The following is a 64389-nucleotide window of genomic DNA, read 5'->3' as shown; positions in this document are numbered from 1 at the left end:
TAGAAGTAGAAATATTTCGTTAGACATCATAGAAGAAAAAATGTTTGAATTAATGATTCAAATCGATTCCACTTATCAAAACACGAATTTCTGTCCCCATTAAGGATCTAGAGGGCTGGCCCCTAAAATATTCAAACATTTGTATCTCAAAAATGATCAACAATTTTAAATAGGTGTAAGAACAAAAATTGTCAGTATTCTTAAGACCTTTTCAAAGAAATCAAGAAAAAGGGGCTGGCCCCTTAAATTAGGGGCCAAAGCACTCTTAAACTCTATTACAAATACCTTAAAAAACGATAAAGATTTTGTAATGCATTATAGAAGCAAAGTTGTTGATCGTACCAATATCTATTAGAAAAAAATATTGCCACACCCATTTATTACGTAATTAGGGATTTTTAAGGGCTAAAGAACTTAAACTTTGACGCAATATAACTAGAGAAGTAGACATATTTTGTTAGACATCATAGAAGAGAAAATGTTTGAATTAATTATTTAAATCGATTCCACATATCAAAACACGAATTTCTGTTCCCATTAAGGATCTATAGGGCTGGCCCCTAAAATATTCAATCATTTGTGTCTCAAAATGATCAACAATTTTAGATGGGTGTAAGAGCAATAAATGTTAGTATTCTTAAGACCTTTTCAAAGAAATCAAGAAAAAGGGGCTGATCCCTAAATAAGGGGCCAAGACACTCGTAAACTCTATTACAAATAACTTTAAAACAATAAAGGTTTTGTAATGCATTAAAGAAGCAAAGTTGTTGATCGTAACAATATCAGTTTGTAAAACTCATAGCCACACCCATAGATGAGTAATTAGGAATTTTTAGGGGATTAAAACATTAAATCTTTAATGTGCTGTATGTGAAATGTCAGTGGAAATTCTGAAATTTCATTGATATTTTAATGGTATCGTTTGAAAAATTGAACGGAAGACCTCCTCGTTACTCGTAACGAGATCGTATCTAGTTATTATTATTTTTTTTTTCTTACCGATTTTGTGCACGCGATTTCTCGGAAACGGCTCAACCGATTTACGTCAAATTTTCAGTTCTGATAGGTATTGATCTGAACCTTGTTGGAAATTTTTTTTGTTGATGACGTCACTTCCTGTCTCGAGATATCGTGGATTTATCAGTTTTTATAGGGGTATTTTGTACCGAGAACTCCTCTTTTACCATTGAAGATATGATGTTGAACTTTTCAGGGCTGATAGACGAAAGACTGAAATAGTGTCTAATGGTCATTAATCATCTTTATCTCAAAGAGCGCCGAAGCTCGCCCGAGCTTGAAAATTAAGATAAAAAAGGCGTCATGATTTTTCTTGGTTTTCTTTGAATATCTCTTTTCTTGAAAGCATTTTGTTAAAACATGTAGAACAAAAAAACTTAATTAAATCAAGAGCTTTCATTTGAGATCATGAAAAAGGGGCTGGCCCTTCAAATTAGGGGCTGAGGGGGCTCTAAAGTCTTTTAATGATAACTTTTTACCGTGAAATATTTTGTGATGCGTTATAGAAGCAATTATGTTTATTCTTAGGTTATTAACCTAATCATGGCAATCATTTACTCCTATGTTACGTAATTAGGGATTTTAAGGGGCCAGAAGTCCAAAACTTTGATGTTCTATATCTCAAAATTAAGAAACATTTGGATAAGCAATATTTAACAAAAGATGCTCAAAATATTGAGCTTAACAATCTGAAACCATAATTTCCTTGTTATGCGGTCCCTAAAAGGAGTTACGGGGTCGGCCCCTAAAACGACCCTCTCCCGATATCTCGAGAACGGTACAAAATTTGTTAACACCTTTTGAACAAAATGTGTTAGAATTGACAAGAGCTTTCATTTGAAATCATGAAAAAGGGGCTGGCCCTTCAAATAAGGGGCTGAAGGGGCTCTAAAGTCTTTTAATGATAACCTTTTACCGTGAAATATTTTGTGATGCGTTATATAAGCAATTATGTTCATTCTTAGGTTTTTTACCTATACATGGCAATCATTTACACCTATGTTACGTAATTAGGGATTTTAAGGGGCCAAAAGTCCAAAACTTTGATGCTTAATATCTCAAAATGAAGAAACATTTGGATAAGCAATATTGAACAAAAGATGCTCAAATTATTGAGCTTAACAATAATCAACCATAATTTATTTGTTATGCAGTCCTTAAAGGGAGTTACAGGGTCGGCCCCTAAAACGACCCTCTCAAGTAATCTCGAGAACGGTACAAAATTTGTAATTACTTTTTGAACAAAAAGTGTTTGAATTGACAAGAGCTTTCATTTGAAATCATGAAAAAGGGGCTGGTCCTTCAAATAAGGGGCTGAGGGGGCTCTAAAGTCTTTTGATGATATCTTTTTACTGTGAAAGATTTTGTGATACGTTATAGAAGCAATTATGTTCATTCTAATGTTATTTACCTATACATGCCAATCATTTACTCTTATGTTACATAATTAGGGATTTTAAGGGGCCAGAAGTCTACAACTTTGATGCTCAATAGCTCAAAATGGAGGAAAACTTTGGAAAGCAATATTGAACAAAAGATGCTCAAAATATTGAGCTTAACAATGTACAACCATATATTGTTTGTTATCTGGACCCTAAAAGGAGTTTTAGGACCGGATATCAAAACGATTTTTCCCAGATATCTCAAAAACGGTAACCAAATTTCTAAACACTTATTAGTGGTACACAAAAATACCTTTTGACTAGACTGAATGAAAAGGAGCTGATCCCTCAAATAAGGGACACCAAAGGGATAGATAGTCTTTCACCCATTACTCATAGATCCCGCCTCATTTTCCGGATCATTCCGTTGGCGGAGATCAAGCGTAAGGTCATTCCATATTCTAAAAATCGGACGGAAGACCTCCTCGTTGCTCGCAACGAGATCGTGTCTAGTTATTATTATTTTCTTGTTTTCATCAATTTTTGTAGCTATTTTTTTCAGCTGAAATTAGAATTATTTTTGTGATGTTTAAAACGGCGACCTTTATCGAGTTCAACACAAAATTCTGTATTACTTATAGAGTGAAAGGGGTTTTCCTATGTCATTCTCCTGTCATGATGTTTTGATAAATCGCTACTAATTTTAACTTTTTTTAGTTTTATAACTTTTGGGTTGAATCGAGCTCAATCAAGAATTAAATAGATGTAATACAATCTCTTAACGCAATTATATGATGTCGTTTATAATAACTATCTTCGAATGAAATCAGAGACATGCAAAACATACGAAAACTCTCAACCAACAGCAAATTGCATTCGACCAGAAAGAGCTGAGCACACAGAGACCACGCTCAGCATGTACCTGTGTAGTTTATCATTTGCACATTCATTTTACATAGTATTCATATTCTCTTTGAACGCATTTATAGAATAAACCAAGGATTATCTGCGAAAGTCCATGTAAGATCTTTATTATTTGAAAAATGAGATGATTTTCTTTTAATGTTTATCCTTTTTCAGAAACATAAATTATATATGAAAGTTGATTCATTATATATTTATGATCGATGTAAGCAGTATAGTTTTTATCAATTTTGCCTTGAAATAAAGTGCCCAAAATTTTCATGTATTCAAATGTATGCACAAGGGTAAATGTATATCTGATGGTATTGGTTTTCTTTTTTTCTGTTTTATCTTTGAAAGATCTCGAGCTATATTTTAATGCATCTGAACTGCATTCATCTTATAATATGTTATTCAGGTAGATTTAAGGTTTCAGGTTTCTCTACATTATGCTTTTTTATCCTATTTCAGTATCAAAGTTTGGGATTGTTTAGCCTGTTATCGAAATGAGCCTGGTTTCATTTTTTTATTACGTTTCACACCTGTATACTTATCTAGTAAGTTGCATTTTTTATAGTTCATATGAGTTTAACTGCAGTCAAGAGAAATTTAAAGGGCTCAAAGGCCCAAATATAACAAACTCAGGCACATATTGTCAATTAGAATTACCCCAACACTTTCTGAGTACAGAAAACAAAACAGAACAAATTACAATCTTACTTCTTTCAATCATTTATGACAATTATAGTAAATATATTAAATCACATCAACACTACTTCGATGTAACCCGTCGAAAACGTCACATTTTGTTTAATATTGACTTTCCAATATCTCCTTTACTTTTCTTCCGATTGTTTTAAATAAATAAAAAAAAAATAAGTAACACAGTCAGGAAACTTGTTATAGATCCGATGTCTATATTTAAAAAAATTAACTGTATTAATTTTTATTCCAAATTATTAATCTTTGATGAAGTTTTCTAGACAATGTTTCCTTTTATACGTCAATCAAAAGAAAAAAAATTATACCTTTAAAAAATCCATTTAATATACAACACAACAAATTAAACGCCAACGGTGGCTGCCCATTTGCGAAATGAACGTGTTTTGTATCCCTTGCTCTATTGTTGACTAATTCTGTGATAGGCATAAAGAAAATTGACATAACCTGATATCGTATGACTGGCTTGCCCCTAGAATGACAAAAAAGGTACGGAGACAATGCATGAGGTCTGGCTGACAAAAATGACTTGAGTTACGACATCGGACAAATGATGCTGTCACTTGTGGGTAGCTAGTTTATGATTTATCCTTCCCTTCCTGGTCGATTATTGAATGAAATTCGAAATGTGATAAATGCATTATACCTAACATCACTTGTCTGAATAGCACGACCCACTTCCCTGCAATGAAGTCAAATTGAACCCTCATAATGTGATGTACAAACAGATGGTTGTGCGAGTATGATTTTTCAGCGATATGTTTAAAATCATGAGTTAAAGATTATTTATCTGTACTTTGAAGCGCGATAACCCAACAATGTTTATTCTTCACTATGGAGGATTAAGTTGTATCTGGGACATTTGAGATTTTACACTAAAATGAGATATCCGCTAGGTATGACTCGACTGTGCGAGAGCTATATTGCTGAATCGTGAAGTAGGCGATGAATTGTGCGAGTTCTAAAAGAATTTCTGGAAGGGCTATATAGTCTGATGGTTGTACAAAGTTCTGAATGCATAGAACATGAAAATACTTGTGTACAATTTCTCAGTATTGTCGGCTAGAGTTAAGTTGAGCAGTGCTTGGAGATCATTTTGTAAAATCAAATGGGCACCCCTGTTTGCTGCTCATTGGCCCATCGATTCTTTGAACCTTGGTTATTGGTACCAGGAAAGAGAGTCTGCTTTAACATTTTTAATACCCTCTGTGTGCTTCCTCTAAACAATTCGTTACTGTGGAAACATTAGAATTCGTGGTGGCTTTATTTCGTAATATTCGTGCGTAGCCCACCTCCACGAATTTACTTCCTCGACGAAAAAGAAAATATAAAACATTTAGATTCCTACTGAAACTGTAAACCCACGCATCCATGAAATTCAGTATCAAGAATAAACAAAGAAAACATTTAGGTACTTACCTGTTTGGATATATTAGAATGTCTCTATTCATATGGCTATAAAATGTAAGCTCAACGGTGAAATACTGCACAAAATCCAATGTCTGAACTAGCTTCACTGCCGATAAATGACAGAAATAAATCTGTCCATGTTTGGTTATCGTTTACTTAACAACTTTGGCCTTTGGTTTACGTTTACCGGCCATTGCGAGGTTGCCATACTTTTGAGACAGAATTCGGGATTCATAGTCGGGATCTGAAACATTTAACCCTAACATAGTTAATTTGACATGTGGCCCATTTGATATTCGAATCTTAATTTTTGGGTATATTATAGCATAACTCACATCTGTAGCTGAGCACTTGGCCTGCGTTATAATTTAAAATTTGAAAAAGAATGAATCTGATAAAGGGGAATTCCAAATTTTCTTTCTTATGTTTTCGTTGAAAGTAACTAATGGTCAAGCTCCGTGGATCTCGATGCGATGGCGATATTTTGTGGACCTCTATCTAATTTCCATTGTATGCCTCGGCTAACTGTCTCAGTTGGGGGTCGCTTATGTCAACCGGGATTTTGCCGCCATCGCTAGATTGTGTCACTGCAGTCTCGCCGCTGTGTGCACCCCTTGTAGACTTAATCTTGGCGCGGGGGTTTGTCTCTTCTCGTCTGGGGTTTGTCTCTTCGACGAACGCATTGCCAAGGGATGATGATTTATTCTTTTTTTACGTTTTATTTCTTTTAAAAGGTATTGATGAGTTTTTTCAGGTGGGGTTGCGAAAGATAAGAAACATACATACATACATGTTCATGTAGAACTATACATGCGCATACTTTTGTTGAAATAGTGATTTTATTATGTCTATCTTGATACTATCTGCAAAAACTTTATATTGTAAACTCTTTGAGCTTATCTCTTACATATTAAAGCAAATTAGTTCCCATAAAAATATGATGGATAAAACAACTTTCCTCTGGAAAATGTACATGTTTCTGCATGAACGGCATAGTGAATATTGTTAAAATTGTGATGACAGATGTATACAGAATCAAATATGTATTAAAAAAAATTCTAAATTTTGAAATACACGAATTCAGTTTTTATAAAACATAAACTTTGAGCCAAATATTTTAAGTTTTCCTCAACAGTTTGAGCCCCTACCCAAATAAATTAAAAACATCGCATGTCTATTTTGTGTCACTTGTAAGCGTAAAGAATGTTACCTGGTATGCAAATGCTAAAAGTGTTATACCAACAGCCAATAGAATACAAGTACGAACTTTTAAAATGACTTCCTTGTCAAATTATTACTATGTTATTTTTCACTATTAGTATTACTAGCCGAACACAATTCCAGACAAAGGTAAGGACGAATTAATCATTTATGAAAGTAAATATGATAAATCAGTGAATATTTTTTATTGTTACATATACAAAAATATCGTTAAGTTTTAAAGTAATTTTTTTTAAACTTCATCCAAAAAAAATCTGTTCATTCTTTGTAGTGCCAGTTAATGGGTCAACAATAATTTTTCTAATTGAACAATTGTTCATGCAAATTATCAAAAAAATCATCAAAGATAAAATATGCATGGTTGTCTTCAAAACGTACAAGTATTAGACATAAGACGGGTCATTGACTTCATTTTAGAATTAATTAATTAAAAGTACTATAATTTTGATTTCCGTTATATCAACATTAAACCCATATATGAATCTGGTTAATAAATATTTTCGTAACTACATTATAAGAGATGGGAACTTATGATGATTCCACCTTAAACTCTAGAGGTACAATATATATAATTCCACTTATATGAGATATTAAAATGTTTCATCTCAGCATGATATTATGTTTCAATCAGAATTTTTATTCCTTAAAAAGCAGAAGATAAAACTTTAAATATCAAAGATAACTATAAAATTATTTGAACCAAAGTTTAAAAAATAAGAAGAACAAACCAGGGGAAAACAAATGAAGGCAAATACAAATGCAAGGCTTACATTTTGTTATGTCTGGGTCATAAATGTATATCCCTCATTACCACAGATTTTAGATTATCATTGTTAACCGATAGGATATTTACAAACATGCGTGATGTAATATGATAACAAAATATCTAAAAGGGAATGAGATATGTCATTAAAAAACAGAAAGGGTTATATATCTTTTTTTAATGCTGCCTTTTTTTTGAAGCAAAGTTACAAAAACTTATGTTAAGCTATCCCAACAGGCAAAGGGTTTGCACGGATCATGTTTAAATAAAAAAAAGAACAAAAAAAGTAAAATAGTATCAAATTAATGTCACAGGTTCCGCGTTTATGAGTACGCGGTATGCACTTGTAGTATATTTGACACGCAAGTGTTGCATGGAGGTAATGATATGTGCTAAAGGTTTGTTGGTAAGATAATCTCAAAAGAATGTTACGAGACCATATTTGCAAGCCAGACAACACCTAGAACCAATGAAAATAGACATGTTTTTTTTTTAAGTCTTAGGTTCAAAATACTGTAACTGGGACTCCAAATTCTGCGATTAATATGGGCACTGGGCAGGTTTATTTAGAATAAAATTATCTGCTGGGCAATTTCATCTCTATTTTAGATTAAATCAATGTTGCCTAAATTTTAAGAAACTACTTGTAGAAGTTACAATTTTTCTCCGCCCATAAAAAATCGCGTTCCTCGATCAACGTTGTGTTATATTATAAACATATTAAGCATATGGAACCATTACCTTTCCCTTTTTACTTCTTAGAAAGGAAATGTTTATCCAAAGATATCGCCACAGAACAAAACTGTGCTATTCAAACAACTGAAATGTGACTGACAGGCAACTGACATTGTTAATGCAAGGCATAGCTATGCCTTTCAGTCACATTCCCCCAGACCTTTAACTTAACATTCAGTTGACTGGAGGGCAGAATTTCATCCCCTGTGTGCCCAATGGTATCAAGATATAAAAATACAAGTAGAGTTTATTGTTTATATGGGAAACTTCATAAAAAGTCATATTTGTTTATGAGCAAACTTTAAGAAATGAAAAACTGGTCTCAATGGTGACTGAAGATTTGATTACGATTAAAGCTTAAACCAATCATTTAGTCAATGGTTTCAAACAAACAGTTAATAAATATGTGTTGTTGTTTTTTTTTTGGTTAAAAATGAATGAATGAATGAATGAAAATATGAGCACGTAAACTTATTCTTATGGATTTTTTTCCTTTAAATATTTCAATAAAATCCATTGCTTCTTACCTTTAACTCCAGTATCATATGCCTTCTTTGTGATAGATAACGATGATATACCCGATACTTGTCTAGGCTACATGGCATCATGGCTACATAAAATGTCTGAAACTTTTCCATACAAGCCAGTTCTTCTAAAGAAAGGCTTTGTGTACTAATCTAGAGAACTGAATATGAATATCGATACTGTAGCAATTACATTTACAACAAAATATAATTATTTTTGTATGTGCAACGGATATGACTGTAATTATAATGATATCGAACTCATTGAATCTGTTTATCAGTTGTTTTGTTGTGTTATTCATGTGTATGCATCGTAAACTTATATAGATAACAATATTAAAGTGTATACAAATCTGTTGTATTTCAACAATTTAAACACTTTTTATTGGAGTTGTTGAAAAAATTTAAAGATATTTTGATGATCAAAATCTTATCAAGGAACGAGATTGTTTTAAATGCATTTTTAATAAACATTTGTAAAAAAAATTTTGCAGACCTTTTGTCTAGTAAAATTATATTAGCTAATAATGATGGAATAAAAGTATATAGTACTGCAATGCTTTAAAAATAGACAAAAAAAAGCACATTTATCAATGAAGATTTGTTAGAAGTTTTATCGCTGATGTTGAATTATTGTTGGATTTCTTCAATTTGCTGTGTTTCAGAAGATGTTTGAATGATTCAGAACAATCTCTAATCATCGACACCATGGTTTGGAGCGACATTTATCTAAAGACTATAAATCTTGCTATCGTAGCTATTTTTCTCTATTTCATTTCGTTAACAATAGCACAATCTACAACAGTGAAAACAATTGAAAGCAATGAGTTTTTAGAAGTAAGTATTTGTATCTCTTCTCTTGTGACTGTCTACAGCCTATCAAACCAAAACAATGTTTTGGGGTTTTTTGACGAGTCAATGCTAATGTTAAGGTATATGTTGTTAACATTGCAGAAAAAATACATTACCTGTTTGAACATTTAATAGACTAAGTTTGATTTAGTTTGGAAAAGTATTCCCTTTTAGTCTGCATTCTAGTACGATCATAACCACAATGCAAAGACTTTGACCTTAGGGTGTTGACTTCTTAAAGATTATATTTTGATCGATCGAAACTTTAGCTACATTGAGAGCTGACAAACTCCGCAGACTTGCAAGTCTGAACTAAAACTTCCATTGGCAAGTAGTATATAATTACCATGAATACTTTATATACATATATCCTTTGTGGAGAATTTGTCTGGCAGTTTTTTCTAAATTAAAGGTCTAAAATGAATGTCAGTATAAACAGAAATCTACGTTTTTGTTGTTTCGTATGGGATACGAAGGTAGCCATCATTGCAGAAAAAATACAGTTTGGTAGCTCACAGTGCATGTGATTACTAAATAGTAAACTGAATATATACATTTAGTCTAATTGCAAGAATTACATTTTTACACACTTTCAATTTGACTAACTGTATCTTTACTCACAAACTTTTTTGAGGATTACATGCATGTGGCCACAAAGTAAAAGATTAAAAATATGAATTTAATGCAAGTGCGCGGAGTTAATGCCTTTACATGTACTGAAGCAAAAGTATCAATCGATCATGAATTAACTCACGAAAGGTCAACCACAAAAGGAAAAAAAATACATCTATGAACAGCAAAACATGTGTTTATTATTTGCTACTTGAATGCTTCTTGAATTAAGATTAAAATTATTTTAGATGGCTAAACACTACATCAAAATTCAAAGTACTGACTTCATGACTGTATATTAATACGTGGACAACCGCTTCACTGAATAACATAGATTTTAGTTTTGTCAGTTTCTGGGAAAATAAAAAAAAATAATTTTCATAAAAATAAACTTTTTAAATCATCCATCGTTTGTGCAAAGTTACACCTGTATCCAAACTAGATTGATTTACTTAACAATGCAAAAGTCAAAGAAATCTGTTTTAAAGCGTCCTTCTGTATTGCTTCTGGTGGATCACGCTTTAATATAAATAATGATAATTAAAATCAGCCATTTTCTAAAGGAAATGCAGTTGTCAACGGATCCTTCGCCAACAACGACAACAGAACTTATGGTCACCGCTGACAGTGCTAGTAAGTGATGATGAATTAAGTACATTTAAGTCACAATACAATGAATTATCATTGAATAGGGTTCCGCCATTAACGTTAACGTTTTTTTACTTAGTCTAGTACTTTGAATGTCGTTCTGGTGTACACTTATTTGATTTTATGGAAAAAGAACTCAAAGCCAGATTTTTTATTGATAATATATATAATTTCCACGTATTTAATTGCAAATTGTGTCAATAATAACGACCATGGGCCAATGTTATTTGTTTGATATGAAAGCCATTTTTATTGTTCGGAAGATTCATGCATAGACCAAAAGCTATAAATCATTGTATATAATTAACATTACCTGATTTGTGTCATTTAATAATTATACATATGTATTTTACACTGATCACAGCAAATAAATGCTTTTTTCTCAAAGGAACAAACGTACAACTATAACTTTTTAGCTACTTTACAGCCTAGATTGGTCTCTAAATTGTAAAACAAAATAAAAAGGAGGGAGTTGATTGGTCCATCAAATGATATATAAATTGTTTAAGGATGTGTCGAGCTACATTAATTACTATCTTTGATAATTTTTGTTTCATGTGTTTTTTATCTTCCAAAAGGATGCCCTTTGGTTATCCTGTCACCAGGGTTTGTCTCAACAGATTTCGGCACCTCCGCACAATTTAGAGCTATTGTAGAATCGTACAACGACCCAGCTCTGGAATCTAGGTGGTTAAGGCTGCGGTCCAGTATAACTGAAGCTATTGACATTAACCAGCCGAAGTACTCCGGTAGTAAAAACCTTCCCTCTCCAGAGCTACTGATTAATAATGTCACATTTGAAGATGAGATCAGCTACCAGCTTCAAGTTCGAATTGCCGGGGGGTGGTGCTTTGGGAATACAGTTTCTTTGGACGTGAGAGGAAGTATGAATATTGCATAGTCTATTTCAACATGTGTTGATTAGTTTTAAATGTATGGCCTAAAGTTTAAAATAGTTTAGCTTACCTGAACCACAAATTGTAAAACTGCACATCAAATTCGATAGAAAACTAATTTCTTATATCATAGCTTTATTTAAGATAAAAATAACTGTTAGACAACTTCCGCATTTCATTGAAAGGGACTTTAGTCCAAAAAATTGACTTTTGTCCGGATTAATGCCAGGCGTGAGGTGACACCGTGTGTACGTTGTTTGGGGAAACGGGATCCAATTTGTAAAAAAAATCATTTATACCGATTGATAGACTATTGCATAGAAAATATGTAACCACTTTTGTTTTAAGTATTTCCCACCTGACAGGTGAAATATTTACCTTTAAAGCTTAATATCCCAAATTAAAATAATATTTTCCCAGAATATATTGAAAATCTTAAAGAATTTTGAAAAGCTCTGTCAGGAATTATTATATTTCCTCCAGGTTGAAAGTATTTCCTACAAGAATATGATTACGACAGAGAATTTCCATAAAAATAATTAGATTTCCAATGAATTTTAAAATCCTATAAAAGTTTTGTTCAAATTCTATCAAATATGAATTCCAATAGAAGCTCTTTCCCGTAGAAAGAAATATTTTCGTAGAGGAATTTATTTTTCAACTGTAAATAACTCATCAAACAGGTGAGACCCATAAATAACAAAAATGGTTAAAGCTCTTCAAGCAATGGTCTATTTAATGAAATATTTGAATTTTTCGATACATGCACCTTGGACAGATGCAAAAATTTCACCGTTGCGCTGGCATTATTATCCGACATGGTGTTTTAAAACCACTTTAAACAACACGAGGGGTGGAGGAAGTTGTTAGAGCTACATATAACTACATGTAATGTGTTTACACATCAAACGTTTTATAAACGATAGGCGCGCACTGAACGTAAAGCTGTGATTGATAAATACACATAATGAGCGAACGGTTAAATAGCACCCAATTGCGAACGTTGAGCGTTTGCATTTCAACTAAATATATAAAATTAAAGCTGCAGTAGGAGATAAGGTTTTATTCACGTAACTGAATTATGATTCACGGAAAGAACTTTTACTTTAGTTACATAATGAAAACTGATATAACATAGGACTCCACAATGTAAAACCAATGATATCGGACAATATCTAATATATTACGAGTGTTACATTTAAATAATGATATCAATCGAATATATATATATATATAAAACATGTATAATGTTTATATTAAGCAATTTTTTGATAGTTGTACTTTTTTGACAAGTTTTGCAGTTTAAAGATTCGTGCAATGCTACAAAGGAGTGTGACCAACGCAGCAATCTGGTTTGTTCGTCAGTACACAAAAGCTGCATGTGCAACAGTAACTATTACCACCGATATCGAACTTGTTATCTAAGTAAGTAAATTCGACTATTTATGATTGTGTGTCGCCGTTTTGATATTAAAATACTAGAATGATATTTATAAAAAGAAATATCCTTATATTACATGTAACTATTGAAATTATACATGTAACATGTATATGTACTTCCTTTTTGCACAATTTTTAAATCTACATGTATTAGCGTACGCCATTATTTATTCCAGGGTTCAACTTAAGAGCTGTGTACGATTCCTCCGAAATAACAACCTCCTCTGTAACAGTACGGTGGATTCATCCATATCAGGACCCAAACCTTGTACAGTCATACAGCGTTTTACTCCGAGGTCACTCGTACAGCTATGAGACAACCGTACAATCACAAACTTATTACACCTTTCAGAGCTTTTTTACCCCAAGCTTTTCGTACTATTTCGAAATCACTTCCAATATTTTGCTAAACGACACGAAGGAGACTTTTAACGTGAAAACTGGTCCTATCGAATTAGTTGTTGGTAAGACATTCATTCATGTTTCTATATATCTATTTTGCTATTAATTCAATTAATTATCAATAATGCGTATGTGTGTCCTATGTACATGTATTTATATTTATTTTCAAACTCAAACTTTTAACAATAATGGCAGTTTAAAAATGTTTAAAGTTTGTCTTTAATAATATATGTCATACTTACTTCATTTACAATAGATCCACAATCACCAGGACCAATTAACACAACTTCAAGCAATTTTCATCCACAGACGCTACATTTGAGCTGGGCAAAATCTCAGTATAACACTAATGTATATAGGTACCAAATTTCAATAGGCGAATACACACGAAATGCATATTCGAACTCATTATACCTGGGGAGAGAACTTGAACCAGGCAGGTACTATACGGTTCAAATAGTGGCAATTTGTCGGTCGTCTAGCTTTTATGAAATACGGAGTCCTTCCTACGTTGGTATAATCCAGGCTCTTCGTAAGTTATTTGTTTTACAATCATTATCATATTTCCTTTTTTATTATAATTCATAATTGCATTTGGTTCCAGAATTATAACAGTATTACTTTTAAATATCAGAAGTTCCTAAGGTTACCCTTCCTCGCTCATCATATAACATACCGGTTCAATCAAACTTTGAAATGGTAGCTTCAGTTCAAAGCTTCTCCGATTTCCCCCCTACGACTTCAACGAAATGGCAAAGATACAGTCAAGATATCAATATCACTGATGCCAGATATATCGGAAGTACGGAAGATTTAGTTGCCCCAAAGTTGGTCATCAACAAGGTGGATTTTGACAATGACCATAGAGCACAATACCGTTGTGTAGCAACCAATTCCGAAGGATCGTGGACCAGCGGCAGTACAACATTGTACTTGGAAGGGAGTACGAACACTATGATTTTCTTTGCAATAATTGTTTTAATAAACTTTATCATATCTTATCTTAATTTACTATTTACCACCAGCAGAATAAATGGTAACTTTTTTGTTTTTTCGCACCTATCACACTGTTTATAGTTATTTAACGACTAGTATCTAGTATTCGCTTCAATAGGCCGCAAGTTTCTAGAGACGTGTACACGGAGTGAGGAATGCGTCTCAGGAAAACAATTGACGTGTCGACAAAACAAGTGCCTCTGCTATACGACATATTACCACAAATACCATGCATGTTATCCCAGTAAGTATTATGACTTATGTATAGAACCTTGCAATATTTTTTTTCTGACGCAACTTTTACGTAATATGATAAAAAAAATTAATATCATTTTCTTTATAAAATGGTTATTTAAGCAATTAGATTCTTTGAAATCTCGATCCTTTAACGCAATGTAAACAGCAATTCATTCCTTGACACCCGGATAAATCTTATTACTTTCTGCTTTAATCAATAATGAAAAAATGACGTAAAAATTACAGGGTACTTGTTCCAAATAAACAACTTGGACATTGTCAAAAGCACGTGTGACGCAGTTCTAAGATGGAATCATCCAACAGTCGACTTCCAGCTCATCACTGATTACATCATAGAGAGGCAAATTTTTCACGGCAGTAACTCGTGGCTTTCTGAAGAAACGGTCTCTGTAGGGACAGTCACGCAATATAGTACAAACTGTACTTTACAACCAGGACGTCTTTACAGATTTTTAACTCGTCCGCAAGTATCACTCACTGATCCAGATGAAACATTTTTGGTTGATCCCGGTATATCTCGTACAATAATAATGGGTAAGAATGATACATTGTATGGCTCTCGTATTCTATTTAAATTACATGAACAAAAGAAATGTATTATATAAAAGAGCTAGAGCCACGAACCATCAAAAATTGCCTTATTTAAAAATCATCATATTTTGATCAAAGGTATTGTAGACTTTTTATGTTTTTATAACTGTTTTTCTTTTTTCGGTATCTATCATACTTTTATATGAACGGAGTTCACAATATTGCACCATATTTTGAAGAACAAAATGTAAGACTGATGTCATTTTTTAAAAGTACATGTAACGTCATGAAATGATTAAACTGCGTACGCATGACTAAAATTTAATTTAAAAAAATCCCAAACATTTCTTGCAGACATGAAAATCATTTTCTGAAAATAATCTTATTGATGAAAATACCACGAAAAGCTGATATACAATTAAGTCTAAAAAATAAAGGGATCGTGATGAAGGTCAATTTTACATGTGCGGTGATGCATTTACATGTAGATACATAATGTATGTCAGTGTCTTCTTTTTCCAACAATCTGAAACTGTATAAGGTAATGCTGAGGGTGCACAGTGGTTCACGAGGAGCCATGACTGAGGATTAAGCATTGAATTATACCGATATTATAAGAACTTGTTAAAAAAAACATGTGAATATGATGAAGCATAGGTCTACGCTTTGGATGTTAAATAAATGCATCGAATTTCTAGTGGATTGGTCAATCAAAACTGTATAATTATGTCATTTAGTTATTAGTTGGGGTTTTTTTTTCATATATACAGAACCACTGCCTCCTGGAAGACTTGATCTTGCGTTGAGCAATTTTTCTGCGACTCATTTGTTTTTAAAGTGGAATCCACCGGATGGAAATTCAACACTAAATTACTATAAAATAGTAGTTGATGGACATCAGCAGCAGACATTCGGTAATATTCCAGAGATTCACTGGAATAAAAAACTAACGCCTGGAACTTCTTACAACGTAACAATTACAACAGTAAGTTATGGCGGTATCTTCAGCGGTCCATTGATTGGAATTGCAGAAAGTAATCCCCATATAGAGACGATAACAATTGATAAAAGTAAGTTGAGTATATATTGTACGCATAAGTGTTGGTTAAATTTATTCCTATTTATCAATTTACAATACTTAATTTATAGTTCATGAGATTAAATGTTGATAAAACTATATCTGATTGATACCAAAGGTGATCCAGAAGGCTATTTGCATTTGGATTTTGGAAACCTAGACGAAATACTCAGAGGAGATGACGTCGAAAGTCCCAAGCTTTACTCTCCTACATCAGTCTTCGCAGGGGACGGTTCAGAGGAAGGTTTTAACTTTGTTCATGTTAGTTTCTTTGTTTTCAAAGTGCACCTCAATCGATGCACGGTGCACATTTGATTTGCACTTTATGCCATATATGCCTACCACCTCTTATTTGTTAACTGAACAATAATTCAATAATAATTTTTCCTTAAAAAATGAAATATGTAATTTTTTCAACATAAATGTCAATTATCAAACAGGAATAAACGTGATAGCCTGCTGCATAAAAGTAAAAAATATGCTTATCAAAAGCATGCAATCAAATCAGCAGCCCTACTTATAAAAAGGTCGCATGGAACATATAATGCATGAACGTGAATACATTATGAACAACATGGAACTATTTGTGTTGTGTCCTGAAAAAAAGACAAGTACATTGACGGGACAAGACAAAAACCACATTCTTACATATGACAAAAATGTTAATGGTCCTTACATGGCCATCTTCACCAAATGTTAACACAACTATTGGTAAGCTAGCACAATGTAGTCTAGTGTGTGTGACGGTATGAATACGCATTTCAGTCATTATTGATAAAATGTAAATTATGGAGCTTAAGATACTAATACTCATAGTAGAACACATAGCAACAAACATAAATTATTAATGACCAGACAATTTCTAGTGGCATAATTATTCCATACATAGAATCCACACAATTCATCAACCAGTAGTATTCAATTTGTGCTATTCAATAAAAAGTGAACAATTATGACATATTTTTGATAAAATAAGTTCTGAATGTTGTGTTATTCTATTGACATCTTCCTAATTCAAAGATTGGCTCAAATGGTGTTATTGGACTCGGAGAAGGGTTTAACAGTCCTACAGTATATGATATTAATACGGAGACGGTACAGGGTAAGCGCATCATTTGTCCATTTTGGACAGACCTGTCGACATCGAACAGTAATGGCACCGTTTACTACAAGACTTATCAGAGGTTGGTTAAAAAACAAAACGTTTAGATTGAGAAATGATAAAGTAATGTATTTCACACACTGAAGTTTATTTTTGTATCATTTTTGCTAGTAATTTGAGTGAAAATATGCAACTGAATTCTAGTTAAACAACTTAATTAACGTTCATTTCACCATATCTTCTATCAGCTTTTAATATACTATATATTTTAAAGAGGAAATGGCACAGAAAGCAATTCTTTTCTGGAAAACGCAAATGCCATTGTGCGCCGTCAATTTGGTGACTTTCCCGAGTTTAATGCATCTTGGCTTCTTAAAGTCACCTGGAATAACATTACCTTTGAAGGGATTACGTCGAAGGTAAGAATTTTCAGGATATTAATTACAATTAGATCAACGCGTAATTAATAAAAACATTATACCAAAGATATGCACTTTGTAAAACCTTTTTAATTGCTAACATTTATAATTCTAGTTAACATTATTGTTAATGTAAGAAGAGGTAGATAGGGAAACTAAATCAAATTAATCTTGCTTTCAGAACATAACCTTCCAGTGTCTTCTGATTACGGATGGTCAAAGTACGTTCACTGTCTTCAATTATATAGATGTTGATTTACCAGCAATTGAAAATAGAAAGATAACTATTGGCTACCAATATGGGAATGTGTTCGAGAAAAACCCTTTTTCGTATACAACGGCGGCATTCAACATGAGTGCAGTTCCGGGAAACAGAGGTATAACATTTACATGTTTTACTTGTAAAGCAATCACATTAAAAATGTGATATATATGATATCATATTTGTTTTAAAGATCATACTCAACTTAAAAAAAAATAATGGATACATTTTTTTTTTCAGTGCATGTAGGTGTCTCAATGATTCTTATTTCTATTTTTGTTAGGAGTAAATGGGTTTTGGATATACAAACTGACCACAGGTGTTTTATTAAATAACGACGAAAGGGAATGTTTTGATTGGTACATCCGAAATAAGGAACAAAACACATTCAACCAATTGTCCTTTGTTCGAGGTCAAATTAGATGTCCCTGTACCAGTATACTTCTAAGATTTGACCCCCGGTATGCAATAAGCAGATTTGACAGGATCAATAGAGCACTTTGCTACGCTTCCAGGACAATTGGGAGAAATACGGTCAGTTGCAAGTTGAAGAGTAAGAGCTTTTTCGAATGAATTTAATTAATCTAATGAAGAATATAAACATGTTCTTTTTCATATTGAAGGAATGTTGCTATAAAATGCATGGGTCGATCAACAATTTGGGTGCTCTTGAACGGTCTTTACCATCCGCTGGAACTCTTTTGCAATATAATCCGTTTTTCGAACAACGAAAACATTTAATGGAAGACCTTAAACCAAGAGAAACATGCTGCATAAAAACGAAACACTGCAAGTGGTTTTATGCGGTCCGCCCTATTCCCAGGTGTTATCTGAGGTCTCCATTTAATCCCGGTATTTACTTTTTTTTAATAACTCAAAATAAACTGTTGTGTAATAAATCATATAATAGGATAAAAAATTTAGGTTAATCAAAATATACGTTTGAAACGAAATATTTTCTTTACTCGTTATTTTTAGTATGAATATATTTTTCATTAATTTTAAAAGAAAAATAACCTTTTGTACATGTATTCAGGACGCAGAGCACGCATTGGACGTGAGGTTAAAAATTGTTCGACCAATCGATAAACTGGTTCAGACTGAACCGTGTAGATTTTGGTACTGTTTCATATTTTTATGCAACAAACAATTTTTGTATTACAATAGAGAGATCATGCTTAATAGATATTAATTTTTTCAATAAAGGTAGGATGCTTTTATAAAGGAGTTTGCAATTGGGTTTCGCTACCTTCTGAACCCGGAAGCATGAGTTAATAAAATATTGTTTATTGTACAAATCATCCCCTTTTTCCGAATTGCTATTTAACTATTCATATAATTTAGCATTGGTACATGCTTATTGTTGATGCTTTATCTAGAAATGATTTCTATATTTTTTAAATAGCGTTGAACTTTGGAGATCCACATATTGTGACACTTGATGGGTTAAACTACACCTTTAATGGGTACGGAGAGTACACAATGTTGAACATATCAAAGAAACCAATACAGTTTGACTTCCAGGCAAGGACAGACCTGGCAACAACAGCTAACGGCACGACTATAAATGCTACCATATTCAGTGCGTTTGTGGCCCAAGATCAAACTGGATCAAAACTGCAGATTGATATGTCTCGGGACAAAAAAAGTAAAGTCAGGGCTTGTAATGTTCCATGATTCAAAATCAAGTGAATTCCAATTTCATCAAATCTGCCGGCATGGTTATGTTTCCTGTTCCTTTTTATTTTAGGAATGCTTGTAAGAGTCAATGAAAAGGACATGACAAAAGAATTTGAAAATTCTTCTTTTGTTTTCTTGAATCAAAACATGTCTGTTCAATGGGAAAATCAAACGTTATCGGCTTCATTTTTGCAAACATGTGAGTATAATTATATTATTGATCTCAATAACCATTGTGAATTAAATCTTAAACAAAAAACAAGGCTTTGAATATCTACATGTAATTATAAAATACTCAATTGGCTTTTCTGTTGTTCTAAAAGATGTCTTTTTTAAATTTACTAGAACATAACAAAAATGTCACAATGAAGTGCATTCTCAGAAAACATAAAAGCATTTAGTTAGTATTGAATTTGCTTCTGAATCAAGTCTTGCAAATAAAAAAGTGTACATGAAGTTACATATTTAATTTGATCATTGACAAAAAATAAGGCATTTTCAACAACTTGATGCTCTAACACTAAGCTAACCCTCTAGTCATTTGCATTAGATAATCAGAAGACCTATGAAAATTCTCTCTTTTTTCTGTTGACATTCAAATTGTATGTTTTTGTTGAAGCTGTTCTTCTTAAAGTCAGCCTGGGAGTGCGATTTCTTATATCTGAGGTGGTTGTTGACAATGAATACAAAAGTCATGCAAAAGGATTAATGGGGAATTTTGATGGGAATGCTGCAAATGAATTTGTACTTCCAAATGGGACAATTTTGGATGATAATGCAACTGAAACAGAAAGAAATATCTACAACAACTTTGGTCAAAAATGTGAGGATATGATTTGCTATAATGTATAATGTTATAGTTATTTAAATTCTGCTTCCTTCTATTCCACATCAATAAACATTTCATTGGTTTGAGATTATCCATTTCAATTTTTCCAGGGCTTGTAAATGAAAAGTCTCTTTTTCACTATGACAAGGGATTAACGTATCACAATTACACTCATCTTGACTTTGAGCCAATATTCTTAGACGAAGTGGATAAAAATCAAATTGAGGACGCTAATATGAAATGCGGTCCAAATCCGTCACAAGCCTGCATCTTCGATTACCTGGCGACTGGAGACATAGCTCTTGCAGAATCATCAGGAACTTCGGAAGCATCAGCACAGTCCGATAAGAAGATAGTTGGTAAGCTGGTCAGGTTTACATCATATTAAGTCATAACAAATACTTCAAAATGCTATAATATTAATCTTAATTATTTAATATTGATTAATTAAACCAATGTTTCTTGGTGATAAAAAAAAATCTGGCTGAATAGTCAATTTTATAGTTGTTTTCGTATCAAACATGGTATCTAAACTCCAAACATTTTTTAATTTAAGCAAATAGTATAACGATAATCGCTCTGATGTTATTTGAAGCCTTCTATCAAAAATTTAAAAAATGTATGACCCTTTGGTGAGGCATATAGGCTCAAGGCGGTAAGAACAAATAGTGAAAGTGTTAAAAAATCTAAAAAAAAAAAAAAATTCCACTCCAGTCCCTTCTACAGTTTAAAAAAAACTAATTGCATGGTAAGAACATTTACATGTATGAACCCTTCTTCTTAATTGTGAATCATGTGTTCATAGCAAACGGGGGATAAACCGAATGTATGGTTGTTATATCCACGACTCCCCTATACCTATATTGTGAAATTCATTACCCCTAGGGTTCAGAACTCTTGCGTAGGGTTTTCTTCAGTTAATACACAATAAGATAAACTAAAGTGCACTGTCACTATGCACATTAATTGAATCTTAAAATACAAACAATGAGACTCTTAAGAGGTCAATCTAAATTGTACTCAGGTGACCGTCAAGGACTGTAGATCGGGGTTTTTTTTCTGTAAATTTATTTTTGCACGGCATTTTGCCAACCGATAAAATACCGCAACCATGTTAGGTTTTTAAGTTGGTGAAAGTATCCTTATAGAATTTGTTGTGAATTCTATTTAAGGTCTAAAAAACATATGATTTACACTATTCAATTTTTTTTTAAGAAAACGAATCACCTACCATAGCAGGAAATACTTCAATCAATGTAGAAATGAATAAGACTGTGTATATGCAGTTCAACGCTTCTGATGACAGCACGATAAAGCCTGAATATAGAATTCTCAAATACCCAGATGGTTTTAAATTAAACAATACCACGGGTTTAGCCACGTGGACACCAAAGAATACCAATGTATCAGAAATTAGGTAATTTTTAGTGTACCTTCTTTGCTTTATGTCTCAAGGATGAGGTAACTTCGCATTCACTGTTTAGATAAAATTTAGATAATTTAAAGGGGCATGGTCACGATTTTGATCAGAAAATAATTTCCGATTTTAATATTACTATGCTTCAGAAACGCATTTTTAAAAGGCAACAGAAATTTTAGTGTCATTTGTTGAGTTATAAGCGATTTATAGAACATGAAATTCTTTGATATGTAAACAAAGCGTTTGTTTACATTTTGAACGTTGAAGCAAAAATTTCAGTTTTAAACCTAAAACAAATGTGTTAAACGTAAGGAATTGTTTATCTATGCTTAAAATAAATAAAATAATAGACAATTTAGCTGGAAAAAGCTTTTTTACTGGTATATTGAACCTTTGTAAACAAAAACAGGGCACGAGCCTTGTTTACATGACAAAGAATTGTGAGCCCTGTATCTTGCTTACAACTCTTCAACTGACTCTCAAAATTTATTTGATCATTAGAAACGCATTTCTAAAGCTTTATTAATTATGAAAACAGAAAAATAGAATTTTACCAAAATCGTGACCATGCTCCTTTAATCTACTTGTATTAGTAGAAAAAGCAAAATTAAAATTGTGGTAATAAAAACAATTCCTGTTACCTGTCAGGTTTCTTGCAAAATAACACAAGAATCTCATAACCTCATAAGTGATACTACTTGTATTTTGGAGTTTAGAATTTAAATATTATTTGTAATGTTTTCATTATCAAATAGAAAGACTTGAATACACCAAAAAGCGATAAAAATCATAAAATCTAGTTCTGTCAAACAAAACTTTATTGAATTAAACATAATATGTTTTGAAGTTGTAATTTTTGGGGGATTTTTGTTTCTTATTTCATTCAGAAGAAAAACATTCTGTATATCTAAACAATAGAAATTGACCCCTGATTGGCTACTTATTTTCTTTATTTTGGGTCTATTATATTCATGGTAGTACGACAGGTAGGATAAGGCCTTTCTTCAAATAAGGTTTATGATAATTAAATGATATACACATTGCAAGGAATCATGTTAAATTATTTGTAATATACTTGTATTAGCATCAGTGTGATAGATGGTATTGGAGCTGAATCACCATCCCTGGATGTAACCATTATTCTATGTGGTGGATGCGGAAGTCACGGACGCTGCGACTATGACGACGTTATACCCACTGATAATGCCCGCTACAGTTTAGCAGTGTGTTCATGTGAAAAGGGCTATTCCGGTATGAGAACGTGTTTTGAAACTGACCAGAAAAAGCATGGAATTGAATACTCAATAGATTTGCCGTTGTCAGTATTTTGCTTTGTCAATTAAGTTTGGCTATATTTACAAATTGATAGGTTTGAACTGTGAACTAGATACGAATGCCTGCAGTAACGAACCATGTTCGTTACGTAGAAATTGTACTGACCTTACACCGGAAGAAGAAACTCGTTTGGGTCGGGGTTATAACTGTTCTGGTTGTCCAAAAGGATACAATGATATGAATAATAAATGTGAAGGTAACAAAGAATTTAAATATGATTTCCAATTAAAAGACTGATTACGAAGGTAAAAATATAAAAAAAGAAATAGAATTCCTAATATGTTACTTTTTCCTACAGACCCTGAAACGTACTACTACACCACACGCTCGCTGCACGCTCGCTACACGCTCGCTAAACGGTTCACACGAAACGCTGAACGGTTTACACGAAACGCTGCACGCTTTGCCCGAAACGCTAAACGATTTACACGAAACGCTGAACGGTTTACACGAAACGATTCTCGCGCGAAACGATTTGCTCGCTTTTGACACGCTTTGGACACGCTTTTATCCTGATCGATTCGGGTCCTCTCGGAATTTTACACTGACTTTCTTAGTAAGAATTAATTTTAAGAAAACTCGATATAATAGAAATACTGATATAAGAAACAATTATGTACATAAGTATTTTATTGATTAATTAAATTAATTTGGTACCTATATTTAAAGCAAAAAAATTATTTATTCACAGAATTAGCCAAAAATACTACTTCTGTAAATATATTTATTGCTCAAAAGAAATATCCGTTATTCTTATTAGTGCCGTAAAAAATAAAAATTACAGAGAAAAAAGTTACCGTAACACAATATTCAATACCAAAAATAAAATCCGTATGATTACAAACTGAAATCGGTTTTTCAGTATTCGGTGGGATTTGTTTTTTCTTTTCACATTAGTATTTTTATTGGTTTCAGAGAATACGATGTATAAATACTAATAGTAAATAAACCTGTAATTATTTACATTGATAATTTTGAAAGTTATGTAAAAAAAAGTTAGTCACATAAGTTAGAAAAATGCTATAAAACAACCGATTATTTTTTTTTCCTATGTCGTATCATTCGCGTAAATAAATGTTCCGTACATAAAGTCACAGAAAAAATCAATCGATTAAACAATAAAGAAAGTTGTCATTACTATTTCGGATTTCGGAAAGAACAAAAAATAAAAATGATTTAAATTTTTGTCTCAATATTCGTATACATAACCGGCGCCCCGCATAACGGCGTACACTACAATGTATATCTATCATAATCTATTTGAATTAAGTACCATGCATATAGATTCCCATAATAATTAATTGCATGTGTACATTTTAGAAAAATTTCAGTGTGTTAATTACTTTACAGTGTTTAAATAATTAAAATAATAACTTGTAGACATATTTTTAATCGGGATTTAGAAGAATTTAGTTGCCGCATTTCATAGAAATGAACAGTATATTTTCTTTCTATGTTTACATTTAATTTTGTTCAAATTAATGTTAAACAATCTATCATTTAAATTGTGTGCATCATCAAATACAGTAACTGATTCCGACTACCTTGAAGTCATTAAATTTCTATTGGCTATTGACAAAAAAAGAGACGCATGACCAGCCAATGAAAACGAATACACAGAGTTTGATTGACAGGTTCAGCCAGGTGCAGGTCTTACCCGATGTCCGAGGTTAGGTGTGCTAGTCATAAACAGCCGAATAGTCTTCTTCTTCTTCCTATACAGTTCATCCCTCGGTTGGCCGAGTATTGTCGAACTATGTACATGCGTCAGTAATTAGTCTTCTTTCAATATGCATACTTTTCTTTTGTTTGTTAAAAATTAATTCAACTTTGTAAAAAGATAAGTATATCATTTCTAATAGATTTTTTCACGAGAATATCTACAAAGGACTTTTGCCAATCACAAACAGTTTAAAGTAATGTTTAACACGAGCGCTATTTTGAAACAATTAAATTGTCAGAGAGTTCCGAATGAAATCTGATGAACGTTTCACACGGTTCTCGCACGCTTTGCCCGAAACGATTTACACGCTTTGCCCGAAACGCTGCACGCTTTGCCCGAAACGCTAAACGGTTTACACGAAACGCTTCACGATTCACACGAAACGCTAAACGGTTTACACGAAACGCTAAACGGTTTACACGAAACGTTTCTCGCACGAAAGTCGCACGCTTTTTTTGTGTAGTAGTACGTTTCAGGGTCTGTAATTAAAGAATCATCCACTTTTTCAAACTATTCTTAACATGCAGATATAAATGAATGCCAAGCAAGTGGGACGAACATTTGCAACATTCAGTCAGAGATTTGTGAAAATACTGAAGGAAGTTACAAGTGCAATTGTTTGACAGGATTTCGAAAAAGCAACACTGTTTGTGAAGGTAATTACTACTCTCCTGGTCTATTTTTGGGATTTGTTATCCAATACGTCGACGGCAATCCATGCTTATAATCTTATTGTAAACATTTTTTCAACCAATTTTGATACAGATATCGACGAGTGCTTAGAACTGACTTCAGGGTGCGAACAGCTCTGTAATAATACACCTGGTTCATTTGAGTGTCAGTGCTTCCCATGGTTTGTCTTGAAAACTGATAAAACTACATGTTCTAAATTAGGTTTGTATTGAGAAAAGTAATTCAAAAATGATATATTTATTTTTAAACTTAAAAGTATATGTAAATGTATATCCTATACTGTTTGGCTCAAACTTTTTTTTGTTTTATACAATTCTATCTTTCAAACCATATGTTGTTCAGACGAAAACCCTTGTGAGAGCTTCAACAAGACTTGTGAGTACACTTGTGATCCGACTGAACAAAAATGTCTCTGTCCAATTGGTTATCAACTAGCTGAAGACGAAGAGAATTGTATAGGTAACAACCAGTATACTACATGCAAACGTTAACTGTAAACAATGTACTTTTTTTTAAACATTTTTTTCATTCAATATTGTGAGGTAAAATGTTAATATTGAATATCATTGCTCTTTTAGATGTAAATGAGTGTGTTGTCAAACCTTCACCATGTCTACAGGAATGCACAAACACCAATGGTTCATTCCAATGTTACTGTCGTCCTGGGTACACATTAGATAAGGATAAAGTTTCATGTACAGGTACATACATGTATATATATATCCTTTTTTTTATTAGATTCTTTATCAAATAAGCTTATATATTTATTTATCAAAAGATATTGTTTGACACTTTTACATAAACTTTTTTCCCTCCAAAACTGTGTCCCTCATCAAAATCAAAGATTTACATAAAATCGAACTGTTCCGTTTCTTTGGTCGAAAAAACTAAAATCATGTTAAAACATGGTCTACAAAAATTATATGTACTACTGACATATGATAAACATTACATTTTCATGAAATGAAAATGCTATGTACAGATTCTTCAAAATGGTTACTTTTATTTTTATTCTTTTTAACACAGAATGTAAAGAACCAAATTTCGGTGAAAATTGCGGTCAAATATGCAAATGTGGACAAGGTATGGATCGTTGTGACCCCGAGACTGGCTGTGTCTGTAAACCAGGCTGGACAGGGACGAATTGTTCTGTCGATATCGATGAGTGTGACAATGAAACCATATGTGGAAATGAAAAGGTCTGCAAAAACCTTGAAGGGTCTTACTTGTGCAAGTGTAGAGTCGGTTTTAAAATGAATGGAGATATTTGCGAAGGTGATATATATCATTCGTTTGTTCATTACCATTTCATTATAACTTATGATCTTAACATTCTTTTTCGGTTTAATTTACACTTTTCTTTTAAATGTGATATCACAAAATGCTTATAATTAGTATGCTAATTACAACATGTATTTCATGTGACATCTTGAATTTGCTTTTGCAGATATTGATGAATGTTCAGATTTAACATTAAACGAATGTCCTGATGATACTGATTGTCAAAATCTTCATGGAAACTACACTTGTAATTGCAAGTCAGGATTTCAAAAAAATGATTCCAAATGTGAGGGTATGCAACTAGTTAACATTCATAATTTATATATTTGCAAATATGCTCCCTTATATAAGCCTATAGGAAAGCGTAAACGTTTTTTCTTTTGTCACTATCAAAGAATAAAATTGTTTTGAGATTTACTCATTTTGTAGATGTAGATGAATGTTTGAGCGGTACATCTGATTGTCAACACATTTGCATTAACAATGTCGGGGGATTTAATTGTGAATGTGAATTTGGATATGCCTTACATGACATCGACAGAAAAACATGTGAAAAGGGTATTTATCTGTATCAAATCAACTTCATGTTACATAAATATGTTGATTAACACGTTAATATAGTTTTTTTAAAAGAAACCTGTGTTGGAAAATATTTAAGCAATAAACTTTTTTTGGAATTTTAGTTGTCAATGTATGTGCCCTGTTCCCTGAATTAAACTGCAGCTATGGATGTCGGCTCGAAAAAAGATCCAATTTAAATATAGGATATTGTTTTTGTGAATCAGGGTTTAGGCTTGACTTCGATAATAGCTCTTGCGAAGGTAAGTGATAATAAATGATGGTGAAAACATGCGTTTGCAAATGTATACTTGTTTACGCATGCGTCCTATCATGATTTAATGTATATGCCATTTAGAATGTTTATTTTTATGATTAAATTCCAGTTTAAAATTATTAAGAAAGCGAAATATTTAAATTGATGTGTATATGATCCAAATATGAGGATATCCCCGTTTTTACGTCATTATTTACATAATTATGTACAAGATCTTTTACATCGTGTTTCTAATGAAACATTTTATCTTTCTAGATATTAATGAATGCGAAGATTCAAGTACATGTCAACAGAATTGTACAAACAGTGAAGGATCGTTTGAATGTTCTTGTTCCACTGGACACGTTTTGGAAAATGATCGGAAATCATGCACAAGTAATACAACGATCGTATATGTCTTTTGACAATGTGAATAATTAATCGATATCGTTCTACTCGATACCAGAAAAGTAATACATACTTAAACATGTAATACCCGTTTAAAATTGTTATATGAACAGAAGTATGGCAAATCTGGTTTAAGTATTTTTTAAAAACAAAAAATTCATTTGTGAATAATGAAAGTTCTAAGTATAAAATAAAATCATTGTCTTATATAAGTTGTTTCTGCAATGATAGGTTTTCATCATAACCTATTTCAACTATAAAAAAAAACCCATTGAAATTATATTTACATTTTCTTTTGAATTAATATTTTAGGTGTCTGTATTCTTTCTTCATCTCCCAAAGATCATATACAGTAGTACATGTAATGTAAATGGCATGTGTAATAAAAAAAAAAACAAGAAAAACGTAGAAATCATTGTCGTTAAAGTATATGTTCAATGTGAGTGGGTATTGTTTTTATTTTTAGCTCCATGAAACAATTGATTTTAATGCACACGACAAGAAAAGTATCTGCTCTCAAATTAATACCGGATGTTTTAGACTAAATATATTAAATAAAATAACTTTGTGTTACAGAATGTGTTGATGGATTGTACGGAGAAAATTGTAAAGAACAATGTAAATGTGGCCAAGGTTCTGAAAGGTGTGATCATATAAGTGGATGTGTGTGTAAATCTGGTTGGACAGGAAGATTTTGTGATACGGACATTAATGAATGCAATAACACTGAAAGTCCATGTAAGATCACCTATGAAGAATGCATTAATTTTGAAGGGTCTTTTAGATGTGATTGTAAAGGTGGATACGAACGAACACCAACTGGAAGCTGTAAAGGTTAATACATGCAACTCAACAAAAAATGTTTGTTCTTCTTAACAATTACACTTAATCACATATATATTATTTCTATTTTGAATTTTCAGAATGTACTTTAAACACCTTTGGAAAAAATTGTTCAAGTCAATGTTCGTGTGATTTCACCAACACACAGTCATGTGACAAGAAAAATGGTACTTGTTACTGTAAAGAGGGATGGCAAGGTGCTGATTGTACAGAAGACGTTCTAGAGTGTGCTAACACGACCATCTGTGGTCCAAACACTAAATGTTTAGAGACAAACGGATCTTATGTTTGTAATTGTGACGTTGGATTCCAGAAGGATGGTTCTGGGTTTTGTATCGGTGAGTGTATGCATAAAATTTTATTTACATGTATTCTCAATTGAAATCTTGGATTGTGTAGATGTTAAAATATTTGGATTAAGTTTCATTTTCAATATGTATTTATATAAAGTTCTTATCTACTACTGGTGATACAAAAAACAAATTGGTTTCGTGGTTAGAATGATCATACGGCTTTAGCAAAAATTGAAAAAAGAAAGTTTCTCTGTGAAAATGACACTGGTGTAAAAGCAAATATTCAATAGTTTTCATTTTGTGTTCTGTCATTAGTCCTCTTGAAATCTTTTCAATATGCTAATTATCAATCTGTATTTAATGTTTGAAGTTAACAGTTTGTTTTTAATCATTGATGGTGGGAGGGGCGTATTAATAATTAAGAATAAGAATACATTATAATTGTGAATGATTTTCATACTCTAAATTGTAACATGTATCATATGACTTATAAAGCGCATGGGCTTAAGTTTATGTAGTCTGAGAAACATAGCTTTTAATAACTCAGACATCTGTATTTTACCTAGATGTGTTTTGAGTACCGGTACTTTTTTGTCTTATTATTTTTCATTCAGATATATTTTTCTTTAGATATTGACGAATGTTCACTTGACTTAAATAATTGTGACGTCAATGCCAACTGTACTAATAAAGTAGGAAATTTCACATGCACTTGCAAACCGGGATATAGTGGCGACGGTCATTTTTGCGCAGGTTTGTACTTCATTTTTATTTTAATTCTATATAAGATAAAACATTATTACAGTAAACATAGTTGTTTATATTATGGGGCTTGATATAACAAGATATAAATACATGTAATTGCATGTTAATGTAATCCATGGTAAAAGAGAACAGACTTCATGGCCCAAAATTACCGCCTAAACGGTCGTTGAAGATGTGGTGTCGTGAACTTTATACAATTAAGTGTGTTAAGTCAAGTACTAATACCTAACTTCATCTTTAAAACCTGCTGCTCAATGATGCTAAAATGCTATTTATGATGACGTATTGATTTATCGATGGTAATTTATTTAGACTACGTAATTTAATTGAAAGATATGAGTCATACTGTTAAAATTAAATAAAATGTAATTGTCTATACATACAAAAAGGAAATTAATTTGTTTCTGTGTTTACATAATTTTATCTGGTGTGATATGAGTTTATTGATACATGTTCATTATGTTGCTTTTTTGAATAGAGAGAGTAGCAGCATATAAACCAAGTGAGTATTTTTGAAACAGTGTAAGAAAAAAAATCATCTGTTTAATTTGTGTAAGATTTATGTATACACGTGTAACTTTGATATCTTTATCATTTTTTTTTGCTATCAGAAACTACAGAGGCTAAACTTGGAATTGTTGTGACCTTCGCAAAGAACATACCACTTGCTGATGACTATGCTAATGTCGTGAAAAACATGGAAACATCTGTATAATAATTTCATTATAATGGATGCTTTGTTGTTCGATTTGAGTTTCACAAAAAAAAACTTTCTCTAATTATATATATTTCTATTCTTTTACAGTTAACTAATTTCTACAAAAGCCGGATCGCTGGATTCCTGAAAGTACTTATTCTGGTCATAAGGTATGTTTTTGGTATAGTCAGTGCTGTCATAAGATACCTCACGAATATGTCTAATTAACAAAAGCAGAAATAAGTTTGATAATTATTCCAACAAAATTGATCAAAAACAATAATCAAAGATGCATTTTATTTTCAGGAAAGGAAGTACAATCGTTGAATTCGAAGTTATAACCGACAAGAAAGAAGAAGCAAAACAAGATATTGTTTCATTAATGATAAGTTTATCTAAAGGAGAAGGCAACATATTGTATGCTAATGAATTGATAACACCTTCATCTGTATCAGTGATTGATGCTACTGGAGAGGAACGAGGTTTGCATTGAAAATCAAAGTACCTTAAATTTATTATATGTACATGTTAATGTTAAAAGTTTTTCTTTTCTTTTTTTCTTTTTGCTAAATTGAATAGAATTGACGTCACAATAGTTTGAGAAAATAAAGGCGCCAATATGCTTTCAATTGTTGACATTTAAAAAGTTAGATTTGTAATGTATGCAAACAAAATGTTTAAAATTCAGTTAATTTTAGCTATAAGATTACCTAGAATGTTAACCAGGGGTTAACAGTTTACGTTTCATATATAATAAACGGCCTGAAATTTCAAATATCCTACGAATTACTCTCTTATGAATTAAGTTCATCTCTAAAATCATATAAAGAAGACAAATTACATTCTCTATAACGCTATACTTTCCCACATGAACGGTGAGCTAACGTTAAGAGTGAACGGTGAGTGAATGCTGAATAAGCAGTGGGTGAACGGTGTCTAACTACTTCATTTAATTTTGCTTTACGTGGGATATAAGATGCTCATCTTTTGTTGATCGGCCGTGCTGTTGTGAAATTAAAACGTATAGATATAGCATTTACTTTACGTTCTTGCAAAATTTTAGCTGATCTCCTTACAAATAATGTAAATCTGGTGCGTTCTTTTATTTAACTAATGTACAAGTAACTGCTAAGTTTTAACTTCCTATATTCGGTAGCTGAAATAATTTGTGTACTGTACAACGTTTGAAGAATAGCGTCGATTATCATTTCAACTATAAATTGCAAACGAGGCAGTTTTTAGTGACACTTATAAAAATTAAAGATAAAGAAATAAATTGTGACGAGTGATAAACGATTGCTACAATGTAAGTGCTTATTGAACGCAAACTGAGCGAATGCTGAACTCTTTGTGAACGGTGAGTGCAAACGGAGAGGAGCGGAGAGCGCAATATTGTGAACGATTTACGCACGGTGAGCAAGCGGTGAACGCATACTGAAAGCACTATAACATTATATGCAAGTTAAAAAACATACTTCTATCTCGCGCAGTCGGAGCACATAACAACATTTATAGTGTGTCTCTCTTCTTTACTTTCCAATAGACGGCGATTCATAAATTTCGTGTAAACCTGTTATCGTTCGTTTTAAGGTTTAATCTAACCCCTTCCCCTATAATTTGAGTTATATGAGTAGGTACTAAAATTTAACAGAGAACGAATAATTTCAGTAGTATGTATTTAAAGCAAATCAATAGAACTAAATTAAAACGTCATGCAAATTCATATTGTAAGACATTGTGGTGTAAAACACAGAAATATACAAAACCCAGGCATACATGTTAATCAATTGTATTATCCACTAAAATTCGTTGTCATAAACAAACATTGAAATACCATTGTCTTAATATTGTGTATAAACAATACAAAATTATACCAATTTGATTGCAAATTAAATAATTTTTCTATTGTTCCAATAATAGTAGAAATTCAGATTAATTTCAAAACCAATTTGAAATGAACTAAATATTTTGATTTTGTTTTACAGCTATCAAAAATACGTCTTCCAAATGCGATGTGTTTGCAGTCGGCAATTTGTGTGAGGAAAACGAGAAGTGTATAGAATACAGTAGCAGAGCTTACTGCACGTATGTTTGTTCTCATTCAAAATGTCATTCTTTTTACACAGTATGTTAATAGAAAATGTATAAATAAATGTTACGTATGGATGGTATCTGCCTAACCAGTCATAAAATGAGCGGTTCATTTAGTGTCATCAATTTTAAATGTGTCATGCAGCGATATTATTTGTTTTTTCGTCAATACGTTGAGTGATCTATTTTTCATAATAATTGCATAGTATTGCACATACGAGACGTATACATACTAATGACCTCGTATACGTTACCATTTCTTTTTTTACTTTTAGAAATTGTAACCAAGAACATTTCAGAAATAAAAGTTAGAACTAATGACCTCGTAGACGTTACCATTTCTATTTTTACATTTAGAAATTGTAACCAAGAACATTTCAGAAATAAAAGTTAGAACTAATGACCTCGTAGACGTTACCATTTCTATTTTTACTTTTAGAAATTGTAACCAAGAACATTTCAGAAATAAAAGTTAGAACTTTTATAATGTGTATATTTCCGCGAAGTTAAGAACACTTTTTTTAAGACTGAGGGGTTAGATACATGTAATTAGTATTCTTTTTTTATAAATTAAAATTTTGCATTTGTACATTCATATTTTCTAAAATCAATGCAAAAGTTTTTTATTCAAACACAACAAACTAGCATTCAACAAAATAAAAGAACCAATATAATACTTCGTCTATATCTGAATATATGTAATGTCTATAATTTAATACACAATGGTTTGGTACGTGCATGTCCTTGGACATCATGTATTGCAAACTTAAATGTGGAAGCGACGTTCATGTTATGCCAAAACATCTTTTGTTTTCTTTTTTTTTTAGAAGGAAGAAAGATTCGAGTAAGTATTTTCTCGTTTTAGCATAATGCAACATAAAATATTCAAGCGGGTTTTTTTTTCATTTTTGAACTGGTCCTTGTTCGTCGTCACTCCGTTGTCGATTATTTAAAAACAAAATCATTTATATATATTCCAAAATACTACTAATCTTAAATGAATTCGTAATGAAACATTCAAAAGAAAATCTGAACATATATGTATAACAATCTTCCACAGGATTCTCAAAAATCGTGTTAAATACGGGAAAAAATACAGCCAGTAAATAACGAAACCATAAATTATCTAAGTGTTGCAGACAAACTAGGTAAAAACATATAATAGTATTGAGCAGGGGCCTTTCACCAATTTGTGAATCAAATGGTATAACAAATGGGTCTTTTTTATTCTATGACAGTGCAATCCACTATACATGCATATACAGTTCATAAAGTGAAGAAAAAACTTTTATATCCTTGAGATTCTTAAGAATCAATTAATTTTATTTTTATTTTTTTAATGGTAGAGATATTTACTTAAAACTAATTATAGATACATTAATTCTGCGATGAAAATAATTACAGTGTATGTTTTAAGCCATTGGTTTTTGGTTTAATTATCCATAAGTCCCCCTGCCCCTCATTTGATAACTGGCCAAGACCAGCTAGTTTTGAAACTTCAAAAAGTTGAGATTCCCACCTGCTGGTTTAATATTTTTATTGAAAGTTTATTTGATGTATGTATAGTCTCATATTTAATTTTTTTTTTTTTTTTGCAAAAAAGAAAAGCGCCTTAAACATAGAAGGTAAAATATCAATCATGAATTAGGAAAAAAACCGAGAATGATCAAAAAATTCAACTACATGTGTAGGTCTCCCATTTGTGTCTTTATAAAGTGTAAATACATGTACATGCACATTTGTTTCATTAAATGTTGCTTTTGGCTAATGTTTTACTCGATTTCGAACGGGTCGAACACATAAACATTGTATACATTTCATTAATAATTGCTTTTTAAAAATATTTATTAATCATTCATATTCTTACCTATTTATATTTGTATTATTTTAAATGTTTATAGGCTTAACTTTTTATCCGGATATAAATTCGTTACTTGCATTTCAGGCGGGGACAGTTTTCAGCTAATTATTGGACTTGTCGTCGGAATATCACTCTTCGCCCTTGCATTTGTCATTGGAATCATCATCATTTGCTGCGTTAGAAGAAAGCGCCATTCAAAAAAGCCGTTGTCTTCTAATGATGATTTTAGGTAAGCAAACAAATATATATATATATATATATATATATATATATATATATATATATATATATATATATATATAATCGAAAAAGAAAACGAACAATTCCGAAGTTTCTATTCACTGGCGCTTTCTGTATTTACATCCTTCTTCAGGTGAATGTACAGAAATTATGAAATTGATTAATGAATTTCATAACTTATGTACATTCACCTGAAGAAGGATGTAAATCCAGAAAGCGCTAGTGAATAGAAACTTCGGAACTGTTCATTTTCTTTTTTTGATTATATATATATATATATATATATATATATATATATATATATATATATATATATATATATATTCCTCATTTGTATCCTTTCTCTCCGACAGAGAGCCATATTTAGATCAAGGAATGTATTTTTTCCCGGGATTGCCGAGAAGAATTGAGGGCTGGGGTCGATATTGGGTCCAAAACCCTCCCCATCACGGGGAAGGTCGGGAAGGAAAAAGAAGAAGAAACAGTGGGACGGACAACTTCGGAATGGACATTTTTCCGGCGTTGCGCACCCCTTTCCATTCACAATATTGACCAAAGTTTAGTACCAAATGGTGGGGTTTTTTATTCTAAATAAATTTATGAAAAAAAAATTGAAACATTTTTAGATAGTTTTTTAGATATTTGAACTTAAAAGTTCCAACCCCATGGGATTTTAGTTTGGAAAAAATACCCCACAGAAAACCCCATGCAAACCCCATGGGGTTTTGCAATAAACCCCATGGGGCAAGAAACCCCATGAAATTATTTATGGGGAAAAAACCCCCACCATTCCCGAAAAAAATCAGATGGGGTTTTTATCCCCATATTTAATGCTTATGTTGGGTTTTTTCCCCCATATTTACTAAAGTAATGATAATGGGGTAAAAAAACCCACAAAATATTAATCTGAAGTGAAGTAATAGAATCTGCTTAATGTCTGATATTAGGCCGATTGCCTAGTTGATATACCTTACAAATTTTTACTAGGCAATTTTCAAATAAAGTTGAATTTACTCATCAAATGTATGATGGATCTCTTTGTGACAGAACAGGTTGCAAGTGATTTTAATTTTTGGTTGTTTGAATAAATCTGTAAAATATTTCTATATTAGCTAGTTTATGCTTAAAATTAGCATTTAAAAATCAAGGAAAATATATAGCAGCCCAGGTGAAAACTTAACTAACCTAATGTCAATTGTTGGAAAGTACCTGTTAATGTATTCTTACAAAGTCTACTTATTAATTAATTTCCTAAGTTATCCTAAATTAATTGTGATTTTCACATTGCAATGGCAAGATGTGGTATTTATCAAACTTTTGGTCAGCTAGGACGTATTACATGTAGTCTGTAATGTTGCAAACAAAAATTTTGCTGGCAATGAGGTTTTCAAAGTAAAAATATTTCAACAGCAAAACGATTAGGTAAAAATCACAAACAGCAAAATAAAACTGGACCAGTTGGCCTATTCAATATCAATCTACCGGTACAACATATATATATATATACTGTCTGGGGTTCTGTGTTCGTCAAAAGAACTCGTGATATAATGAGTATATAATGAACTACGAGAGCAAGTTTCACACGCAAAAATCTACAATCCCTTATTTTGTACTTACAGCAAATGAATTCTTTGAAGGTGTTGTTTAGTGAACTGATTCACGCCATCGAAAATTAGATTCTCGGAAAATTATTTACACGAGAAACAATTTACAAATGCATGATTCAGTCCAAACACTGTGACTCTTGTTCAAATGTTGCATCGTGTTTGTTTCAGATTGTTCTTTCCAGACTGATAATAACGTAACAGTAAGCGCTTTTAAGACTATGACAGGTGTTGACTAAAATCAGAACATGCAATTGGGGAAGCTAGTACACGAAACTGTCTGTTTTGAAGTTATTTCATTTAAAAAAATATATTTTAAAATATTCTAGAAATAGATCAGAACATTGTATAAGGCCGGCGGAACTGCGGTGACGGTTGTTGTCTCAGAAAAAAAGATCGGTTTTTTTTACATTAGTGTACAGGTGTATCCTCGACCATATATTGGCGTACAGTACTGCAGTGTAATGTATTCTCTTTTGAGAAGTGGACAGGCATAGCCTACATCCATGGATGTAGGCTATGCCTGTCCACTTCTCAAAAGAGAATACAGTGTAATGGTGAATATATTGTACAACGGCTGCATCAGCGAACAGTGGTCATAAACTCTGTTGTATACACAAGCGCGAAGCGTGGTAAAGATATTTACTTCCGAGGCAAGTGTATGTTGACATTTAACATGGCATTTTAAATTGGGTATATCTTATAGTAGTAACTGCAAACTGTTTGAACTTCTCTGAGAGCTAGCTAGCAACTTAACATTGCTTATTTCTGGCAAACCCTATTTCATATACTTCCCAGTGTAAGTGCATGCATTTCCAAGTTAAAAGAAAGAACAACCCCCAATTAAGATACCTAAAGACACCCCACACACCTTCCCCTTAATGTGCTAAATACCCCTTAAAATTGGTTTTCATCCTCCCTCCCTAGGAATTCACCCCTGCCCCCCCATTACTTCTACTGGTCTGCATGGGTTTGATCCCTAATGATGAATACATCCCTGAATGTTGAACATATTTTATAGACATATTAGACTGATTTTTTTGCAACATTGAAAAACCAAAACTTTATGATTGCAACATGTCATATAACCTGGAATTAATATAGCAAATGGTATATATATTACATAAGTAAATAAGGTTTATCCCTTTCCATTTTTGGATTTATTATATGATTTACTGATTTTATTAATTGTCTTGGTTTTTATATGAGGATAAATTTAATAATTAAACTAATATGAATTATACATGTTATATGGCAGCAATTTTTTTTAAAAAAAGTTTCAGTTTGATATGAATACAAATCATAACTGCCATGAATCTATATTTTTATGAAAATTATACTAAATGAAAATGGATCAGTAAACTTTCATTAAGTTATAATAAGTGCAGTTGATTAACAGCAGGAATGATCATAAAGCTGTTATTTTAAGTAATTACAATTTATGAAATGCATTTAACTTGGAATAGGGTTTCAATAAACCTCATAGACCCCTTTACTGTAAGAGTGGTACTGCTCTCTTGCAGGGAAATATGATCAATTATGGTGAAGTTTAAGTACTTGTGATGTTCATGCAGACCAGTTCGAATACCAGGGCGAGATAGCTCAGTTGGTAGAGCACCTGACTAGAGAATCAGGGGGCCCGTGTTCGAATCACGACCATCATTATTTCTCCCATCCTGTTACATTTGGTGCCGTGACCAACCCCTGGAACTGACAGGTAAACTCCTGCCAGGGGAAGAGTCTGGGTTGATCTTCAAGGGCAAAGATCATTTAAGGGGGGAGGAATGTGATGGTCAGACCTGTTCGAATACCAGTGCCAGATAGCTCAGTTGGTAGAGCACCTGCGTAGAGATTCAGGGGGCCTGGTTTAATGGTACGTCATGTTTCACCCAATAAAGTCATTTTGCCCTGCAAAAGAGCAGTCATCACAGTTACCGTGAAGGGGTCTATGACCCTAGCACAAGTATTTGTTTCTGTTACAGTAAAAAAAATATTTTTGAAATTAAGTTGACATGTAGACAAACAAAGTTATCATAGAAAACAAAATGAGAAAAAACCCATGTTTGCTCTGTTGCTTCTTCTGTCCAAAAGTTATATTTGAATAATATTAAATACATCTAGTACATGTGGAAAATCACCTCATCCTTCAGTTAACATGTAGAATATGTAAATGTATCTTTGACTGTAAAAATAACATCTACTTTGAAAATTATTTTCAAAATGAACAAAAAATATATACTGGTATATTTGGAATATTTATTTAATATACATGTAGAAAAACATAGGTAAAATTTGAACATTTTTCCATGAAATTCTATTATCACCATGCAGCTATCCAGCTGTATATTAATCTTATTTTACTTAAAAGCATACATCACACTGGTAGCTATACATGTAGGTCTTATTGCTTTAGCATGGTTGACAAGAGAGTAGAAACACCATATAGCTATAAGTATATATTAGATATTCACTAAAAATGAGTGTTTAATTAAGCTCACTTTTTCATGGAATCAAGAAATATCATATGCTGGATGGAATGTCTCTTTGTCTGTGGCTATGTATAAATATATACATGTAAAATGCTACAAATCTAAATGTCAATTTTTAGTTTCTATGACAATTGTTTTCAAATGTGTGTGAGAATTGACTCGAGGAAATTGCCATAGGTTTTATGATCCTATATGTGAAAGGTTTTTAACATCTAGCTGCACTTCATGAAAATCAAAAGATAGGGGGAGCTGTAAGGGTATTTCTATGTGATGTTATGCTTTTATCATGATAATATCATGAAGATACCAGGTACTTGTAGTATTGAATAATTAAGGTTTCTTATTAGAGGAGACTGAAGAGCAATTGACTTCTTAATGATTATTTAGTAAAAATGTTTTACTGCAGGAAATTTAAACCCCATGAATCTGTGCATGTTTATACTTATAGAAAGATGATTAAGTGAAGTGGAGATAGTGGGATCACTTAAATGGTTATATTTTTTCTTAAACCTCAATGGAAGTGGCATTATGGGGTTTACTTTTTTTTTAGAACTGCATATTCTTTCTTATTATAATACAAAACTCTTTTTTATAGAAAGTTAGTGTAAGTGAAAGGTATATAGCAAGGGACTGTTTTAGATTATTTGTACTGTCAATTATTTGGTGAAATGGAGAATTGCTCTACTTTCAGGCTTATGTTGTGTTGCAAAAAGTCATAAAATAGTTTTTAGTGATTAGCATTAGTTAGAGAGATGTCTCCTATTGAAATTGGTATGTGATATGTAGGTCCTTAATGACTTATATTAGCTAGGTTCATTATGATCCAAAGTACCGGTAAACTTTTAATTGATCATCTTGCAGCTATGACTGTTGTGTTGACTTTAGACAAGGGGTAAAATATAACATGAAACATTTTATTCGAAGGGGAATAGTCAATGTGTTTACATCGTTTAAATGTACAGAATTCTTGATGTAACTGATTGTAATAAAAATGGCTTTTGAATTAAAAGTGGTCATAATTAATCTTAAAAGCAATTTACAGAAACTGTTATTACACGGTACAAGGTGATTGGTTCAGCCGGGAATGGGGATGTTACTAAAACAGAATTAACTTTTTTATTTGTAAATGAAATAAGATTAAATTTGAAAATTTCGACTTAAAATTGCACAACCTAAGCGTTCTGATTATAAAGTGTTTTTGTGAGAAATAAACTCTTAGACTTAATGTCAAAGATGGCAGTGGATATATTTATAGTTTTGTCTGAAAGACCTGTCTAATTTATGAAAAAGGAGGGGGGAAACCAGACATTTGAATGGTTATTTTAGGAGTACAGTCAGAATAATTATTGCAATCATTTGTTTGGGAGTGGAGCACATGTCCATTGTTCATATAATGACACTTTAATATTGCATGGTTGTTTATTTTATCGAATAGATTAAGAAAATGCTACTGTAACAATGTTGCCAAAATTTTCACTTTTTGATTTATGCTTGAAAAAGAGGATGTATGGGTCCCCCCAATAATTGATAATTTTTTGCATGGGTAGACAATATCCCAAGTACAGTTGCTTCCAGCAGTTACTTGGGGCTTGTGCATGCTGGCCAGTAAGAAAGGTAAAATTTTTAGAAAACAAATTGAGATTGGGCTCTTCTAGTTAGTGTTTACCTTTGCATGCAGAATAATTTTAACAACCCCGCCCCGACCCACATGTAAGAAATATACACTATATCCACTACATGTATATATCTAATTGACATATTTCTTTAATCGACAAAAAAACCTTTCTCAGTTGTATTTAGAAAATTAACATAGAATGTATCTCAGTATGCATGTATGTGATAAAATTATACATGTATTTAAAAAGTTTAACTAGTTCTACATATATAGTTACATGTAGATTGCGGCAGACAACCCTTATTCTTGAATATATATTATGAGGTGTAATAAGGTATCGAATACAACTGATAACTGATCAAGAACTTCTAATACCGGTAGTGCATTGGCAGCTCATTTTCCCTGATTGTCAATATAAATATTAATTAGAGCAAATAATTGTTATCTCAATCTTCATGTTTAAAAAAATATTAGAACCTTAAATTGATCTTCACTAATACAAAAAGATTGATAAAAAAATTAGCCACTTAGTCATTGAATGTATTTTTCTCCTCCTTGACATTTACATGTATGTTTACTTAATGGATAAAACAATGCAGTCATAATTTGAATTTCATTATCAAAAAATCCTGCTGGTATGATTCCATAATATCAATTTTATAAATCTGAGTGACAAGTACGCGCTATTCAGTTGAATATAAAATTGTATTTTGATATTACATGTACATCTACATGTACAATCCAAATTCGCCATTAGGTTACTGATTATCTGGCATAGTAGCATATGGCAGTGTTTGTTTTATTGCAAAAATTATGTGTTAATTATGATCAAAAATTTTGTGTGACCCAAATAATTAAGACTTATCATCTGAGCACTCAAAGAATACCAGAGATACATGCAAATTACATGTAGTTATTTATAGCTAACCGAGTTTATAGACTTTTGAAATTTTAACTTGTTTAGTTTCAGTTATGCATTCCCAATAGGATAACATATTAATGTATCAAGTTACAGAGCTTGATTAATAATGAGATTATGAAAATAGCAATAATTTTAAGAAATAACCTCATTACTACAAAATAATGCATTGTATGATAGCATATATCAAAGACTGAACTGGACATTATTCTAGGAGATTCAAGAAATGCACAATGGGTTTGCGTATTTTTAGAAACACTTCATTGAAGAAACAATGTAATTTGTTTGCATATCGGGATAATTTTTTCAGGATGTATAAAATTGAATTAAATTGATTGAGGCCAGGATGATATTGATATAAATGAAACTTGACATCCATGTAAATACATGTATGTACCCAGAGTATGTACATGTATAGATACATTGTACATTCAATTAGAGATTAAATAGTCTAATATTCTAATACTGTAAGATTTTCTATCATTGAAAAGTGAACCTAGATGAAATTAATCTGCAAAATTTGGTGTTTGTACATATATTATGTCTAAATAAGAGTATGAAAGTTAAAAAAAAATCCAGAAACCCTTCCCAAATTAAGGAAAATGCAGCATGTATGTTTTAACAATTTTACATTTGTCTTCTAATATTTTGTTTGAATGAATAATTTAATTTCTAGAATGAAGCCTGGTGTGTTTTTGTAACTTAGAAGATGAGAGTGCTGGGCTGGCCTGAGATGAACCAAGGAGACACACTGTGTATACCTCATTAGCACCTATTGTTCTTTCACAGACCTTGCAATTAACTTAGAAATCTTACGTGTCTTTGTAATGGGCACATTCTGTGTATACCTATTGACCACCCTATTGTTCTCCTAATGCGGCCTACAATCAACAGAGCAAAGCACTATATACACACGACACATGAGAATTTGTAAGAAATTACAAACCAAAGGGAAATTCTGAATGAATGAAATTAAAAAGTTTTTATAAGAATTTATAAAATAAAAATGAAAACATTATCTATAATCGAAATAAAATTTTAACATACATTGAAATAAAACACTTAATAATAATAAACAAAGAGACTCCTTAGAAGGTGAAATTTCCTTTGTGGTTCGATCATTAAATTACATTTAATGATCGAACCACAAAATGTCCTATCTTATTCCAAAAAACTTTATAGAATTTTGTTGTAAATCTATCACTGCCTGGACTCTTATTATTTGCCATATTTTTTATATGGGTACATGCAAAGTTCGGGAACTATGTCAAACAGAAACAAGGAATAATTACCTGTATCCCAAAAGATGGTATTTAAACAATTGGAGACCAATAACACTTCTAAACATTGCTTATAAAATAAGTTATGAGTGTAATGCTCAGAGAATTAAAAATATGCTTGATATAATTAGTAGTCCCGATCAAACAGGTTTCATTCCAGGAAGATATATTGGTGAAAATACTAAGCTGATATATGATCTTATGCAACATATGGGTGGGGGGGGGGAGACATTTCTGGTGTATTATTCATAATTGATTTTTTAAAAAAAAAGCATTTGATACTTCACATGGAAATTTATTCACAAATATTAAGATTTTTTCAACTTTGGAGCATCCATTCAATCTTAGATATCTACTTGTCAATGTAATATAGAATCATCAGTCACACAAGCTGGAAACCTTTCAAAATTTTTCAAACATAGCAGAGGATTTCACCAAGGCGACCCAATCTCCCCCTATTCATTCCTACTGTGTGCAGATATTTTGGCATGTAAGATTAAAATAACTTTTATATTCGGGCTACACCCTGAGCCTATTTCTATAGACATTTATTCTATCTTCTTGATTATGAAATCCCATATCTATTGGAAAAGGTGTCTTAAGGAAATACTATCAATTCATGAATTGATAATAGATATTGAAAGACATATATCGACTCTAAAATATATTGCTACAAAAAATTGCAGATTAGATGTATCTATATGAGATGGGAAACTTGGCTTTTTCTTCTTTCTTTTTAATAGACTTACTCAAATTTGACTGTATAATAGAGATTATATAAAGCTGTCAATCAACTACTAACTCATGTTCAACAACTACTCTCTCTCTCTCTCTCTCTCTCTCTCTCTCTCTCTCTCTCTCTCTCTCTCTCTCGGAACAATTTGGATTTGAAGTAAACGTACTTAAAAGCTGTTGTGATCACTTTATTTTATACAAATGTATTGGATTGTTCAACTTTAGACTAAAAAAAAGAAAAAATAGTCTAATAATGTAAAATTTTCTATCACTGAAAAGTGGACCTAGGTGAAATTAATCTGCAAAATTTGGTGTTTGTACGTTACGGCTAAATAAGAATATAAGAGTTAAAAAAAATCCATAAACCCTTCCCAAATTAAGGAAAATGCAGCATGTGTGTTTTAATAATTTTACATTTGTCTTCTAATATTGTTTGAATGAATAATTTAATAGAATGTAGCTCTGGGTGTTTTTCTAACTTAGATGAGAGTTGGCTGGCCTGATATGAACCAAGGAGACACACTGTGTATACCTCATTAGCACCTATTGTTCTTTCACAGACCTTGCAATTAACTAAGAATTCTTACCTGTCTTTGTAACGGGTACGTTCTGTGTATACCAATTAACCACCCTATTGTTCAACGGAGCAAAGGTACATACACACGGCACGTGAGAGCAGGTGTCCGATCGAGCTGTGCACGTGTAAGCAGGAACAAAGTAATGGACAGGGGGCTGCAATTAATCTGGATGTCAACTTGGGGGCTGGGTGTGGGGGGTGGGGGGGTCTATTTCTGCAGCAAAGATTTTTATTATAATTGAGTTATCATAGAGCCCCCCCCACCCCCCCCCCTCTCACACACACTCTTTTGGGGGAGAATATTAAAAATTGGAAAACAAGATGTTAAGAGAGAAAAATGAAGTTAAAGGTAGATTACACGCTATCACCCCCCCCCCCCACACGCATTTTATAATCGATGTTAAAATATATGCAACTTGGACCTTTTCATAAAACAGTGCATTTTGAACACACTTAAACGGCTCTGATCAGGATGTATATCGCTACCGGATCGGGGGGTTGGGATTAAAGGCAATGGGTTGGGACGTAGATTTAAATTTTAAAATAAAAGTGTACTGGGTACATGTATGCGCTTGAAATTAATCCCTGGGTATTTATTTAGTTGAACTCCTTTTGGTCACCCTTATTTTCTAGCATTATTATCAGAGCAATAATTGAATGGTTAAACGATATGTTATGTTAATCATCTATTTAATGACCTTCGTCGGATTTTTTCTGCAAAGATGTATCACTGTTGACCAGTTTATTGCAGCGGCAATGATTGCAGCGATCTGTGTTCAATTGAGCAGTGAACACTGGTGAAGTGTTTCTGGCGTGTGATCACAATTAACAGGGCATTTATTAGATAAAAGTAAAGAAAATACGTTCACTAGCTTTTATGATTTATAACAAGATGCAAGCCATTTCCAATTATCGGAGAATATTACTGTAACAATGAATAAGCATATCAAACATTGTGCATTGTACTGAAAGTTACTGTAGTAAAAATATCTTTATACAATTATCAATAATGAATTATTTCTGCATTCTAATATCAATACTGGAAGGATAAATATAACAATCAGTATATTTCAAAGTTTTTTCGGCAAGAATTAGACGTTCTGGATGTGCAACAGAGACTAATAAGTAAATGATCATACATTAATATAAACTAATTAAATTAAATGTCGTAAAATGGAAACAAAGATCAAGTACAATGATTTTGCATTGGTTCTGATAGTAGTAAATATGTAACAATGATATAACATTAAATGTAAAAATCATTGGACACGTCGTAGAATATATCATTATTTCGAGTCAAATTAGGTTTAATCTCGACCCCCCCCCCCCCCCCCCCGCTGTTATCGATAAAATTTGCCGCACGGGTATGAATACTTCCGACGTCCAGGGTAATTAAATAAACGATTATTGAATACTAAATCATATCTGATGAGTATAAAAATAGGTAATGAGATTTTAAAATATCTTAGTTAAAAAAAACACCATTTATTTATCATTTTCCCGTAATCAGTTAATGACCCTTTTTTATATCGTTTAAATATTTAATTACATCAAATGAAATTAATGAGCGCCGTGGCGCATATGGTAGCGCATTGGCCTACAGACCCAAGGGTCGTGGGTTCGGATCCCACGGCCGGCAATGATTTTTCTCCAAATTTTCTTTCTGTAATGCCACAAAAATTAAAATAATATCAATCCAGTAACAGTTCCTTCTCGGGTGGATACAAATTTGACAACATAAAATCAAGCATGCATTGATATATTTAGTATACACAGCGTTCCGATGATATGTATACACATGTGTTGAAATATAGACAGTGAATACAAAGTACACGTATACACAGGGATTGGTCTTGTTCAGTTTATTATGAAATCGTGGGAATATATTAAACGATACAAATGTGCAATGGGCCTCATCCTTTGACTTAGATTTTGATGCCTTTTTGTCGGCCTTAGACTCTGTTATTATTGCTGGTGTGGAAATCACTCCAAGTATTCTCATGATTAAGCTTTAAAATCATTACAAAGACTGCATGATTTGTTCTCCATGACTATGTATTTCAAGCACTGGTTTATTTTGTATAAAGGTTATCCTTTATATATACTTGCCAAATTAATTGCAATGGGAAATTCGATTTTAAATAAAATTCCAGCTTTTGCTCCAGCTTTTGCTCGCTTGAGATAAGTCCTATACAATGGGAAGAGTGGGAAAGAAATAGATAAGAGGTACTGCTATGAATTAATTTAAAAACAAAATAATTATTGTGAGAGGCTTCTACAGTATATTTAATTAACGCACTGATTTTGTCACATGCCTCTGATGTACTATAGCCATGGTATCTATTTTTTATTATCCAAAATAGCTCCTGGACATTATCACAAAATTTATACTCTTTCACTAAAACATTCTACGGAAAAGAAAAAATCAACGGGACTTTTCATCAAGTACCCCCCCCCCCCCCCCCCCCCAATGAGAAAACATGTACACAAGCTGAAATTATCCGTCGAAAAGTATTATTGTACATATATACCTTGATAACCACCTTACTTTCTCCTGTTAAATTAAGAATTTTATAATAATTATTGGTTTTACTAATAGTATAATGATATAAAACATTTTGCACACTTTATTTATTAGTTGTTATAACCCCTCCCCCCCCCTCCCCCCCCCCCCCCCCCCCCAAATTGACACTAAATTCATCATGTTTATAGTTAGATGAATAATCTATATAATAATACGGTGTTCAGGATGTTAAATAACTAATAGGATTTTCGAGTTCATTAAACGGCATTATACTTGAAATTCATGAAATTTCGACTGCTCTAATCGAAATATCTGTGTCCCGATTTGTCTAACTATTTCGACATCCGGTTTTCAACTCTTGATAAGTTGGTAGGGCTAGTGTTGCTAAGTTTGTGTTTCTTCTGTCCATTTCCAAAGGTAATTCCATTGACTGCAAATCAGTTTCATTTAAATCTATACGTCTATATATTCTTTAATAACTTCCAAGTGAAAAGCTAGGTAATGAAAAAAACCCAACATTTATTCTTGGACCGAATTTTCTCGAAATAGTGAGACCATAGATTAAAGACTGTATTAATATGCTATGATATTTAACAGAAGTTTAAATATTATATGTAATCTTTGTGATTGCATAAACCGTAAAATTATGCCTTTATTAGTGGATCATATAACATTGGTACATACAATACAGTTCAGTATTGATAAATATTTACAACCTGTCAGATTTTAAAGAATTTTATAATAAGCAGGGCAATACTTATTTTGAATCAGTTATATCTTTTAAACATAATTTACATAGTTTTCATGACATATTTTTAGGCAAATTAAAGGATGACAGAGCATACCTCTGATGCTGACACTTGTCATTTGAAAAAAAGGCATTTTTGGAAGACATTACCAACATCTGTGGATTATAATTCAATGCAAGAGAAAATCTAGAGTCATTAAACTAATGCAAACATGAATAAATCAGTCTCGAGTAACTTATTATTGAGAATCTGATTTATTTGCTTGGATTGGTTTAGTTAACATCACCCCATACTGTCTGCACTGTGAGTACTGGTATTTTAATAGATTGGTAAAATATTTTAGTAATTTTATATTATGAACAAATGGGATAAAATACCCCATGCATATGTGGGATAATAAATCCCATGACATCTATTTTATGGGATTAAAAACCCTAAACTGTTATTTAAGAAAAAAGTGGGTTTTTAAACCCCACATTATTTTCATGGGGTTTTCTGCCCCATGGGGTTTATTGCAAAACCCCATGGGGTTTGCATGGGGTTTTCTGTGGGGTATTTTTTCCAAACTAAAATCCCATGGGGTTGGAACTTTTAAGTTCAAATATCTAAAAAACTATCTAAAAATGTTTCAATTTTTTTTCCATAAATTTATTTAGAGTAAAAAACCCCACCATTTGGTACTAAACTTTGGTCAACAGTGTGTATGGAAAGAGGTGCGCAACGCCGGAAAAATGTCCATTCCGAAGTTGTCCGTCCCACTGTTAAGAGAAAGATTCGATGACGCTGAAGGTACAAAAGAAACTTGTAAAAAAAATTGATTACTATTATATATGTTTAAGATCGCTGGATGGTTCTGGCAATTTTAGACTCTTTAAACATTATTTAAAAGATAGTATGATATAAAGATGTAAGACAATATTCAAATTCAAAAGAATATACATAAGGGTAGTTGCTTTACTTAATGATTGTCTGTTTCGAAAAAAAACCTTGTATATTAAGATAAATGTGAAAGTTAACGTGCTGACCATCTAGCTTCATTTAATCAAATAGTAAAGCCCACTTAACGTAAAATCAGCGGGAATTTCTTATACTCTTTATGAAAATTTTAATTTTACCAATTAAAAATATTTTTTAACTAATACATTATTTTATTATTAAAATTAGCATCCATCAGAATGACAATTTTCTAACAGTATGATGCTCAAAATAACACGAGTGATAACAGACTTGTCATTTTTAAAATTTCTAGTTTTCATCATTTATTGGGTGACAGATTTGACTTCAAGATATTCAATTGAAATTTTGTTATATGATGAAAATGGGCAAATATTCATTTTTGCCGTCCCCGACAAATATTCAGATGAATGTTTTGCATGGTTTAATTTCGTATTTGCAGTTTATGACAGGGGTTCACGGAATTCCATTGATTAAGCATTACGTTAGCCACCAAATGAGAAGGTAAATTGATGTTTGTTTTATTTTTATGCAAAGCTTTATTTTCTTCTATCACTAATAACCTCAAAAATATTTTTTGGCATCTGAAACTCTTCTAAATCAGTTATTAGAAGAAACATGTAAAAACACTATTTCGAAATTTGAAAAAGGTGGTTTAAAGAAATTCATTTTAAAATCTTTTTTTATAATTACGGATTAATACATGTACATGTAGATCGCTTTTTCACTCATATACTGCTGATTGATATTGATAATTGGTAAAAATAATAAGAGGCATCTTTTCAATCTTTTTTTTTTTTGCAGTAATATTGATGAGAAAGTATTTACTGTGCTCGGTGACTTCATGTTGCCATTAGCAACATATGAACTGTTCAATCAGACTCTCAACGATCAAAATATATTCTTACATCGTATTTTCCTCTGTGTTGTATCAATCTCAGGTGTAATATTTTTACTGATTGTACTCACAAACATTTGCGCAAGAACTTCATTTGTAATAAAATGAATGAAAAAAAAATATCTAATATATACAATCATATTTAAAAGTATTGAGTACTAGTATCAATGGACAATTTTAAACAAAGGAATGTGGGTACGAAGAAATGTAATGTCAATGTAAATGCTACAAATGGTAAGACGCAAACTATTGAAATAGATATTTTATTAAGGCAATAAATTACAGAGATTGTATCAATATATATATTTAGATGGTGTATTCTATCATGTTAATATTATCATATTTTTTCACATACGGTCACGTATATGTTTCATATTAGAGATGTATCCTCTATTATTTTGAATGGTATATTGTACTTTTCTGTATCCTACGAAAATAAATAATATGCATAAATTGTACAAGACTTTGTATACGTTATTAAGTTGTATTTGGTGAACATTTTGAATTCAATATAATTTAAAAGTATTACATATTCGTTGATTACACTTTAAAACTGCTTACTATTTGTTTTTGTTGAAAATGCTTTATATCAGGGTTCAAAAAGATTTGTAAAAAACTGTGACATAAACGAATTTCAGTTATCTTGTATGTATCTACTGAGGAATAAAAAGTTTTTTAAGATTTAAGTATGTACATATCAATCTGGAGTGTTGAATGGTATGTGAAAATATTTTCTGAAAACATCAGGGCGTGACGTTTTTAATGCAAAATCTGGCGTAATCGATCAAAGGTACATATATGGTGCAAATACATGTACTTATCTGAAGATAACCTGGTCTCATCTACTTAAAATATAGGTCGTGATGTTTCATCCGGGTTCATAAAGCAATCTGACGTATACATATCTTTCTGAAGAAGGTCAGATGAAAAACGTTAGATGAGATACATTGTAACTACATATAATTCGTACTTTCTATACTCGAAATGTCAAGAAAACGTGCTTGTAATCTTAATATGACACAAGCTGTGTACAACAAGAGATTATATCATGAAAATGTCATAAACTATATAAAAATGCAGAAAATTTAATCAAGTTATGTACATTATCAAAAAGTTGTGTTTTAATTGGAGATTTTTAAAAAAAAAATGTCAAACTCCTTTTTTTTTTAGGTATTTTAAGAAAATTTATTATGAGAGCGAGATAAATAAAAAAAATGTTTGAACAAATTGTCATCCTTTTGTAATATCATTTGCGGGATTATTGTTACATGACCAACCATGCAGCGTCAGCTGAACATTACATATGTATTTTGTACCAAAGGATTTACGTCAAATACCATGAACATGAAATTGAAAACTTCTTTTCAATTTGTTTCAACTCTTCATATTTATCAAACCTTTGGAAATTGAATCAATGTGTAGATGTTTTAACTGGTTGTTAAGTGAATTAAAATAAATTGACGGTAACAAATTTGCGTCATAAAAAGACCACTTTTAAGAGACAATGCATATTTTCCTGGTAAGATCATCCCAAGTGAGCTAAAGACCTCCATTCTCTCAATGTCTTAATTTATTGCAAAATATATTTTTAGTTCTTTTTGTAATTTGCTCATATTTTTTAAAGATATATGTAAATTGCAGCAGCATTTTATCATGTTTTTGTTGAGAATATGTCTGATTTATTGTTGTTGATAGTTACTTGTCTTATACATGTACATAATATATTAATCATGCACATTCGTATAAAACATATTAAATCTGAAGTACAATAGAATGACATAATTTATACCATGATTATTTTCTAACATTCTTCTGTTTTACAGTAATTATTAGTAGTCACATATGCAACATTTTTCTGCGAGTTTCCTTTGAACCCAATCTAAATATAGAGCTCAAGGAAATCAGCTGGTATTTGTACAAAGGCAATGGAAATTTTAATAACAAAAACAACAACACGCGAATTGAATATAAGGATTGCGTTCAGTGGTATCATACTGTTCGCTAAATTAATGATTATTTGTTTTTGCAAATGTTAAAGTTGTTGGGTTTACACGCTTAAGGCCTTTAATTCAATGCATTTATGCATATACTGTACTGTGGCAGATAACGCTTTCCAAAGGATTAAACTTTGTTCATTGTGATTTTTTACGTATCAAATATAGTTTGGTCCTTTTGCTACAGAATACTGAGTTGGAATTCTCCAAAGCTGTGATATCGGCAAAGTAGTGCTACAAAGAAGTACTACTTCGCGAGAAATAATTAAAAGATCTTGTTTCCGGAATAGGCGAACAACAAAAAAAAGCTCTAGGTTAAAAAAATCCATCACATTAAAGTGACAACCCAGAATAGGATTGTTTCTACTCTCAGACAGCACTGATCTAAGTATGTTCCTTGCTGTTTTGAATTGCATTGGTGTGCAGTAAAAGAAGAGAAAACTGGCATTTGTTGCATAGAAATGTCCCATCACAGTAATACATTCAATTGATTTATTGAAGGTATGCTCATAACGAATTGCTTAGTTTATACTATTTTGACACAAACAGTTTATTTTCACTGACACAGATAACCACCACGAAGGATTTATTTGAAGCGTAATGATAAGTGGAGATATATATATATATATATATATATATATATATATATATATATATATATATATATATATATATATAAAGCACAGAGAAATTCACTAGTTATATAGATCTACATCATTCACTATGGGCAGGTACATGTCAATTTGAGAGTTATTGCAATGTTTGTGCTTATATATATATATATATATATATATATATATATATATATATATATATATATATATATATTTATATACATATATTTATATATATATATATATATATATATATATATATATATATATATATATATATATATATATATATATACTCGACAAAACTTTTAAGTGTTTAATCCAGTATAATGTACACTCAACAAAACTTCTTAGTGTATAAGGTACATGTACATAATAATGTAATTCCTATGAGATAAGAACGTGTATTTGTCTTGCCGTCGGGGTATCTAATTTTTACTTAACTTTCAAATTAATACAAACTATGCATTAACCTTGACCTCAGGTTGCATCTCGAGACCTTGACCTTTGCTCAATATTACAAACGGTTGAATTTCGTTGTCTTAAGTTGCCGATGACAATGATGTAAACTTATGAAATAGAAAAAATATATCAAAATAAAGTTTTCTTCGGATTGCCTAATATTTAGAAAAGGAAACAACAAATTTAAAGTGAGAACAATTTTTGTACAAACAGTGCAGACACCAATATTCCAACGGTTCTGGCTGTGCTCACAATGATCATTTTTGGTCATGTTAAGTGGTTTTCTTTCTAAGCTATCACCAAAGACTAATATCAATCACAAAAATTGCCAATTATATTAAGCATGCACAGAAAAAATACCATTTGAATGTCTTGACGTTTTGTCACGGGTAACGGTATTGTTTTATCTTATCTGTGCCATTGACGGGAGAACATATCAGATACGAAATGTTCAAGATTTTACATTATCTAATACGTGAATTCAAGATTATTCTTTTTATCTTTTCTGTATGATTTTCTCATGCTAAAATAAGACAGTTGGTTTTTTTTTCTTGTGAAACATGGTCAAAAAAGTTTTCTAAAAAAAGTAATACTTAATGTCGAGAAATTATGTAAACATTAAATTTTAAAAAGAAGGTTTATAAAATCAACATTATAAAAAAGGTATTGGGCTCGAATTTCCCTGATTAAATACTATATGAACAGCTGTTTTATCCTTAACCAAAGCGCCTATGATTACATCAGCGGTAAAAAAATATAATTAAAAACGTGGTCAATTTAGAGTTCAGTGGTAATATCTCATGTTGTGAATCTTTATAAAACATAAAATTACTAGTAATAAAAGGGACTGAATATCGAGAGTGATAAAACAATGCATGAGGACTCGAATGTCCTACATTGTTACATAATTATGTAACCATATGAACACGTGCTACATCATTGACCATAGCGTCTGTGGTTTCCTAATGATTTGTTATTATAGGGGGGAGGGGTCTTCTTCTTTTTTTTTCTTTTTTTGGGGGGAGGCGGGGTACTTGAGTGGTTTATTTGCTGTTTTAAGCTATTTTTACTTATATGAGATCTGTGTCCAATGAACAGTGATCGTTTCAATCGAAAATGCCCCATGCCATCACCGCTGTTTCTATTACGTAAGAAACCTTAAAAATAGCGAAAAAAAGGAAGGAACAAGTTTCAAAATGATGAAACACGTAGTTTAGAGACATCGCAAATCCCAATGCTGCAATGTTGTTCATGAATACTAAACTATACAGTCATGATTTTATTTTACTTGCCTTGCAAACCACAGTGTACAATTCACAGCCAAACTGTTTCATCATTAAATTTTTTTTTATTATTTAAATTTTTTTCATCTGATTAAATCACAGTAAAAACATTTGACTTTAACAGGTGGTCATCGACCTTAAAATACCATGAGTCAAAAATATAAATTTTAAAAAATTCTCTGTGTATTATCAGGTTGATAGCCATGTACAAAAAAAATTGATATTTCTTATCATGTTTGAAATTTCGGCGAGGGAAATGAAAACCGCGGGACATTTCTTCCCGTAAGACAGGAACATTACGATTATTTGCTCTTGTGTTTACACAATAAACTGCAGTTGTGGATAAGAAAATTGGTTCCTTATCATTAACGTAAGACGAAAAAAAAAAAGTTATGACGAGGTAAAGAAACAAAAATAAACAATACGTTAATTAGATGTAACATATCGCCAAATGCATCAATTGATTGGTTAATTAATTGTGTTAACATAATTGAATTTATAGACGATAAGTATTTGTTTCATACATCTTTGTAGATCGAATTTTGATGAACATGTGTGTTGAACGTCTTTTCAAGAACTTTTATTCACATTCAAGCATCATAATGATAGGCTGAAAACTAGAAAAAATACATGAAACACTTGATCAACGATAAAAAGCTGAGTGTTCATGTTTACTCTGTAATAGTCAGTGACATGCATAACACATACTGATGTACGTACATGCTGCACGTGTGATATTTACTTGAATCAACCTTTTATCAATGATAAAGATAACACCGGATACAACTATGCCATTCAGTTAAACTCAACGATCAACGGAAGACACCTTAAGGTGGGTGAATGGATTAGACCTGCCTTAAGGTCATCTTAATCGCTGTATGAGAGGTCTACATCTACATATACATGTATGTGCGCCATCAAAATATTTTAAACGTGCATTCAAATATATTTTAGTATTAAAGGGATTGTCGTAATTTTTAATTTTCACAATAAATAATTCTCGCATTGAACTGTTGCATTATCACAAAAACCTAGAATTTACTGACAGTAAAATGTATATTAATGTAAAACATTAATATTATATATTTTTAACCATCATAAAATTGATTATATAACTCTTATAGTATTTTAACGACAATTTGAATAGCAAAATGTGACAAACATCTAATAATAATTTTTGATTTCCTGAAAATGAAAAACCGAAACGGAAGTTAACGTGTTTAGACAGGCTCAAGAAAAGTAAATACATTGTAAATTTGGAAAGATAGCCTTGTTTTCAAGGAAATTGTCCCGAAAGTAACACGTTTCAAGACTCGCCTCTATTGGACATATTGTATTTTTTCCCTTAATCTAACCGTAGGATAAAAGAACTTAAGCTTATTAATTAACTCAAAATTTTTATGACAAAATTAAAGTATTTTATCGTGGGTTTTTTTTCTCTCTCTCACACGCTTCACTGAAGTAGTAGGACAGGTCAAATTCAAATTACTAATCATTTGAATAGTCGAGACATCTTACCTTGGATTTTTTTTTCAAGACGAAATGTTTATCAATCGGCTTATATGTATTTGAAACTAAAAAAGCGACTGTTTTTCATATTACAGCTGTATAAATGCAAACTCTTACTCTATATTGACTAAAACAGTTTAAAGTCATTGGATACTATATTTGGAATCTAATGATACACATTTTTTTAATAAAGGGGGTGTGGGGTGTGTGGTAACGCACTTTGAAAAAATTGCGTTGACTTAAAAAGTTGTAATTTTTTAAAGTGCGTTGTAACATGGGTGACCCCCAATGATAAGGCCTATCTCGACATACCTTTCTTGGATGTTTTATGCGCTCAAAGAGGTGGGGCTTAGTGTCATACAGTTGTCGTTCATGAGCGCGTTAGTTGAACGGATGTGGATTATCAAAGACACAGGTATTTTTGAAATTTTTAAATTATGATTGCTTCTAGCTTAGCTGAATATCTTATTTTGATATAAACTGTTCTTATGCTAAATAAATAGCGGTTTTAAGTTTCATGCATGTCAGATAAAAATTTTAAATAAATATACCATTTGAAATTATTAATATGTGACATAATAACCCATTCGTCCATCCCACCCGGACAACAAATTACGACAAAACATTATGTCATAAATCAAGAGAATATGTTATCAAAATATGAATATTAAGATGAATATTTATGATACATGGTTTAAAATAAACACAAAAATGCAAGATCATTAAGACAATCTAAAAGAAGCAAAACGAGAGATTTTTAATTAAGTACTAGACAAGTCATGTTTGCTTTGCGAGTTCTTGATAAAGACATACCGATTGCTGTAGTATAGGTACATTTGTACGTCTGTTTAATAGTTATACCCATCGTAAATAAAAAAAATAATTGGGCACTATTTTAATGGCATACTCATTGCTCGAAAACCTGCAATTTAAAAAAAAAAAAAGGAGAAGTAGGAAACTCACGAGGTCCTGTTGTTTGGATTTCACCGTTTTAATCGTTACACTTAAAACTGCATTCTTCACTTATTGAAGTGCACAGGCTGACAGATCCAACCCCCCACCCCCCCCCCCCCCAAAAAAAAAAATAATTTCTCCATGTTTAGAAATATTTAGGTAATATTTCATAAAAACAATTATATCTTACGATTACTTGTATCTTGAACTAGTTCAAAATGTTGTCACTATGATAACAGAAGAGGATTTAATTGGCTAGCAGTTGTGAAAATGATCAGTATTTTTCATGTAATGATAAAAGTATTTACATGTATCTGACTTCATCAATATGCCTGATAAAATTAATGTAAATTCTTTCCATGACAATATCAATATGATATAACTAGAAATATCAAGAGCTTATCATAAGCTTATCATAAGAATTACTAATAGATTCGATAGTTAGCGTTGAGATCCATCCTACATGTATTCGTTATAGCTTTCTAAATTTTTTGGGTTTTATTGTTTGTTTGTTTGTCTGTGTGGGTTTTTTTTTATTATTATTATTTATTTTTATTTATTTTTTTTGTCGTTAGCTGCAAAACCGTAACTCCACGGAAAATGCGGTCCGTGCCGCTACAACGTCATCTAAAACTGTGTATTTATTGCGCACAAAAAGTTGCGCACTGTTTTAGACTTGTCAAACTTATTTAGGAAATCAATTCTATATTCTGTATTCTGTGAACGTTTTAATTGAATAAAAATCCTATAAGCATTTTGCTTGCATGCATGGATATCTAACAAATATCCCCACTAGCCCTGTCATACGGCGTGGTTTGTTTAACAGATGGTTAAAACGTACCCTTATCTTCAAGAAGGACATAAGGTCACCTGTCCATTCACTATTTTCAAATCTTTTAGGTTAAAATGGCGACTCTTGATCTTGACATGAAATGAACAAACTTCACTTTTCGTGGTCGGTTAGGGTGTTTAGGAAAACGTTTCAGGCAAGTATAGCGGAGAATCAGAAGTTAAATATATCAGAGAAAGTTTTTGGTAGGAAAATATTTATAGAATATATCTCAAATTAGTTAAATAAGTCAAAAATCGTGCACAAAATTAGCAGATTCTTGTGTGGATGGAACTGTGGCTCCACGGTCCGTCAACCCGAATTTCCCCTGGAACTACATATCTGCAGCAAGTTAATTTCGCGCTTTCATTTGAATGTCTTTTGAAAAGCATTCTTAGAGTATTGCATTTGTAAAACATTTCCCCACTGACACCCCCACCCCCTTATTTTGAAATTAAATAAATATGTCTGGAAAAGGTTTGGTAATTTCGGAATAAAAACGAGTCGTGTAAAATTAATATTTTCATAATCTTTAGATCCATATATGTAAATAGACGCACCGACGTACATGTAGCGCTAAACCTATCATGGTCACGAGATATTTTCAAAAATTGATAAATTAAAAACCTAGCCTGTGGATAAAAAGGATTTGTAAATCGAATTCAATGAGTGATGATTGCTGTGTTGGATGGAATAGTACAGTAGAATCTGCGCAATAAAGTCTAATCTCTTTGCCAACTTTCATTGATTGGAGCTCTAATCTAACCCGATCGTATAAAAGAGTTGAATTTGAAAATTATTTACGTAAATACCTGTTTAATAAAAGGAAAAAATATAAAAAAAAAACAAAAAAAAACAAAGTCAATTCGTTAATAATGAAATTAAGACAAAGGGACATATTGACAAACCGCGCGATAAAGACTATTGTCCCCCTACCCCCCCCCCCCTCCCCACACACACACCAACCACCACCACCACTAGATTTCACCGGTAGGGGACACATAAAGCAAAAAAAAAAACAGAAACAAAAAAAACAAGACCATCTTCTATAAATACGGCATATGTAGAAAAAGGCTTTTAAAAAAATACGAAAAGTTCCATAAAACACCTTTTGATTTTCACGAATCTTTAATTAAATGTATATCATTCACTCAAACAAATTTTACAAAATGTAGTAACCACATTATCTTAGAACTAATATGAATTGCAAGGTGCATGTACATGTAATAGCAAAGTAACTAATTTGTAATAAACTTCTGGAAATGTGAATTCAAAAGGAAAATGTTTATCTATTCCAACGTTGACAGCCCAAACGAATAGATATTACATGTAAGTGTTTATACTATCAAGTGAAATCAATATCAATGGACGCGTTTCGGTTTTAAAACACCAAATGGGTACAATGAAAATGACTCGAAAAAAATTGCAATTTTTTTATATTCATAAAATTATATAACCCACACTTCACCTGCATAGGGGACCATAAGCATGTACAAGCTTCATAGATCTTCAATTGAGACATTGGTTTATTGTTTGCGCAAGCTCTCATTGCAAAAAAAGAACTCATAAAAACTATTTGCCCGTCAATAGATACTATTGAATTGATATAGAGATCTATTGAGCCTCTATGTGATCAATTACAGTTTGAAGTCGCTCTCAGTGGCATTGCTTTCACAACAACGTTATACAGTGATCTCCAGGTTCGATTTTTATGTCACTTTACAAACAATATTCTTAAAGTTTGGTATAGATATTAAAAATATCTGTCAACCAGGGGATGTCATGGTGTGTTTTATAGGAGCGTTTCCACAAGAGATAAGATTAAAAAAATCAAAGTACCGAAGAGCCTTGAAATATTATCTTGGGCACCTCTACCGTAAAAAAAACCCAGTGACGTCACAGGTTTTCACTTTCACTGCGTAAAAGATATAATAATATCTGAAAAAATATTACCAATCAGAAAAAAATATTTACAATCACTATAACACAAGTTAGACAGCCTAAATTTTACATTTGAATAACAAGTGTTTCAGAATTATATGACAATAAAGCGAAACAAAATAATAATAAAAACAAACAAACAAGATAAATTAAATGACACAAGGGCATTATGGAAAATTTTATTGAATGGAATCTCGTTCTCTTTCTTGTAATTGTAAAACACCGGGAAAAGTGATTAAAAAAAATTTTGCAATCTGGTAAAACTCATTCAGTACGATTTATCAATTTGTGTTTTATCTGAGCAAAATATAATTCTGAATTATTTCTGAAAAATAACTGAATGCATTTGCAATTCGTTGCAGCTACTAATGCTTGCCCACAACTTTCATGTCAACAACGCTGCTGCGTAAATAATGAAAGTAGCATGTCAAAAATCCATTAAAAACTTCATCTCGAAAGTGCTTGACTCCTAGTTTTATTTCTCAGATGCACTCGGCACACCTCGGCCGATTCGTATCTCTTTATTACGAAAGCCGAGAAGGATCATTCGAGATTCGAGATTCGAAATACGAGATTCGAGATTCGAAATTCGAGATTCAATATCTAAATTAACCAATCAAATCATGGATCTGAAACCTGTATCCTAGCAACATCAAAATGTTCTAAATAAAGATCATTCGTACATGTTCTTTCCTACAAATAAATGTCTTAATAGCTCTTATATAGTGGTTATAAAATGGTTAAATCAACTATGATGAATTAACCCCACACAGTATAAACAATTAAATTAGAAATAACACTGTTGGCTTTGCGAATCTAAGTGGTTTTGTTTGCCCTGTGTGTATTTCCCCCCGAACAATTTTAACCCGAAGAGTATTCGCCCCAACTGTGTAAAAATCGGCTCGCGAAGAAAGATCTGTTTAATCTAAACGTTTTAGCTATGAAACGAAACTCAATGAAATAATCGACATGTCAAAATATAGGTTATGATAAAGTTTTAAACCATAGAAGATATAATAATGATTTACAACCTCAAAGACAAAAATCCAGATAAGAATAGTGTATTGTAGGGTATGGCAATGCCATTGTCGATATGAGAGAGAGAGAGAGAGAGAGAGAGAGAGAGAGAGAGAGAGAGAGAGAGAGAGAGAGAGAGAGAGAGAGAGAGAGAGAGAGAGAAAGACCTATGCAGTTACTCTAGCAAACCGAAGCTGAAACTTTGACACTACAAAACTCTCTCTGTGCCTGATTTATTACAAGCATATATAGACAATAATTAAGCCTCTAAAACGAGAAAAGAGAGGAGGTAGCTAGGGTAGGGCAGACCAACTAGCAAGCTTTAATTTTAATGGTGTTAGCGCACCTGTGATTTACATCGACTCTCTCTCTCTCTCTCTCTCTCTCTCTCTCTCTCTCTCTCTCTCTCTCTCTCTCTCTCTCTCTCTCTCTCGTCACCTAGTATTTCCTTTTCCGTGAGGGGGTTTGGGGTATTTGTGATGTCTTACATTAGCTAGCGAAAATGATAAAAAAAACATGAAATTTTCTTTAAATTGTGTGTGGATGTTGTACGCCAATAATCTGTTTTCAGTATATACATTTCAAGAGGGGGGGGGGGAGCTATAAAGTCCTAATTAATTTGTCAATTATTCTGTCCCCACTTTGTTTTCTCTTCGTTTTCCAGGTTTTTTTTATTTGGCTCGGCAAATTAATATAAAACTCTCTGTGTAGCTCCATAACGATGCACTGTAGATAAATTATGAGTAGTTTTACTTTTGATAAACAGGTACATATCCGTACTTGATTTTTAAATTGACTCTTATAATCGGATTTAATATTCCAATAATTATAGGGTAGGAAAGAGTAGACGCGACTTTTTTGCGCATATCCTACTGTACCATTCATTCAACGCAGGTATTAGCACTCATCGAGTTCGACTTGCTTTCCTTGCACCAGGGCAAACAAAATCACTTAGATCCGCGAAGCACACTGCATTATTACTAGTCTACTTAGATATTCTGTGTAAAAGTAAATACAAATAATTATTTAGTTAGGTAGGGAGAAGTGAACATCTATACTACTATATTAAAATAATAGACTCGAATTTTTGGGCTTTAATACCGATTAATCGGAAGAGTACTGTCTTTTGTTTTATATATTCTAAACATCACTGGTACTTGGAGATTACCAATTTGTTTTTATTTTTTCTCAATCAAGCTTCGCTATTTAATATTCAACGAAAATTCCTCAAAAAATTTCGGAAATCACCTGAATTTTTTGGATTTTACAATTTTGCGCATGCGCATTACATTCATACTAAATCACGGGAGGCTCTTTATTTTATGTTTCCACAATATCACATTTGCATTGATAAACTCAGAGACGATAAAACAAATGCGTTTAAATTGCATTTACTATAAAAAAAAATCCCGAGAGGTTCGAATGTCAACATGGTGTGTAAAATACGTTTGTTGAATAAACGTTGAATTCTGCAATTATAGAAATAAACTTTTCGAAAAAGGTATTTACAGCTTCAAAATTGTTTGTTATGAACAATTTGACTGTTTTTTCCAATGCAACTCTATTAATTTTCTCCAAAATCGTTTTGGAGCGATTCTGCAATTTTCTGCTACATTACGGGTATATTGGAGGCATTTTAACTGTGGTGAAGGCCTTTCCCCAGACACAGTTACATTATTCCAACTTAGCAGAGTGTAGTAAAATTAATAGCATTAGGCTTAAAACTTGGTTATGCAAATATCAACAATATATACGTTTTGTCGATGTATCAATTTTGTAATTGTCCGATATCATATGCTATGTCAACCCGTGCACGCACGGGTCAAAATCTAGTAGCATTTATTTGTATATAAGAGCATGTACGAATGATTTTTATTTAGAACAGTTTGATGTCGCTAGGATACATATTTTCAGATCCTTGATTTGATTGGTTAATTTAAATATTGAATCTCGAATTTCGAATCTCGAATCTCGTATTTCGAATCTCGTATTTCGAATCTCGAATCTCGAATGATCCTTCTCGGCGTTCGTACTTTATGGTTACGGAATCGGCCGAGGTTTGCCATATGCCCCAGAGGGTCTGTAAATATTTATCTTCAAATATTTTTTGGGAGTTGATTTTAATCAACTCTCCTATGCAATTACTCTGGCAAACCGAATGGGTGGCAAGCCGTAATTGGCTATTTTGATGAAACAATTGGAAAGCGAGAAGGAGGGTCATCCCCTCCAACTTTCCCGTTCAATGTTTTGTTTGTTCATATAGACGTGGGACACAATTTGTTCATCGTTTACAAATCAATGAACAGGGTTTACTATAGCCTGACCCAATCTTTTTATGATTTTTCATAAAATACACATACCTGTGAAAGAAGTGCATTTGAAATCGATGAAATAGTCCCTCATCCAAGCATTCCGTTAGGGATGTGAAGGATGAGATACATTCTATGTAATATGAACCTGAGGCTCAAGAGGGTTTTATATAGCATTACTTTCCCGAGTTCAGCGAGGCATAACATTCAAGATCTCAATTCAAAGATTGTTATTGTTTAACAATAGAGTATAATCATGTGACTGTGACAACACTGTGTATACCTTCCCAAAATAAACCGTTGTGCCTCGTGCGCCATCATTCGTTGAAGAATTTGTGACAACCCTTAAATACTGTGTTGGGAGAAAAATTACAAACAAATAGGGTGGGTATATGATACCCTCTTGAGCCTAATCATATTACATAGAATGTCTCTCACCCTTCACGTCTCTAACGGTATGCTTGGAAGAGGGGCCATTCTATTACATATCGCCTTTCGGCTCTGCGAGGGTATCATATAGCATATTCAAAGTGTTGTCACAAATAAGCAAGTAAACAACCCAAACATTTTTAAAGATTAAGAAAGATTTTTTAATCTCAACTCAAATGAAATTTATCAAATATAATCAATCAAATAGCACAACATATGTAATCACTTAACGTGGATTTTTCAACAGTAAAGCACATTAGTTACTCACTGGCAAGTTCTTATGGTAGAACTGAAAGAATGTTTTAGTAGAAGACAAGTAGCGGAGTCCAAAATGTCTTTTATTGATTCACCGGATGAAAACGCTACTGACGCTACAGTTCCTCGAAAACTGTGGGCCGCCCTGTATACATGGTTGAATCTATTCCAGATCATGATGACACCGTCTTTAACCATCGAGCTAGAGTACATGTAGTCACAATATTGTATGTTTTATATAAAATAAACAACTCAGAACATTTGCATCTATCGTTTTTCCATCAAAGTTTCAAATACACATAATTCCTTCTTTTTTTATTGAAAAAAAATGACACAGAAGGCAATGGAACACCACACCAGGTTTAGATGTTTTTAAGAGTGTGTGTATTTGAAAAATAATTTTGTCATAATAAACACTCATATAATCAATGTTCAATGCAGATAGGCTCTGGGCCCTTGCAGCAGTAGTTAACGCACACAACGCCATCAATTTCAATGTTAACATTTTCAGAGTCAACTTTTTTAAAGGATTTGTCTTTTAAAAAATGTAATACTTTAGATACATCCCATGTTATTTTACACTTGGGTCTAGGAGGATTCATATTGTACTAACCTTTGAGTAGCTTTGGTATTAAAAACTGGTTATTGATCCAATCCACCCAATTTAGAGACAAAGTTCGCATAAGTATAGCTTTATTTGAATTATTGACAGAATAAGAACATTTTTCTCTTAGTAAATGTCCTAAATATTTTACAACATTTACTTCAGAACACTGTATTGATAATTGATCAGATCGAATATTTCCAATACCAGGGATATGTTTTGCAGATATCACTATATCCCTATGAATACACCATTGCCAAATTTCAATTGAATGGATTTACAGCCTTAGCCAAACCAGTCCCTATTGTTGGACCAGTAGCCTCCTCTGGGTTTCATTGATTTGATTTGAACATATTTTATTATGCAAATATACATTTACATGTACATAAATGGATTAGGCAGCAGGCAATGCCTATGTAAGCCTTCTCCATTTTGTTGAATTGTGGGATATCCCAATCATCAACAGACTTGATTTGCTCTGTGTTCCCAGTATTACTTGGAACTTCAAATGCATCTTTAAATGCTATTTGGGTATCAACACCTACTTGGGATTAACTGTTAGGGGAATCAAGATAACTAAAATCAAAACTATCTATAGCATAAGGATGCAAGTCTAACAAACTCTGTAGGCACTTGGTTGATTATGACTACAACTTTGTTCCATAGCATTTTCATTACGACTAGAACTGCCCGCAATGCAT

General features: G+C 32.1%; 1 protein-coding gene and 1 long non-coding RNA gene across 2 annotated transcripts; both read left to right on the top strand.

The window, feature by feature from the left end:
• Positions 1-6671: 6671 nt before the first annotated feature.
• Positions 6672-50856, top strand: LOC117693051 (uncharacterized). The gene is made up of 47 exons (XM_066084010.1): positions 6672-6782; positions 9341-9512; positions 10703-10772; positions 11366-11671; positions 12977-13108; positions 13300-13587; positions 13782-14057; positions 14160-14468; positions 14640-14765; positions 15005-15313; positions 16081-16380; positions 16507-16649; positions 17409-17572; positions 17765-17909; positions 18091-18286; positions 18455-18705; positions 18795-19023; positions 19577-19819; positions 19922-20050; positions 20471-20674; positions 20791-21039; positions 21896-22097; positions 23185-23351; positions 23470-23631; positions 25686-25814; positions 25924-26052; positions 26194-26310; positions 26430-26552; positions 26878-27126; positions 27299-27424; positions 27562-27690; positions 27816-27953; positions 28223-28342; positions 28931-29188; positions 29278-29535; positions 30121-30243; positions 30734-30757; positions 30867-30964; positions 31061-31122; positions 31259-31434; positions 32938-33037; positions 33871-33887; positions 34989-35133; positions 35498-35624; positions 48404-48425; positions 49033-49094; positions 49395-50856. The coding sequence occupies exons 2-46, from the start codon at positions 9384-9386 to the stop codon at positions 49065-49067; spliced, it is 7434 nt and encodes a 2477-aa protein (XP_065940082.1). The 5' UTR covers positions 6672-6782; positions 9341-9383; the 3' UTR covers positions 49068-49094; positions 49395-50856.
• LOC105328428 (uncharacterized) lies at positions 47059-47939 on the top strand. Its single transcript, XR_010713867.1, has 2 exons — positions 47059-47304; positions 47707-47939. It is a non-coding gene; the product is annotated as an uncharacterized lncRNA (long non-coding RNA).
• Positions 50857-64389: the final 13533 nt, after the last annotated feature.

The sequence above is a fragment of the Magallana gigas genome, chromosome 5 (genome assembly GCF_963853765.1).
Source record: "Magallana gigas chromosome 5, xbMagGiga1.1, whole genome shotgun sequence".
Lineage (NCBI taxonomy): Eukaryota > Metazoa > Mollusca > Bivalvia > Ostreida > Ostreidae > Magallana > Magallana gigas.
Note: the sequence above shows the minus strand (reverse complement) of the source record. Positions and strands in the feature narration are given on the sequence as shown.

Excerpts from the sequence above, each read along its gene's own strand:
- LOC117693051 (XM_066084010.1), top strand. The coding sequence starts at position 9,384 with ATGGTTTGGAGCGACATTTATCTAAAGACTATAAATCTTGCTATCGTA. Across the intron at positions 15,314-16,080 it reads ATCTCGTACAATAATAATGG|AACCACTGCCTCCTGGAAGA; the intron begins GTAAGAATGATA and ends TCATATATACAG. Across the intron at positions 31,123-31,258 it reads GTACTTATTCTGGTCATAAG|GAAAGGAAGTACAATCGTTG; the intron begins GTATGTTTTTGG and ends TTTTATTTTCAG.